General features: G+C 42.1%; 2 protein-coding genes across 5 annotated transcripts; one reads left to right on the top strand and one right to left on the bottom strand.

Moving 5' to 3' along the window:
• Positions 1–766: 766 nt before the first annotated feature.
• On the bottom strand, positions 767–3504 carry LOC101074394 (G-protein coupled receptor 183). Its single transcript, XM_003961614.3, has 4 exons — positions 3010–3504; positions 2502–2848; positions 1844–2358; positions 767–1770 (listed from the first exon to the last, which is right to left on the bottom strand). Exons 2-4 carry the CDS (start codon positions 2839–2841, stop codon positions 1606–1608), a joined length of 1020 nt encoding a protein of 339 aa, XP_003961663.1. The 5' UTR covers positions 2842–2848; positions 3010–3504; the 3' UTR covers positions 767–1605.
• A 10643-nt stretch (positions 3505–14147) lies between these two features.
• On the top strand, positions 14148–53696 carry clybl (citrate lyase beta like). 4 transcript variants are annotated; one of them, XR_964783.2, is made up of 9 exons: positions 31299–31327; positions 33523–33736; positions 42790–42978; positions 47446–47547; positions 48668–48761; positions 49045–49212; positions 51569–51693; positions 52122–52288; positions 53506–53696. XR_964783.2 is itself a non-coding variant. In XM_011606932.2 (8 exons), the coding sequence occupies exons 1-8, from the start codon at positions 14190–14192 to the stop codon at positions 52215–52217; spliced, it is 1032 nt and encodes a 343-aa protein (XP_011605234.1). In that variant the 5' UTR covers positions 14148–14189; the 3' UTR covers positions 52218–53696. The 4 variants fall into 4 exon arrangements, 3 of the variants coding, with proteins under 3 accessions (XP_011605234.1, XP_029692361.1, XP_011605227.2); XM_011606932.2 differs by lacking the exon at positions 31299–31327 and adding an exon at positions 14148–14233 and having other exon boundaries at positions 52122–53696; XM_029836501.1 differs by lacking the exon at positions 31299–31327 and adding an exon at positions 18044–18128 and having other exon boundaries at positions 52122–53696.
• The last annotated feature ends 7252 nt before the right edge of the window (positions 53697–60948 follow it).

The following is a 60948-nucleotide window of genomic DNA, read 5'->3' as shown; positions in this document are numbered from 1 at the left end:
TGGTCAGTGCCATGGTTACAGGTGGATGCATCGAAAAAGCTGATTAAATGCAATCGTGAGTGGCAGCTGGGGTCCAAAACATCATTGACATGCTGAAGCCTTTCGCAGTGGCAATCCTCTGCTGCACATGTCAAATACTATCTCTTAATCTTCACCTTTGTATCTAATAAATATGACTTGCTTTAAAGATATTGATTTTTGTTAACTGGCAGAAATGAAAAAAACAGACAAAACCTTCCTCAACTTGAAATCTAACTGGTGCAGAAGCCCAATCCTGCCTTCTGATTGGTGGGAACACTTGGTTGAAGTTTGATGGGTTCACAACAGTTGATGCATGTATGTGGAGCTTTAATGGATAGTAGGTGGCCCGCAGTGGCCGGAGATTTTCACTCTCCTTTCACGCTAACAGTTCATGAGGAAAGATCTCCCGTCACTGAACATTTATGTTTGTGGCTCAGAGTCGCTGAGATGACCTTGATAAGTCTGCAGAAGCCCGTTAGTCAGCCATGCTTTTTCAGAGCCATAAAGTCCGATTTAAATAGAGAAACATTACAAAAGCAAAGAGATTCCTCTTGTGCTTCTGCAGATTTAAGAAAAGGCGCCTTCTGTTCAAGCTCAGAGATAAGCAATATCTTAGATAAATGTGAACCAGCAACAAATGTCATTAAAAATCTAACATGAACAGAGAAAGCTGTTTTCATGATATTGATGTTATAAGATCCAAGTTTGACTGAAACTGATTACTGTGTGCAAAGGAAATCTTTGAAAATGAGGCTCTGTACTATAAAAAGGCATCCTGCACCTGCAAGAGTCTCTCGATCTCGTGCACACACACACACACACACACACACACACACACACACACACACACACACACACACACACACACAGTCATGCACTGTGGCCTCATCTTGAGATGTGGTACCCAGCAGGAATGAGGCCTCTGAGGGAGAGCAAAGTTGGGTGAGGAAGTGGTGAAGGTGTTTGGTTACAAACTCCCACACATCACGCAGATATGGGTGTAAGAAGATATAGGCTAGAATGTATATGGATATGTAAGGCGCTCCCATTTTTAACATCCAGATATATTCAATGATAACCTGATCCAGAGCATCCAGCAGTCAAAATAATTTCTTTTTTGAGCACTAGTGCCTCAGTATACATCTGTGTGTGTCTGTGTGTAAGAGAGAGAAAGACTAAATGAGGTGTTAAACAGAGGCAGAGAAATACATCTATTCATAAGCTCCAGTCTAAAGTAATCCTTGAATGCTCACAATGAAAACTTTTCCACAACTTCCCATGTGACAAACACGAAGGAAGGGATGGCAATATAACTGAGATGAACAGAAAGACTTTGTCCTCCACTATCGCAATATTGCAATCATGATTACAGGATTTAACAAGCAAATGTGTACATCTTCTATCTATGCACGCTTCAACATGTTCCAAGGTATTTATACATTGTGGAAGACATACAGTATCATACACAAGAGCATCAGTAAGGATGAAAATTGAAACATGCCTGTAATAACACAAAGTAAATCCTAAAGGCTGACTACATCCTCTGGTAACATTGGCTGAAGGAGAAGAAAGCTGTGGCATCACTCAGGTATTGCTGCTGCTGTTCTCAGCTGTCATTTTAGAAGAAGCACTGGAAGAGCACACCGAGTCCTTTAACAAGCTCAGCACTCGCCTCTTGTAGGTCTTAATGGCAAAGAAGTAGAGGAGGGGGTCCAAGCAGCAGTTCAGGTTCATTAATGAGACAGTAATCTGGAGGGAAAGCGGAGCCCGTTGAAAGGCTGAAAATCAATAAAAATGATGAAAGACCATTCAAAGTTCTTACCTGCAAGGAAACTTTAAAGGCCCTCAGCTCCTCACAGACTGGCTGGTGCTGTATCTTTCTGGACATGAACTGCATCACATTGAGGTGGTAGGGACTGAAACACACCAGAAAAGTGAAGAGGACCAGCAGGATGATGGTGTTGGCCCTGTGATTCCTTCTCAGCCGACCCGTGATAGAGTTCTGCTTGGCCGCTGTGTGCAGTTTCAGGTTGATCTTGGCATAGCAGACCGCGATGGTGATGAGCGGACAGCAGAAGGAGACGGCGCAGGCCAGGAGCAGGAGGTAAGGAGTGAAGCGGGACCCCTCGAAGTTGAAGTACTCCATGCAGGTTCGCCTTTGCTGGTGCTCGTAAAGCGTGCTGCGAAACATTAGCGGGGCTACCTGCAAGCACACCAGAGCCCACACCAGGCAGCACACCCTGCGGACCACCTTAACGCTCCGCAGACACTGCAGCTGGTGTGGATGCACCATGGCCAGGTAGCGGTCCAAGCTGATGCAAGTCATGAAGCCAATGCCTGATGGAACCATGCAAAGATAAATAAACACATTGAAAGACATGAGTTCCAGAGCCACTTATTACTTATTCATTTATTAATTTGCTCCTTTATGGAGGGGCTGTTTGTTCAGGTTTTGATGCATTTGAAACATCTCATTTTACCTGCGTAGGTATTTGCGAAGAAAAGCAGCATGGTCAGTCTGCACAGAAGGTCACCGAAGGGCCAGTCGAAGTGGCGAATGTAGTAGGTAATCCTTGCAGGAAGCGCCAGGGTGAACAGGGCATCAGACAAGGCCAGATTAAGCAGATAGATGGAGGTGGAGTTGGACTTCTGCTTCCTCTGGCACATTACATAAAGGACCAAACTGTTGCCACACAGGCTGATGAGAAAAACAGCTGCATAGAAAATGGGGAAGAGGACCACTGCAACACCTTGGTACACAAACACATCACACGCAGTCTGGTTGCGTGCAGAGGACGGAGTGACGTTTTCAGCCTCCATCGCTCACCTGCGCAACGGCATAAAAACGTCATGAGCTAATCCAAGAGAAGCTGATGAAACAAACAGTTAGAGCAGGATTTTGCGCAGCATTTTTGACAGTCTACCGAGGACATGCTCAAAAGAGTGCAGAACAGGCAAGGGAATTGATCGTTTACTTGTTGTACTTACAGAAGATGTCACGTTCAGTCACTGTCAATCTTCCCGACCCAGGTGACTGTGGGTGTTAAGACACGTGAAACCCAGATAAACCCCCATCACAGCTCCTCCTCTTCTTTCATGAAACCGCAGTTCTTCCTCCTGGATTCTAGTTAGATGCTTTTACTACCTTGCACAACAACTACTCTGTCCTGCTGAACAAGTGTCCTTCTTATTCAGACGTTATTTACATCTGTGGTGATAACTGAAGACAGTTTTACTAATGATATAAGCAGCAGTTGTTGTTTCAGTAATAACAGGTCGTTAGTAGACCTAATTTTGTCTCTTCACCTTCCTAGAGGTATGAAAATGATGACTGTACACTGGGGCAGGCCATTTAAGGGGTTTATTCTGCCATCTGCTGTCCATAATATATTTTGCATGTGGTCAGTCAGTGTGTTTCATTTATTTAATATACCGGTATTTATTTGGCGCCAACCTCAGTAAAGGTTTGTCGTTGCTGCAGTTATTTGCAGATCTGCTGTCATGAAGGCTGTCTTGAGAAAGGTTAGATCAACTGATACAGCTCGGGGACTTTACATTACGTTTCTGCCTGAGGTTTCTCAACTATGCTCTTTGTGGCACACAAGTCTCGAGTGGAGCTGATGTAAGATAGAGGAGGAAGCTGCGCTGGTGCTGGTGTCAAACTGTCAAAATCTTGTGATGTGTGAATGAATCTCTATGGCACCAGAAGATGTAACATACACACACCGAAGTGAAAACTAAAGAAACCCCAAAACACACGTTGATACATTCTGAGAATAGTTATTAAGGGAAAACACCAAATGTGGCAACGCAGCTCTTTTCAGCACACCAAGCAGTGGCACATGCAGTTCAGGAAACCACATTTATTTCACTTAATGCCATTTGTGAAAAGAAAACGAGCTGGTGTTTAACAAATGTGTTTAGAAAAGGTTGCGCTTGCATTTGTAATGATACATTAAAGCAATCATGACACACCCAGAGGGACAGTAAAGTGCCCAAACTAGGAGTAAAATTGGAAGCACGCTACAGTGTCACCCACTAAAATTTCTGAAGCTGGCATAATTGAAATGGATGGCTGCTGGATGGGCAAAAGGTCACTAATTGTCACCAGTCAAATGTGGTTATAGTACAACTCACTTAGGTCACAATGAGACCTTCATGTAGACACTGTCACCAGCAGGTTAGGGGCCTGCTGCACTTCAGCCTATATTTCATGCTCCATTAATTTACAGTGCAGCGTCAAATGTCTCACATCATCTAAACGGCACGCTGGAAACAGACCAGACACTCGTTTGTCCAGCGCTCACAGGGTGTCCAGAGGGTCATTTGGTGTTAAAACAGTAGCATAGTTGAATGTCACAGACAATTGGGGGAAAAAAAGAAAAGATAATTAATAATGCATTTCAATACTAGAAACTCGCTTGCTTATTTCTGGACTAATCTTACTATCTCAAAGTTAATATTTGATTGTAAATGGAAACGTCAACTTAAAGTTCTACGCTGCACATTTTCATAGTATCTTTTTTTCTCACCAGAATGATGAAAGCGGTTCCACGCCCGGTCGTTTGGTGTATTCGCAGTTTCCTGGGTTGATGGGTGTGTGACATGAAAGGTCTTAGGAAATCGAAAGTGACGACCCAGCATGGAACACGCATGGAAGTCACTTCTCAGAAATGTGACCTTTTTCTGGTTGTTAAGTCAGGGGAGGGATACAAAGGGGTGGGAGGAGGGGGAACAAACTGATTTGAAGAGAATTATATGATAATCTGTGTTGCAACTGCAGCCGATGAAAGAAGACTCCAGAAGTCATATCGTTTTAAAGGCACCTTGTGGTGCTGGAGTAACAGTGGTCTGTTGGTGAGGTAAACTTGAAATGACTTCTGGTGTTCATGACATGTGTGGTGCGACCAGCGTGGTTCCACAAATGGTGCCTAAACAAATTTGTTGTGTTTTTTTTTTTACTGCCAAAGAGAATTTTGTAGAAAAAATATCCTACTCGGTTCTAATTTGCCCAGTATTTAGTGTCTCCAGACTGGTTGTTGTCAAAAACTCTAAAAGCTGCAGCCAGATATTGCAGATGTTCAAATTTTCTCAAGATTAAAATAAATAATTTTTGCCTGTGGAGAAAAAAAAGTATATAATATGGAAAATTATACGACCGCTAGAGGGCGCTCAATCACTGCAGTTGAGAGAAGGAAAGATGTTCCTCAGTGCGTTTGATCGGGTCTGAATTTAAGGTCCTTTTGTGTTGTGTTACACATCTCTGTAATCCATCACTCAGAATGTCTTCAATTTTATTCAATGTTAAAAAAAAAACAACACAAACTAGGTTGTGTTTACCACATGCACACACACATCTCTCTGTGTGTATTTGTGTATATAAGGAGACTGCTGGACATACCGCAGGGGGACTCCTGCAATGTCAGGGGCCTCATGTGGCTCGTGTCTGTTCTCATCATCACCATCTCCCCCACTGTCCCACTCGGGCCCTGCTCCCCTGCTCCACCACAGTGCTCGCGTGAACACCCTCCGTTCACACTTTGCTTCACGCTTGTCACCTTTGCCACTGATGAGCTATTTGTTGAGATTTATTTTGCGCCACACAGACGAAACCAGATTTTATTCATGTTTGTATTATTTTACAGGGAAATAGTATTTTTTTCTGACTAATGTTGAATAGGTTTGATGGGTTTAAATGTTGAAGAATGCCCACAATGGTTTTCACTCACGTCCCTCTTAATACAACATGTCACATTGTTGACACTGTAGCTGGTTGTGAAAAACACACACCAGCTCATTGTGCCTTGTGTCCTTTTGACTTCACACCCATGAACACGCTGTGAATTCCACCTTTCTGCCACATTTAAGAGAATCGTGGCACAGACGCTCATCAGTTTAATGGGCTCATCACACAGATGGTCATCTCTGACTGGTCCGCATCCACTAAGGATTCAGTGTTTTCACATCAGAAAGTTCAGTGCCTTTCAGTGTGGTCTGCTCATCGCATCTTGGCATTTTTTAAATACAAAAAAACCCACCTTTGTATTCTACACAAACCAGGTAAGTATATAAAGCAACAGCGCCCCCCGCCAAAAAAAAAAAAAATCTAGCCAGTTTTTCAAATTTATTTGATAAATGGTGCATATCTTTATTTTATATCTAAATACACTCCAACAGACCTCACAGATATAAAACATAGGCCTTTTTCTCAGCACGATTCCCTCATCCATGTGACCACATTGTCACCAAGATATGAAGGACATTGGGTCGGTGAGAGATCAGGAAAGCAGCTGGGAAAGATTTGGAAAGTTTGCAAGTGTCATTTAAGCCACCGTCAACAGAAGCTGTGACAGCAGTGCAAAGAGGATAAACATGTGATGGGAGTAGGGGTGGTGCATGTCAGTACATCCAGGAGCTGATGGTTAGGCTTATTAGGAATGGGCTTTGTTTATAAGGTTCACAGTTATTGTAATTGTTTTAGAGTTTGACATATTTATACATAATAACCACGTGGGCAGTATTAATATAATAGGAAGCTATACACGATGCTGTATGAAACAGTGGGTCGACAGAACCACAGACACAGAATCTTCTGCTTGAGCAGACCGCTGTGCATCTCTATGGCATTTGCTCACTCTTCCCTAACACTGATGTTACCCAAACATATACATATTAGTCTTAAACAAAGCCTCTACTCATGTACAGCCGGTGTGTCAGGCCATGTTTAAAGACGTGGCTTTGTTCTGTGATCCGTGGCGTGGCAGGTTTTTCAGGTCATCTGAGACTACGTGCATATTTTGGATGTCGTCTCGGCTGTTATATTATTGTTTTATTCACAGGGCATGGACTAATTATTTCAACAGCTCTCTTTGGGGAGCAGACTGACAGTTGCCATCATTGGAGTGATCAGTGTGTTTCTCTGACTCGGCTGAGGCTACTTGATGTATATTAACAATAATTGGTGCCACCGCCACAATGATGTTTAGTAAACCTTTGTGCTATTTTCCAGACGGATGCCCACAAGGAATGTATGAGGAGTACCCAGTCTTCAGAGACGCCTTAAGAGGCAGGACAGATGGGAAAACTGTCGTCCCGTGTAGATCAGTGACACCATGACCTAATCATCATCATCCTCATCATCATCAGGTATGGATGTACAGTCTTCCTTCTTGTCTCTTCAGATCAACAGAATAAACCACATCTAACACTCCAGTTCTGAAAATTATAAAAAAAGAGAATGAAGTCAGTAAAACAGAACCAATGCAGCTTTAGTGAACTTAAACTGACCACCCGAAATGCAAAAAAGAAGGAAAAAGGTATCGTTGGTGAAAAAAAACAACAGAAAGCTTCCACCAAATTCAAATAAATGTGTGAAATCTTGACATTAAAATATACACTTTTCTGTGTTTTTCGGTGTCCGAGCAGTGTTTTTTGCACCCTTTGGGTGAAAAATCGGAACTCTCCACGTGTGTGTTTGGTTTGGTGTGGTGCTACACGCTACTGTACTTTGTCAGGTCCCTGTTAAGCAGTCAGCCTACACTGGCTGGTGCAGCGAGGCGGAGGTGTCGCTGGTTCCAGCATCTAGCGGTGACTCCAGCAGGTTCGGAGTCTGCCAGTTTCCACAAGTGAATGAGAGGCAGATGTGCGATGACAGCACTGTGCTCATTAGGCTGAATCAGTGTCACGCTGTGACAAGCGGCTAACTTGAGGCATCTCTCGTCACTCCTTACTTAATCCGTTCAGCCAAAACTAGCTCCTTCTCTCAGAAGTCTCTTCGGACCATTGTTGTAGCGTGTCTTATTTTAATTTATCTCAGGTGACTCGAGTGGTCTTCAGTCAAGCTTCCTGCATATGTACAGATTCCAGCCGCCATCCCTTTGATCTCACTGGTCTGCCACTGGTCTGTCGCTGCTCCACAATCCCAGCTGTGCAGTCAGTCCTGGCGCTTCAGGGCCTCCGTCCCTGGGCTGAAGTTGTGATATCTATTTCAGTCCACCAGCGACCAGACAGCCACCTCTCTGGCTCCAGAGCACTCCATGTCCAGCCATTACTGATGGTCACACTCTGCTCATATGCTTTAGCATCTCCTGTGTCCAAACTGCTTAGCATCTGACGAGTCCCTCTGAGCCATTAGGGCCAGTTTGCAATTATAGATGTGTGGCTGCTGGACACAGAAACAGATGTGCTTTGATCTATTTATGGTAGGGTGGAGGAGGGTGGGGGTCATTGCAGCTTACTGCCATGCATGGGTCAGCTCACGCACCTCTGACACATCCTTGTCTTTCAGTTCACTTGACACGCACTCCTGCTTTTCAGGCAGTCATTAAAGTGTAACGCTGAATGGGAAACCAACACCATGTTTGATATATTCACCCATGAGATTATAATATAGCGGATGTGAAGTGAGTATGTTTCCTTCTTTTAGACCACTTGTGCTCAACACAGTATTTAACCCGTGTGGAGGTGAAATATTATTATGTAGAGATTCGAACCAACCTGTGCTGTTGAATAACAACAAACCGAGTTAGGCCCCATCTGTTTACCACCATAATGTCCAAAGGGCAAAATAGTTACTGTCGGGGTACATTTTCGACACCTTGTCTCCTTTTTTCGCAACTCCACTTGGAGTGCTTTGGGTAGTGAAAAATGGAAAACAAATGTTCCGTTGACAGCTTTCTTATGCCCAGGGTGTGCGAGTATTTATATCGTAAAGGTGCCAACACACTCTGCTTTTACAGGCTGACCATTGCTGGGGGGGTGGGAGGGTGGGGGTGAATGAGCGGGGTTTCCCTTTGAGCCCATGTATGTATCAAGTGTATCTAGAGCTGCAGTATTTCACTTTGGATTTTATCTTATTTGTACAATCCAGTAGCTCAATAATCTTAGTAATATTTCCTTATCCAGCCATTTTTTTCTCCTCCTTGTCAGTTGTCTCATTGTCACCGCTTTGGTTGTATTAAAAATTCACGGGCCACTTGTGTGGCATTTAGTGCTCGTCTCCAGTGCACTGCGAGCCTGTGCTAACTAGTCAGTTGTGACCACTTTTCACAGCAGCAGCAATGCCCAGGGCAAAATATGATTTCATAATGGTGTCAGTTCCATGTCTGATGGGAAGATGGTAATAATTCAACCACCAGTATGAATAATGAATGAACTCATATCATTTCATAAATCAGAGGGGACACAGCGCAGTAGTAAACAGGCGTGTGCTGGGTTTCCACTGTAAAAACAGAGCTCAGCGTGTTATATTACAATTGCTGTGGCAGTGTTGCGCCTATACTGTATGGTATAGGCAACAGCGGGTTATGGAACAGCACTGTAACATCACAGATGTGCATTCAACAGTGCACAGAGGGAGTCCAACATCGACATTGTGCTGGAAGTGGGTCTGTCCTGAGCTGAACCTTGTGTACACAGCTTTAGTTCCTCTCTGATGTGGGTGTTTCGCCGTCTGCCAGTGTCACGTTGTGAGGCCACCGTCCCGCTGCGTTTGTTCCACGTCAGACTGCTGAGAGGAGCAGAGTACTATAGCGTTCATTCACGAGCCTACGTTTAGCAAACACGGTCCTTAAAGTAATTCAATCAGGATTTTTGTCATTTTCCCTTAAAAAACAAATTAAAGAATGTCAAATCTTTAGTTCATTTCAAAGGCAACAAAATATGAGTAGTAACTGAAACATTACCTGCACACATGAGCTCTCCAGCAAAATAATAAATAATAAAATGTGCAAGAGGTAAATATTGCTCAGGTCTGGCCAGACCTGCTCATTAATTCAGTTAAATGAAGTGAGAGAAGGGGGGAATCGGAGTGAACCCAACAGGAAAAAAATCCTTTAAAGTATTTCCTGTGATTTGTGTAACATGCCAAAAAAACAGAACCTCTTCATAAAACTTGGTGCTCTTTTCTTCCACTGAAAGGTAACTCATCCAGTGTTTCTGACTGCAATTTATGGCTGTTTCCATTCTCTTACGTCTTTTCCTGTTGTTGTGCGATTGCTGGGTCAGTAGCTTGGTGTTACATCGGGTCAGGGGTGCACTCTAGATCTGTGCACCATTTTTGGGCTGTGATGACTAATACCTCCTGACATGGTCAGCTCCATCAGCCCCAGCCACATCATTTAAGTAATGTAGAAGTCATCAGGGCCTGGGATTGCGTGAGGGCTCTCATCTGGAAACCCAAACAACTTTAACCTCATTGAGTTCCTGTGGAAGAATGCAAAAATTAATGAATGGATGAAGTTGCTACTTTGCCTTACTGGCTTACACCAGGCCTGATGCCCTTACAAAATGAAATAATTCAAAAGAGTAGTTTTAAACATTTGCTCACTCGAAAGTCCACATGGCATTGATCTAATGTTTACACCATGGTTGCTAATCATAATTTTGTAGCCATTTAGCTGGTGTGATGCTCCACTCTTACCATAACTTTACAGGCACTCAACTGAATTGTTGCTTAACCTGCGCAGTGACCCTGCCACATGTTATCTGCATCCCTCTCACCCCAATATAGTACTACACAATTCCCCTTGTGGGCAAAGGTTTTGCAAAGAGTCAACCAAGGCCAAAGACATATGAAAGGAAATCCATAAAGCCTGTCTTGGGCCAGAAGAAAAAAAAAAATCAGCACTAGTGCTTACTCATCTGTTAAAAACGGAGTGATCTGCAAAGTTTGTATGAGAGGGTTTTTGACAGTGCCCTGCTGCTTTGTCAGTGCAGCACATGCTGCAGGCACTGGCATCCCCTATTGCCTTCCAGGTCATTGGCCAAGCTCAGCGGGAGGTGGGCTTCTAGCCCCATGACACGTCCCTGATTCACAGCTGGATCCGTAACAAGGTATCATAGTAAATGAGTCGGTAAAACATCACTGCTTTGAAGACCGTGTAAAATTGTCATGATATCATTTGTAATTCTTGATCTAGACCACTGCTGAAAAAAGGAGACAGTCCTGGTACTGAAGGGGTTTTATTCCTCCCCATCAGTCTCGGCCCACTGTCTTTCTGGTGGGCGAGTCCTGGAACAAGGGGCATCCAAGCCAATGTAAAGAGGCAATAAATAAACCTTAAGTGAAGCGCAGCTTATAGGTGTTGGACACGAGAATTCAATGGTATCTGGCATGTTGTCCCGTTCTTGAATGTCATGGTTGCTCCTCATTACGTATGACTGGTGAATGGTTGTTCTGCGTCAGATTGGGAATGTGCTGGTGTGTTGATACTGGTGACATTTGAGGATGTTGTACAGGGCATGTTAGAGTGAGTCAAACAGTGTTGCAAACATCATAGTTGCTGATTAGTTAACTACCGTCAGGTCTTGTACGTTGTTTGTCATTTTATTGAGGGGTTTTGCTCTGAGCCTTTGTTTCTCCTCTTGTCATCTTCTGCCGGTTGTTCTTGGCTAGTATTTATTTAGGATATTACTATCTGGTCCTGTACAATAGATCTTAATATTTAGCGTTGGGTTCAGGTCTGTGTTATTTTAGCAAAATCTGCCAAATGTGTCAAACAACATTGCTAAATCTAATTAGAATAATAATAACAATAGAAAACATAGAAACAATTGTAGTTTGTTTGATAATATAGTTATGAAATAACTGAATGAAATGAAACTTGGATTTTTTTTCATCCTAAATTTGCAATTTAGATGATATTTAAGATAGAGTCCATGATTTATATTATGCAATAAATGCTCTCACTTGTGCATTTCTGACCTCTAGCCTTCTTGTGTTTAGAGTACAGTTAGTGAGGTGCCAGTCTGATGGATGCAAAGAATGAACAAACATCAGTTCCTCTCCAAAACTACAATGGAGACCTTGGATCTAAATGTCATGGTTTCATAACAGATACACTGACATTTGTGTGATGGGATTTAGCCATGGGTTAATACAGCCATTGCTGGTACTCTGCATTGATGTCCATCTCACTGGGGCTGTCTACCTCAGATTTTTCCCCTATTTGGTGGCCTCCCAGAAGTCATTTTCAAAGAGATGAATTGGAGTCTACACCGGTTAAAGCCAATTATTTTATCAGGGAAAAAAATGTTTGATATGTAGGTTTGTTTCATTTTATGTTAATATGCCTCCAGAGCTGTTGAGATCATTCTATTTGGTGAGTGTTGGGCTGGGGCTGGGGGTTGTTAGGGGAGATAGCTGATCAGAATTAAACTCAGAGCCATGTAAATCTAATCAATTATCCCATTTTTTCAGATAAAATGTTGGTAAATGAAAACACATTTTCCAAAAGTCACAGTATAATGAGAAATTTAAATTGGAAACAGAAACCATTTGTTCATTATGAATTCTGGGTTGTGGTGGTGACATGCCATCCATAAATTTTGTTATCCTTTCATATTTATTTTATCTATGACTACAGCTTTGGCAGTCATTCAAGACTTTAATGAACCACAGACTTCTGAGGCATCAAGGCCTAGTGATGCGTTGTCCATTTGAATGAGGGAGTATAGCGTGGACACAAAAGGGGGAAAAAAGCTTTTGCCTTTGACATAATATCATATTGTTTTATGGGAGAGGGGGCAGTTGGTGACTGCAATTACAGATTGACAAGAATAAACCCATTCATAACACATAGAATCAACCAGAACACTTGTTTTGTGTGTGTGTTTGTGTGTGCGTGCATGTGTGTGTGTGTATGTATGTGCGTGAGTGCACACATGCAGAAATGGTTGACATGAATCAAAAAATAATTTTCTCTGCCTTACATGGATACAGAGACCCCCCCTGCTCTGGCGCGACCTGCAGTCGGCTGCTTTCTTAGGCTCAGAGGTTCCTAGGGGAGACCAGAATGGAAGTTGAGCATCTTGCTGTGATCCAAAGAAAGTGTGCCAAATGCTATCAAAACTGGATTAGTAGACAACAATTGTGTTCAATGAACATAAAGGGGAGGGAAATCGTAGTTTCCAAGTAACCCATGGGTGGAATTTTCCAAGACCCTGGAATTTTTATCCAATGTGAGAATAAATGTGCACATAAGCTCCTTTGTTTGGGGATAACAACTTTTAAAATTCTTTAATATTTCTTAGAATGCCATTGAAAAATAAATAACTTCTTTACCTGTCAGTGTTGTTTGTGGAAAGGTTTGCTATCTTCACATGTAAAGAAGCTTGGAGTACATACCGGTACATATTTTATGTATAAAACATTAATCATGCTTTCTATCAGCATGACTAAAGTTTGGGTTGGATCTTTGGAAGCAAGTAATCATCCACACTGTTGTTGAACAGCTCATGTATAATGCCAATAAGTGAACAGCTATAAGTATATTTATGGATCAGATCATTTCAATCAATCATTAAAGGGAACAAAGATGCAGTCCTAAATGAGCAATTCAACAATTGTGAACATGTTGCAAAATGTGTAACAAAAAATTCCAGGAGCACCAAAATAAAGGAGTATAAATAAAATTGCATTGTGTAATTGTTGGCATTGTTATTCTGTCAACTTTCTTTTCTCATTTACTGCATGTTACATTTTTGCTACAACCTTCATCAGGTAAAACTGGCCCATGTCCAGCACATGCACACACACACACACACACACACACACGCGCACACACGCACACACACACACACACGCACACACACACACACACACACACACACACACACACACACACACACACACACACACACACACACACACACACACACACACATTTAAAGAGACCTTCAGCCAGAGGGCTGACATTTGGTGCATATCCCCTGCTGACTTAATCATGGCAAATATTGCGTGTCATTTTTACACCACTCTTGGACCTGGCTGATGGTAGTAGTAGTAATTCACCACTGCTGTGAGAGAGAACTCCTAGGGTGAGGTGCCTTGTGCTCAAATGTTGCCTTCCTTTAAATCTTTTCTGTTGTTTTCTACATCCTTCTACTGTTTGATAAAAAAAAAGACAAAAAAGAAACGTTAGTGAGTTGAAAAACACGTAATCTTACACCACAATATGTAGCGAGTCACTTTGCTGCTTATATTTATTTTTAAATGACATTGTTCAGTAGCCGATTTAAGTTTCCTCCATAATTCACTGTTTACCTTCCCATGTGGCTACGGGTGGCTCAGGCCCCGCCCCTTTCTTCCATTTAACCAATCACAAATGTGGTCCGAAGCGCGGGGAGCCAATTGCTGCTTCAGCTTTTTACACGTCATCGTCACAAACATGGCGGCGCACATAACGAAGGCAGGAAAAGTACTAATTCCACTGTAAGTCAATTTATCTCTTTATCAAGGCGTCTCCCGCGAGTGTTCTGTGTTTTGTATAAAAGAAGGTGTCAAAGCATTGACACCGTGTATAAAATCCCCTTGATTTACTGCCATTTTTCATGTCATCGACAGGGTCTAACTGACAGTTATTTATTGCAATCTAATTTGACATTTGTTTTACAAAGACTGATTTCCATCGTCAAAACAAACAACTAAAACTACGCAAAGCTACATTAATTTTATTTGCACCGATATCCTTCCTGCTTGTAGTCGTCTTGATAAACGATAAATGGAGTAATTCTTTCTGGTCACCTGGATAACCTCTACTGGTTTGTATGACCAAGCAGCTATTTGCTTAAACTCTGGCGCACATTGAAATACTCACAATGTCAAAGCTCCAACGTTTCTCATCTACTTTATTTATTTAGCACATTCGGTGCCTTTTGCAATATTTCATATATTAGTGTAAATGTTGCTCATACATTTAAATGCAAAGTGTGAAGTTCACCTGGCAGCTTCTAAACTTTTGGCCAGACGTTCCATATGATTTTTTTATATTCCTGAGATGGTGAGCAGATTCCAAAATGGACATTACCAGGTTTCATTGGGCTTTAACTGTAAGTTTGATTTTACAGTGTCTCACATGAATTGTTCCACCATAGGGTTAGATAAAAAATTAATGGGACACGAAGCATAACACATTAAAGATAACTGGACAAAATAACATATTAAGTGATTGGAGAGTTAAGCTGATGACCTCAGTTGAAGGCAGGCTGGCACCCACTAAGTCATCTAATTTAAACTAATTAATGAATGAATGATTTGCATTTCTACTTTACTACTTGCTTGTTTAAAATGTTCCATTTACTGGTTTGGATAAGAGGAAATGGACAGAAAAAGAAGAGTTGGTATATTCCATAAAGCATGCTATATTGTTGCGAGATCTGGCTCTACCTTAAGGTCACAAATCTGATGATCCTGCCAAATTTGACAGTTGCTCATCACATGAGTGTGTTCCTGAATGTGGTACATTTTTTCCCAGTTCATATTCTCAGTCAACCTTTCTTTGTAGTCTTCTTAATTTAACATATTGGATGTTTTAATGCCAGTATTAGCTATGCTCAAATACAGCTTTAACATATTTGTAATTGGAATCAAGTGTATGGTTTATGTTTCTGGGAAGCTGTAACTGTCCTCTATGGGTAAATAGAGCCTTTAAGATGGATAGCCTAAGAGAGGAATGCACGCTTGTTTTATTGACAGCCTAGAGCCTTCGTCTTGGCGTTGGCGGCAGACTGCTCTTTGTCACAAACACCCTCGTGTCAAAGATGCAACAGCATCCTGGAGGAAGCATTGACTGCCGCTATGAAGTCGACAAGTGATGAAAGTAGCCTAGAGGTTGTCAATTAAGAGAGCCAAGGCCTGGTCCTTATAAGTTAATGGGCAGTTTCCTCTCTCAGGGCCTGCTAAGGCTTTACAGCACAGCTTATAAAAAAAAACCCAAGTGTAATGCACCCCATAACGTTTTCAATTAAGATAAAGGACATAAAGCAGTGCAGAGACTTGGCAGCCTTCTAAAATGTGGTATTTGGCATAAATTGAGAAGGGAATTTTCAATTGGCCCAGTTGTGTTAAAACAGCAGCCACTGTGCTGGATTTTATTTTGATGGCACTTCATGCTGACTGGAAGCATTACAGGCTTCCTGGTGTCTTTCCATTACCAGCTCCTTCAGCTTGGTCATGAGGATGCGCAGTCTGAAGTTTTAAAGTCCTTCTCAGTCATAAAAGATTTTAGAGACGTTGTTACAATTTCAGTATAAGACAAAACGGATAATTGAATGTAATACAATTAATTAAAATAAAATAGGTCTGAGCTGATGTAGTTAGTGTGACTACTCGGTAAATCATTTACATTCTGTGCCGTTGAAGGGAAGAAAATGCTTTTAGGCAAAGAAAATCCTATAAATCAACTGGTCCCCTTGTGCGGCTGAGCTGGCTTTGGCTTCCGGGAGAAAAATAAATGAGTGTTAAATAAACACCAATGTGTTGACACCTCATTTCCTCATTGATTGGTGGTGGAAGCTTGGCTTGAGGTGTGTGGCCATAATCCAATCAAGCAAGAAAACAACCATGTTGACTGTGTAACCAAATTCTTAAACTGGGATAGAAAGCAGCTTTCAGTACATTTATTCCCTCATTTGTAGTGTATTTAACCTATGTTGCAAAGTTTGTCCATGGCCATTGTTTCTGGATTGAATGACAGGTGCTATATAAATTTAAACTATTATTTTTATCATCATCATAATTATTGTTCTTTCAGTGAAATACGGGATAACTTTTTAACGTCACCACTTTATTCATTTTGATTTTCCAGCTAATATTAAACAAGAAAACATAGTAAAGTTGGCCCGCTGGCGGCGTTTCTCTGAGACTTTCTGCACTTTGAGCCGGAGTAATTCAATAAGACACTGCTGATCCCGTCACTCATGTCTTTGAAATGTGTTACGGAGCTTTAAGTAACACGTGTTGCCATGTGAAAACAAAGTTGTGGTGACTGGTGTGGCGACCAGCTGCGTAAACACGGCCGAAGCCGCCGTGTGAAATGACAGAAGAGAAGCCTACACTTGTTCCAGCTCTCATCAAGGTGGATCCATGGAGCCACCAGATGGATACGTTACCCCCCAAAAAAAGTAACCCAAACAAGTTCCTTCACTCCGAACCCGAGGCCTTTGATCAGTGACACATCTTTGCTTTCAGAGTAAGATTTCTTTGGACCCCGGCGCTCTCGTGGATACGCATCTGTGTAAACACAAGTGAGGAATGTGGACAGCACAACAAAAGAATTTTGTTCTGGAAACATGGGATGTGCTTTGCTAATGACTTGTTGTGTGGTTTGAAAATGAGCAAGGGGGTCTGATTGAATGAAAAGTCACAAAAGATGACGACGCAAGTGAGTCAGCGTGTTTTGCTTTTGTGTGGTGTGATGTCATTCAGTCCAAGTACCGGAATAATAAAATCGCTCCTTCCAAAACATTTGGGAAGCCTGCTGGTGATATTGTTTTTCGAAAGGTGTTTCTCTAATGGTGTTCATCTCTAATGAAATCCACTTTTCAAAAAGGGCCTTTGCGTTTTCCGGTGTAACTTACTCAAGCTGGTCATAATCTGTTTGTTTGGCAGATGACTATTAAATTTTAAATCCTATATTACAGACAGGCTTCTGCTGTGAGACCACCCAGTTTCCACTGTCATGGCTATTTGTAGACAGTATGTTGAATTTTAAAAGCATTTACTGTAGGTATGACTAACATTTTCTAATAAAGCGCGGCGGGCTGGAGGAGTTTATCCTGTGTAGCATTAATTAGGTAGCAGTCCGTTGTGTGTGGGCAGGATATTGCTTCCAGACTTTAAGTCGGCTACGCCATCACTAAACTGTAATGGTTGTTTTGAATATTGACTCCGAGACGCCTCAAAAACAATCAGTGATGAAGATGATGGGTTGTCAAGGGAAACCTGTCCTCTGCTTTGTTTGTCCGCCACTGTTACAGTTTTCTCATGACACCAGTGTTGGCTCATTGCCATGGTGATCACTTAGTTCCAGGGTGATGAGGTGTAACCCATTTAGGCAGCATTTCCTGTCTGATACACATCATTCTAATGAGTATGAGACCTGCTTTTATAGCAGCGTTTGTTAACTAGGTACAGCAGTGGTGTGTGTTTGTGTGTGTTTGAGTGCGTGTGCAAGCAAACGTCCATTAACGTGTTTTTTTGTGGCTTTTTCTACCTCATTCTTTTTGTCTCTTTCATAGAATTCACTTGAACAGAACATGGGCCCATTCTGAGAGCGGGGTGCAGTTCTTGGTCCAACCTCTTGGTGTCAGGCTTGACAGTGTGCTCTGTAAGGACCGTTTAAGGACCTGTTTGTGGTCTCCTTCTCATGTATTTTTGTTAAATAATCTTAGTTTGTCATTGATGGATTGTCAGGAAAGTGATATCACTCAAACTGATGTGCAATATGGGATATTTTGTCCAGAGCCTTCACTGTGCAAACATTGTAAAGTTTGGCTTTCTTTGGCTTCAAAGGATGTGTTTCACTGGGTTTTTGAATTTACCCCTATAGTGACCCCAGTGGGTGCAAGGAAAGCTATTATTGTAAATGTATTAACAGCTAGTACTTTTCCACAAATGAAGAAAACCTGCTTTCATCCACTAGTCATCTTCGTGGCCTCTTGGTATCCCTCAGCTTTTTTGTGTGTTGCTTTGTTCTTTGATGAGAATGTCTCCAGAGCATTCTTGCTATTTTCCCAATTGATCCTATTCAATTATAGCTTCTGTATTCCAGTTCATCTTATTTTTTATTGTGGTTTGTCAGTGTCTTACATTACAACAGACCGGTGCACACCTGCCTGTAAAAACAAGGGCAGTTAATTATTTTTCTACTGCTTGGAACCCCGACTAAATTGAGATGATTACGTAAATCATTTTTAAATGACCAGGGCAATGGTTTTGTGAAAGAGTTTGATTGAAAATGAAGTGTGCCCTTGAGGAAATCTAAAACATTCAATTACCATTGTGTTGCAATGAGCTTTAGGCCAGTAATGCATTTAAAGGGATTTATCCAGTTTTGTTTTAAAATGTCTAAAAGCATCAGGAAATAACAGTGAATGTGCACGATACAACACATATAGCACCACTTGTCAAAGACCACATTTAGACCAGTGTGGGTTGAGCAGGAAGTGGAGAAGCAGCCCAGTTATGGTGCAGTACGACTGACACTATGTTACATACATCATCAAGAGGAGGATGAAATTAGACTATTTACATTTTTAAAAACAGGAATGAGAATAAACTCCACAAGGTTCCTAATAACCGTGGCAACCGGCACCTACTAACTTGTAGCAAACTCTGGAGGAGGAAGAGGTTATTATTGAAAATATCGGGCTTTTCTGACCATTCTGGAGCTGAAGTCAGATCCCCAACTCTATCATCTCGCCCGTACTTGGCTAATAAATCAGTCGTACAAAACAACAGTCTCATAAGCTTGCCTTTGTCGTTAGTCTTGAGAACTCGTCACTGCACTGTGTTGAGATTAGCTAATTTGGCCATTAAAGTATTCTAAATTCTTGTTGTGGTACTCCTCACTAGCTATAACTGTCCTATCAGCTCTGCAGCGTATATGGACAGGAGATAGATAGAATAAGGTGAACTTTTATACTTAACATATTTCAATATGAATTGGTCTATAAATCCATGTTCCATGTCAATGATCACATTTTCTCCTCCATATTGGACAAATGAGCTCATTATCACACTGAAAACTGGACTAAGGTATACTTGTCTGAATTAATTGCAGACTTTGTTATTTCTGATGTCGTTGCACACACACCTACAACTTCTCATCTCACGTTTGGCTGCGGATGTGCGGCCCCATACCTGTCACTGACACCACACATCCTTGCCTGGATGTCTAACTAACTCTCGCTCAGCCCCCTCCGTGGTGTTTGTTTGGCTGCTGGGTTTTGTTTGTTTATTGTTTCCAGATGGCAGACACAGACTTCATTTGAGCAGCTTTCAAGTTCCCAGAGAGATTTTTACTGCCTTGGCTGAAGCGCTTATCCTGTTTCCTCTAGTCGGGCTTTATGATAGGCCCTTTATACATAGCAACTGGAAACAACTGTCACTACCAGTCTGGGCTGGGGGGGAAGTACAGGCAAGCCCGGTTCGAAGCTCTCTCCTCTGAATTCTCCAACCATACGGTGTCATGCCGCTGTCGTTTGTTTTTCCAAGGAGAAATGGTCTTGGAAGAGAAAACCTTTAGTGATTGTGGCGGCTTTTCCAGATGTGAAGTTAGCGGAAGATGATTGTTGGCGTGCTCACTGCTTACGAAGCTTGTGTTCATTTTGCACGAGGACCTTACTGAGTGTCGTCTGGGCATTATTAAGGTCTGTGACATCATGTATTTACAGGAAGCCAGGAGGGAGACTTGCCCCAGTAAATGTGGGGGAGGACCAGTGAATGTCTTTACTCATCGGATGCGGTTTTAAGACTAGTAGTAATCAAAGCTTTCAGCTACATAAACCCCCCCCCCCTTCTCTTTAAGGAGGCATTTTCTCCCGACTGCTGCTGAATGAGTGTATGAATGAGACATTCCAAACTGCCTAATCCCATTTTTCGCAGGGTTTATCCCAGAGTAATGGTGTCTAAACTGCTACGTTTACTAATGAAAACATTACTCAACAGAACTCAATGTTGGGTTGTTTTTCTTTATAATTTTGTGATATTAACAAGCATTTGACACTTTTCTCACGTCAATCTAGAAAACTAGCTGTCACGCTTGCTTCAGTTCCAAATGGATGATTTGCCCTGTTACGATGTATTGGCCCCAAGGTGTGAGCTCGTAGTGGCGCTCCATATGTTGTGAATGGCGAACCAGTCGGGCTGACCTGCTTGTGAACCAGCGCAGGGATCTCCAAGCTGAAGTGTGAGGAGATCCGACTTTAACGTTTACGTAATTGGCGGTGTTTGTGTTTTTGCACCACTGAGAGCCCGGCCGATGGGCTAAGCTCATCAGGGTTTGGGATCTGGTGCTGGGGTGAGAGAGAGGGCAGACTAGAATGACCCATATCTCCAGGACACATGGCTGCAGACTGTGGCTCTACCAGGCCGTCCCATCAGAGTTTACTACAAGGCCCACAGCCAGGGTGTTTAACTGTCTGGTGCAACGACATAATGCCTGTGCTAATGCTCTCCTTGGACACAGCTACTCTCACTGGAATCTACTTTTTGTTGTGCTGTGGCCATTTGCAACTGTGCAACAACATTCTAGATGGTACATAAATGTGAAGTTACAGTTAAGTATACAAACCAATGAAGAATTTATTTACCCTGTTGTCTTATATGCTTTATATATATAAAAGAAATCAGTCGTATGCTTTGTTACTGCAGTCCATTGAGAGACTTAAAGGGAAAGTACCAGGGAAATTCCTTGGAAATAAGACTAAAGGTGAGGAATTACATTTTTTTTACATTTTTAGTTTTAAAAGAAAAAAGTCCTAGAAAAAGTCAAATGAACAGAAATGCATATGAAAGGATTATCAATGACTGGAACTAGACTTCATCATCGCTTCATAGTACATAATCTGCCCCCAGTTTTAAGCCCTTTTTAACTAAAACACAGGCCACGTTTACCATTATAATAGCAGGAAAAACTGACTAAGAAGCTGGCTTCATAGCTTTTAGTCAAATTTTGGTAAAAGAAGAAACAAACACACATACATAGTGGTGTTAGACCTAGTGGTTGTATATTTTAAACCCGTGGGAAGTGCCTTTTATAAATAGACAGTAATCCAGTTGTAATCCAATCGTAATCCAAATGGTTGTTTCAGAGTGTAAAATTTATTTTTTTGGACTAAGGCATGATGCTGTTCATGTTATACTGTGTTTACATTGCTCATTGCAATAGAAAGATGCCTAGCAGAAGAGATAACAGTAGTCCTTTTTTAAATGAGGGAAATTCACAAGAATTTCTTTGTTGTAAATGTTAGCCTTGTTTAGTAGCCTCTTTTCTTTTTTTTCTTACATGTTTCCTTTTTGAGGTCTGTTGTTAAATACATGCATGCATTATCATTTATTAGAACACATATTCAGTATAAAGAGATAATTCCAAAGTTAAAATTCTCACTTAGGACTCATTATCACCTCGGGGCCGATGTGGCAACAAACAAGTAATTATTATCTCTTGCGGCTGTTAGCCCACCTAATTAGCGGAGAAACCCTTGGGTATAGAAATAAAAGATATATAAATATTTGCCACAGTCTCCCTCAAGTGTTCACCATGATTGTGAGCAACAGTTCCATTTTGTGTGGCCCCATAAGACAAACATAGATACTGTAGCATAGATACTGATGTGCACAGACAGCGTATTAGGTTTATCTTTGATATGTCCCAGCTGACGTACAGACCTATGAAAGTGGTCTGTTTGCTCTGAATACAATCTGTTTTAGCAATTAGCAGTCAAGTCAGCATCAAATTAGCATTGGATCTAACCTTGTCACACCATGCTTTACCCATAAGAAATTAGTTTTGTTGGGTACTCTATGTTTAGCTTTGCTGATGGGTTATATTCACCATGGAAAGTGGACCCTGCACTCAGATGGCAGTATAGACAAGACCACAAGCAAATTGACATGGCTTTTAGTCCCATCTTCGATGATGCGGTACTTCCTTAGCCTTTTGTCTTCTGCTTGGGGCACAGCTGTCATACTAGGTGCTATCCGTGCTCCCCTCCCAAAAACCTCAGGCCACGCGCCACTGCACCCCAAACACTAAATAGGAGCATTAGACACACTGTGTTAAGGGCTGCTGGTGTTTGAGCTGTGGTTGCGGGTGCATGTCTTGTCCCAAGGCCAGAGGCATGCACATTATCACAAACGCAAACCCGCAGCTGCACACCCCACTGCAGAAGTTATCTATTGCTTTGTATTCCTTTTAAAAGACAATAGATTTATTCTTTTGTGTTAAATGCTCCTTTGTCCCATTGCTGACTTCCTTTTTGTGTGTATCCCATTGACCCAGCTTTGTGTTTTCAGCTTGCTCCTCCTAGCTACAGATCTGCACCGTGAAAATAGCCACAAGGCCTATCTGCCCATATGTAGTGTTTCAGATTTTGATTATGCAGCACCGCCATCACACCTCAGCAGGGTATATCCAAACATGAAAATTAATTCACAGCTAAATGCTGCTATATGCGGTTAGAGACGGAGAGGAAAATCAAACATGGGTTTACACCAGTGAACAACCGCAGAATTAAGAAAGAAAGCCTAAAGGCAGGTAGAGATGGCAGTCTTCATTAATGAGCAAAGCAAATGGAACAGTTACTTTCCCCCTGCTTCTATTAGCAACACATGCAGATATGGCCATTTCAGAGTGGAGAGCTGCTTAATTGCAGGGAAGTTTAATGGGTAAATAAAATGACCGGAATATATATGTTTTTCTACAGCTGCTCAAAAATCAAATCCATTGAAAAATAAGAATACAATTATCATAACGAACTGTGGCTGTAAACAAGCTGAACACTCACAGGAGAGCTTCATTGATTTGTATGTATTTAGAAAGTTTGAGTTGGGCTGTGATTTTAAAGAAGACTTGTTAGTCTACGTCAGTTTTCTTTCTTTTAATCATTTAACGGTATTACACTTGGCAGATCATTTCTTAGTAGACTGTCATGTCTGTCTGAAGGTATTCAAACATTTTAGCTGCATTATCATGTTATTACACTGCCTGTTATGAACTTTAGCATGAAAGTACTTGTGCTTGACTTTGTCTCAGAGCAATGCAAATGGAATTGCCCCCCGTTGGTTTGGAATGCACCCAGCTGGCCTTTAAAAGGTGATAATTGGAAAATACAGGATGAAGCCACAGTCAAAGTGGGGACCTTGTGTTAGACCGAGTTAACCGTAGCAACCGATGAAGGAATAAAACATGAAACATGGAAATTAAATATAGAGCGGTCTTCCTGATTTGGGAATGTGCATCAACAATCAGCTATGTTGCCTTCAGAATACTAAAATGAACTACAGGCCATCATGTATGAAAGGCTCATCAGAGTGTCTTTTGCAGGTGACCTTTGAGTCTGCTCAGTCCGGTAGGAATAAGAGTTACAGCTAAATATTATTAGAATCTTTAGAATTGCTAAATATTATATCTCTAAATCTAATCTTACATCTCTGCTTTTCATTTTTTCCCCGCAGCTGGAGCGATGCTCTGTGCGTTACTAATCCCTTTACCTTTATGTAGTTGTGGGCTGCTCTGGCCTGCTTTATTGCTACCAATAAGACCAGTGTCACCTGTAATGTCATGGCTAATAATGGCTCTAGAGGAATCTAAATATTTTTAAAATGTGCAGTGTTTTTCCATTCTTTCCCAGTGCATTTCTAGGACGTGCACTGGATTGAGGGACCTAAATGCAGATTTTGATAGTTCCTTTAAAATAAGTAAATATGTCAGTAACCTTAAACTGAACTACTGAAAAATCTCCATCTACCAAAAATGGGACATAAGGTAATGATAATATTGGCAGTTGGCAGACTTGTGCAGCAGCCCCCCCCCCCCCCCCCCCCCCCCCATTAAAGCCTGTTTCCACTTTTCTTGTGTTAGCATATCGTACGCCTGGGCATCCTGTCTCTGTTACTGTGTTCTCCTCACAATGATAACATTCTTTTGAAGTTTGTCTCTACTACAGGATCTCAAGCCGAGGACAAAGCTAGAGGGGAGGGAAGGAAATTTCAGCCAACTATTGATACTCACCTATTGTTTATATACGGGTCTGTCCTACATAATTCTGAAATTTTCTCTGTGTTTGCAGCAAAGAAATCATACTGCGCATAAATTAGTCTTCCATAACTGCGCAGAAACGCTGGACACGAGCTTGAGCGTGCGCTTACAGTGCAGCTGAAAGAGGCATGTCAGCTGTCATGACCTGTGTCAGTCAGCAGACATTTCCAGCATCAGTCTGCCACCACCCACCCTGCCCTCTGTACAGGAAGCTTTTTACTAACTCCAAATGGAATCTTTTTTTATGACTTCCTGTACCTGATTACCTCTGTTGCTATATGAATTCCAGAGAAGGACCAGTGTTACTGTACTGCTGACCTTACCTTTGCATGTCTGTGGCGTTGCAGAGGATGTTGCCTCCTATTCTCTGTTCAGGGCAGTGTCCTGTGTAAAGTTAGTAAGAGTAAACCAGATTTTCTTGGCTCCTTCGGCCACAGTGATATAAATGGAATTCCGTCTCACAGAAACACTGCCCACTCTGTTTTCATTGTAGCTGTGGGGAAATGTTTAGCATTTACCATTCAATAACAAATAAAATATTGGCAAAAACATGTTATCCAAAAATTCCCCCAAAATAGTATATATTTTACCCTTGCAGGTAGGAAAAGATGGTGCCTGTATAGATGGACTTTAACAGTAATTTATTCCTATTCAAGCAACAAGTATTTCCCTTAACATGAAGTTATTGCTATATCTTCATAATGGCAACTGATATTCAGTTGTAATACCGTGACTGTGTCAGACAAGTAAAAAAAGGTATAATATCGAGTTTCCATGAGCCTCCCAGTAAGGGAAGGAAGGGGCACTGTTTATTGCCCACTCCCACCCACACCACACCCTTAATGGAGAAATAGGCCAAAACAGGGTCCTGCTTTTTTCCTTGTCTCTTTCCACAAAACAGCTCCATGTTTGTATTCCATATTGTTGCATCAGCACTTTCAGCTGAAATGAGACTGTCGACCATAGCACAATTAAAACTTTACCTTTCAGTAACCAGGAATGTAATGAAGTACATTAAACTGACTCATCTGGTCTATGATATACATGTACATTATATTTTTATACAGCTTTGTTTGGACAACGTGCCATGTAAGTCCTCATGGAGCAGCTAGAGAGCCATACAATCTCTTTAATGTTGGGTGCAGGGAGGGGTCATGTGCTGTTAAGGGAAGGGGGATGTGGCCTATATAATACTTCCATGGTTTGGCAGTCAGATTTTCAAGAAACTTCCTGGTGTGTCAGGATCAATCAGGCCTAAGCCAGTCTTAATTAAGAGCTTGGGGCTTGGCAGAAGTTGAGGGCAAAAAGCATCCCTGTTGTTGAGAATAATGGAGTGTCCATCATTATAACAATGTAGAATATTGTGCTTATTAAAATTCCTGTTTTATAGTCTCACCAAAGGGAATGCTATACTATTATTAATAATAATTCTATTGGTAAAGGATGATGAGTGTTTCCCTGGAGAAGAGAATTGCTTGACTACATTAATGTTAAACTCTCAAAGCAGTGAACTGTGTTTTCTTAAACTAAGGAATTTGACTTAACAGAAACTTAATTAGTTCCTTGTTTGCATTTTCTCAATTTCACTATAAACTACAAATCAAAGTGGCCAGAAATTTCAAAACTTATTTCAAATTGTATGTTTTTTTCAGGTTTCTCCAAGGCAGTGGTTTTTTCATTTTATAACAGGTGCAGTTATCTGTTTCTGCCACTTGGGGGCACAGGCTACTTACATGGAGCCAATGCTGCGACTATCCACGGGAGGAAGGGTGTGTGTATGTGTGTGTGTTTGCATGCACAGTAGGGGGACTTCATTAATCTAATGTAATATGATCCAAAAGACTGTACACTTACTCATCACACATAATGTCCCACAAGAGAAGAAATAAGACAAATGTCACAGATGCCCATCTTTCTCTGCCCTGTTTATTACCGGTTGTCGTTTTCGTCCAAATCCAAACCTCAGACAGTCATCGCCTTAGAATGTTTTGGTCTCCTGAGTGGATCTTTCCAGTACACCCATCTGTCAGACTTCTTTCTTTAGTCTGAGGAGGGGTAAAGGGGTGTGTTTGTGTCTGGACCCAGGCGGGTGGATGGGTGGGGGCTAGAGATCAGACAGAGTACATATCAAATCTTAGGCCAAATATCTAATAGTCTGATGTACCATCTGATCAACTGTTCCAGTTGTACACATTTTAGACCTATCAGAGCAAATCACATTATCTCATGATAGTTATTATATATTTTAATTACTTGTCCTTCCTGTTGCTTCTTTTAGACTTTTTTAGACTGCTTTATTGAAAGCTTCGGCGTTCCTTCATCCTGCTTTTTTTTTTTTTTTCTCGACTACAGGATAGTTTAAAGTCAACCAGGTTTTCATCCAATTTTATAATGAAAAAGTGAAGAGACGTCAAATTGTTTAAATTCTGCTGTTAAATGCTGCCTCGGCCTTTTGTAGCATCATATCGGCAATTTTTTTTATAATGTGAGCAGTGAGACATGTTCTATCTTGCAGAACTAACATTATTAATGCATTCGGATCATGAAGGATTATGTAAATATGCTAGCTGAGTTGGAAAGAGCATCCACCTTGCCAGCACTAAAGCATTTAGGCTCTAGAATGTCAGATTGCTCCGGTGATCGGAGGATTCCAGGTGGCAGTCCTTCCAGTTTGTAAGGGCGGATGTGTTTAGTGGACTAGATATCATGTTGTTGCTGTAATGACGCTGAACGTTTCCCAATCTTCTTTGTATTTGGGAATTATGTGCAAGTCATTGTGGGTCTTTTTTAAAATGTGGGGATAGATTAAAGCAATAAAATAGTCACATGGTAAATGTCAAGAGTAAACTTTACTGAATCTTAACTGGGCTTCTTTCTTTCTTTTCTCTACCACTGCTGCCACTTAAGACAAAGTCAACGTCATGAATTGTAGAGAAAGCCTCCAACCTGTCCCCTGCCTGTTTTACCAAAGCAATGCAATCCTGACACTGGAGAACAAGCATCAACCCCCTCCCGCTCACCCCTGGGTAACATGTTCGAGAGTGCTAATGTTGATGGAGGTGACAATTAACTATACAATGATCACAGTGTTGATGCTGCTTGTATCTCTGTCTCAAAGCCTTTAGAGATAAGAGCCTGTTTGGAACACAATTGAGAGTGGGTTGATAATGAGGATGACAAACAGTTACGTTCAACAAAAACAACGCAGACTATGCTTTCTAGCAGCTGCTCATAATATACGGACAGACGCATCTTTGTTGAATTAAACTTACACTCACCGTGGAAATTGGCAGGTGCGCCCGGGGTCTGCCGTTCACACTGCGTGCCAATTTTTAGCCAATGTGAAAGGGGCTTTAGAGTGGGAGCTTTCTCTTTGATTCAGGGGTAAGGTTCAAGTGACCCTCTGTCCTAACCAAACATGGACATGATGACAACCGTTGGGACAACAAATCTCCCAAGAACCGTGTCCTGCCAACATTTTCTCTGCCCTTCCACTCCCACAACACACCCCAACCCTTCAGCCTAGGTCTGTGATCCTGCATAGCAGAGCATCCAGCATAATGAAGCCATATAAGCCTGTTATTTGCTGCTTTATGGCTTGTTTTATGAAGGTGAGTGGACAAGCAGCTCTCAAAATGGTTCCTGTCACTTTAACAAACGGCATTACCACGAGAAAAGGAGCGTTGTGATGGGAGGGCTGGATCTGCGAGAGAATGGGCTGAGGCCTTTATGTTAGCCCAGCCTCAGCTTTGATGGGTTGAAGTCTGGCTGCAGGCAATCACTGATACATTTTACGTCTTCCGCCTTTTGTCAGGCTGACATTATTGACGTTTGAACTGCGTTCTTATTCCCACCTCTTGTCCATTAATCAATTACCAAATCGATCCATTAATCAGACTGGGTGATGGCCAGTAAAAGGCTTGTGGGTATGTGTGAAGATTTGTGGGAGAAGCCTTAGGCTATTGTGGAGGAGGCCATTCACCTGCGGAGTGCACCGTTAAGCATTTGGCTTACAACAAATATTTTAACCCTTCCTTAAGAATCTGTAAGTTCTTTATATTTAGAGTCACTTTCCAAATGCGGGATGATAGTTGAAGCTAATTTGCTTATCTTCATAGATGTTTTTTTTTTAAAATGGAAAACATTGCGGTAGCTTTTATGTAAGTGTGCTTTTATTATTATTCTATTCAGCAATGTGAAAGTCAAGAGGAAGTTGCTTTTTTGCTTTAACCAAATGTTTAGTGAAATGTTGGCCCAAAAATTTAGCAGTCATTACTGTGTCCCTCAAAACAAGAATCCTTTTAAAATGAGAGCAAACATGTTTTTGTCCATCAAACTGTTTCCATGGAGGTTAGGCAGTAGCATAATTGTGTTTGGGACACAAACAGAAACAGATCAGACACGCAGACAGCCAACAGATCAAAACGGAAGCTGCGGGAGCGGAACCCTGCATGCTTTGATTAGGTTTGGTTTGGGTTGGGTTGGGTTTGGTGTGTGCACACTAAAACATCCACCCCAGTCTGTCTCTGACCTTGCCAAGTTGTTTGCCAAAAACGGCCAAATATCAGCAGCAAAAAGTTGGGGAGCAAAAGCCAAAGGCTGTTACAGTCCACCCCCCTCGGTGCAACCGGGGCCAGCCGACAGTCCTTAAAGTCGTGTGGGTTTAGTGAATTAAGAAGACACTTCTTGTGTGGATTTTTCAATTCTTCAACATGTCATTTGGCCGGGAGTGCCATTGTCCCCTTCCCCTTTTCTCCCTGCTCCTTCTGCTGAGACGAGTTGTGTCATCCCCTCATGATCAGCACTTTTGTTGCCTTTGTTTTTGGCCCTACCTCAGAAGTCCATCTTGTCTTTTATGTCTCTGCCTTTCATGCATAAGGGAACAGTTGTGGCCTGTTGTGGGGCTGTTCCAGTGCATTTCCACCAGTGGGGTTTCCTTTCATTCTCTTCAAAGTACTACAATGGGGCTCTGAAGGCCTGAATGGCCAATGCAGAGTGCACAATCCTACAGAGCCCACTCATTTTGTTTTGGCAGAGTCAATAAAAATGCTAAGTTAAAACCTAACCCCTTTATGCCCTCCTCAAATGGAGCAACTGGCTTGACCTTTTTGAGCTCTTTCTCAATTAACTTTTAATGATAAATTCATTGATTTTTTTAAGTGTCATTTATAACCAACCGTATCATTCTGCTCATATATATAACAGTGTCAGTGCAGCAGGAGTTTTACTTTACTTCCGTTTATGTAACAGAGGTGCTGAGGTATCTGGAGAAACTTACATTTATCTCTTGTGTCCTTTATATTCTAACATTTCCTTGTCCTGAGACTTAGATCAAGACGTCCCTGTTTTTCAGAGGAAGGGTGGGATTTGATGTGAAGGGATGAGAAAAGAAAAAAATCTGCTGTCGTCTTTGAGCATTACGGCAGAGGCCTTGCATGAAAGCATTGTGTGCCGATTTGTGAGCTGTGAGAAAGCCAGGGACTTTGGGAAGGATTACAGGTAGGCAGGCATTGGCTGCTGAAGATAACCACCATGACTTCGTCCTCATTGTGTAGATTAGGGCATAAAACCCAAAGTAATGAGACCAGAAAGGGGTGAAAAAGACAAGAAGGGGAGGCGAGACAGGGGTATTGTTAATGTTCAGGTACACTGGCACTGGAACACGAGGAATATGTGGGTCCAGTGATGATTTCATATGGGTAAATGATGTCGTAATCACTGCCATGAAGAGGAGACACCTGAGTCCTCACTTAAATTGCTTCATTTGTGTCTTGTGGCATATTTTGATAAAGTTTTCGACGCTCCAGTCCCTTCATTTTTAACTTTAATTGAGAAATTGTGACACACACCCATTCAAAACAGACCGCTTTTTGCAAATGGAGTGCATACTTGTGCTTTAAGGAGATCAATTGTCTCACTTATTACTTTTATTGTCATCAAATTTAACGTGTCTGAAGCACTGCAGACCTCAGAATATAGTTTGCATATTAAGAAGTAGCTGATTATTGTTGAGCGGAAATACAGATTTTTAATTTTCTGCATTTTACACACAGCTTCTGCAATCACCACTAAGCTGGGGGTAATTGTAGAAATCTACATATTTGTTGTCAGTCTGTCATCAGGGTCTGTTCTGCAGTGAGCTTCTTGTTATCTGCAGTAATTCATGTGTTCGGATGAATATTACCATCTGATTAGGCTCATTTGCTGCCAGGTGGAGGCCAGGGGACTTGCTGTAAACAGTCCTGATCATGTCATTTTTATAGAACAATTACTACAAACTACCCATGATAAATAACACGCAGTAAAATATCAACTCACATTGTGTAAAAGCTCGCATGTCCCCTTTATATGGTTAATTTACTCTCTTTCTACTGCCAGAGCCTGGGAATAACAACATATTGTGATACAGTGTAAACCAACTACAGTATCAGTGTATCCTGTATCTATTTTTATTTATTTATTTTGCTGCTTTAAGAAAAAAAAAAACATTAACACGTATTTTGACCCTCAACTCAGTACTTGACGCACGTGACAAAATGTACAGCCTCAAATCTTGTCATGTTTGCCTGTTTAGAGTCCAGGTCTTGTTGGTAGCTGAATATTCAGCCACGTCCTGAGATCTCTGGATGAGGTTTTTACTAAACGCTTTGCTCCATTCAGCTTTTTCGAGACCCTGACAAGCCTCCCCCATCCCAGCTGCTGAAAACACCCCACAGCATGCTCCTGCCACCACCACGTTGCACTGGCGTGATGGGGCTGAACAGGTGATGAATGTTGTCTGGTTTCCTCTGAATATGAGGCTCATAATTAAGGCTACAAAGTTCTCTTTTGGTTTCATCAGTTCAGAGAATCATTTTTCTCCATGTGTGAGATTCTCGTGTGAGCTTTTTTTTCATAAACTCCAGGTGTTCTTATATATTTTACTGAAGATCGCTTTGTCCATCATTACACTGACATAAAGTTTTGATATTGTCCACAGTGGGACCTTAGATAGGTATGTGTCTTTCCATCTTGTGCCCAAAAAATTCAATACTTCACTGGTGGACTTCAGTCAAGGCGAATTGGAAGACCTCAGAAGTCAAGTGTGTATTCATATACAGGCAGTTTTGTACAGGAGAACGTTATTCAGATTCCAAGGTAGTTTTCTCTGTCAACTGGACTGGGTTTCTTCTCTTGAAGACGTTTCGCCTTCTATCCAGAAGGCTTCTTCAGTTCAGAGCTTGAGAGCTTCTCAAGCTCTCTCCCCAGCGATTTCAGAACTGAAGAAGCCTTCTGGATAGAAGGCGAAACGTCTTCAAGAGAAGAAACCCAGTCCAGTTGACAGAGAAAACTACCTTGGATACAATGACCTGGATGACTGAGAATTTACACAGTTATTCAGATTCTATTCTATGTAAATGAAAATATGGTATGGCTCACTGCTTCAATGCAGAAATCTGGCCCTCTCTTTCTTCCCAACAGCTCTGTGGTGCCATTGGGCCCGTGTCTACTTCTGTCTCTCAGCTAATGAGAACCATCCCCATCCAGAGCCATATAAACCCACAAACATGCACCACCTCCGATCTCAGAGCAGTAAATGTAGTCACTGTGGCCAGGGCCCACCACTTTATAGCTGCTAATTTAGTTGTGCAGCCCTATATCATCTTAACCTTTCATGTTTAATAACGATACAAGGGGTGGAACACAAACGCACAAGTTCTTTCACCTCTCATGTCAAAATTTGACATTGAAGTTGAAGTGGATTTAGGGATTAGTTTTTCACTTTCAATTACATTGCAGGAGCAGTTCTGCTTAACAAAATGCCAAACCACTGTATTTTGTATTTGCATATTACACAGAATATTGACATGGGCATTACTTGTCTGTGACAAGAACATCATGAAATAGAAATGTTTGATTCATAATTCCCATGATATCTTGTCCAAAAAATATTTTAACCATAAGATTCGGAAGAAGTGGCCCCAAATCCCCCAGGCTGCTGCCTCACCCTTAGATGCTCCGGTTTTGCAAGCGTGACCAGAGTCCCTTGTGGAATCGCATCCTCACGGTCCAAAAGGAATAAAAATATGGAATAAAAAACAGAGGAGGAATGTCACATTATTATCAAGGAAGTTCTCAATTTTAGTTGCCTTCTTGTAACTGATAGCCTCCTTTCAGCTATTATAATACATGTCCCTTTAAAATATGCAGATTGTGTGTTTGTTTTTTAATATTTGGCCATAGGGATTGGGGACAGAATGGACTGATCCTGTCTTGCCCTTTAACTTTTAACATTTTTGAACTAGTAGTTTTCATCCTTTGATAAATAATCTGATCATTTTTCTGGCAGGCACGCATGGAACACTCAAAAACATAAACAATTACAGATGTGTACATTCCCATGGCTTTGCTCAACCTACAGCTGCCATTTTGACCCGTTCCCTTTCTGCTTTGGGATTCAACAGTGTGTGAACATTAGCATATGACTGGCTTGATGTTTGGGTGAATTTGCTCTTAACAGGGAGAGCTAAGACACAAGTCAACATCTTTTCCTGACTAATACACTTTTTCTTCATGTCTCAAAAGTGACTAAAAAGTTTCCAAAACATCATTGATGTGACTTAATGCATATGTCTAACATAAAAACTTTTGTGAAAATGAATAGAAAATCAACCAAGAGTTATTCAGTGCCCTTAGCTGTGAATTGATGCTGTGTGTGTGTGTGTGTGTGTGTGCGTGTGTGTGTGTGTGTGTGTGTGTGAGAAAGAGTGTGTGTGTGTTTTTGTGGATAGTGTACACAGCAACTACATATGTTTATGTAAAATCATCTATCTATCTATCTATCTATCTATCTATCTATCTATCTATCTATCTATCTATCTATCTATCTATCTATCTATCTATCTATCCTTCTATCTATCCTTCTATCTATCTATCTGCAATATAATGTAATCTTTTTTTTTCTTTTGGCACTTGGCAGGAAGAGTGGCTCCCCCTTGCCCACATGCTGGCAGTTGTGTACTGAAGCATGGCGTCATCACCATCATTCTGCAGGCCCCTCACCGCGCTACATACCCCGCAGGGCAGTTCTCTACTGCCCTGGTAATGATGAGCGAAAATTGAGGAAACTAGCTTCCCTGGATGTAGACTGCGCTGTCTTGGATTGTGAAGATGGTGTAGCCCTCAACAAAAAGGTATAAATACACATGTGATGAATGAAGTGCCGCCTCGTGTGAATGGAACAGGCAGTGACCAAACTGGCACACAGCTGTGAGATTCTGAATGATTTTAATTTGACCTCCTTTCAGACAGGTGCTCGCTCCTAATCACTTAAAGGAAAACTACCTAAGGGAGATGCTTGAAACAAGCACATTTCAATCTATTATGATGGAATAAAGGCCGTGGTTCCCCCCTTCAGAGTCCTTTAAAACAAGGTGACCATATCCCACTGGGTAAGCAGCGGGAAAGCACCAGATGCAGCAGGTTAAAAGCATTCTCCTCCCGCCCACGCAACCTCCCCATTGGCTCTGCTGAACTGCCCATGAAATTGTGGTTGGAGAGCGGGATAAAGAAGGGGCCTGGGTAAAAAGTTAACAAAGGTTTTTAAGTCATGATAATAAAGATGATTGATATGGCTCGAGGCTGTTCCTGTAGAAGACAAAGACAATAAGATGACGACCCGTGTGACTGACAGGCTAAAACTGTTACCCTGTGGTAGATTTGGTGGATGTCAGAGCTTGTCTTTATTATGTGGAAGTGCAGAAATGTGGAGAGGAATGCAGCACTAAAGTAGCCATTCAGGCTTGAGGAGGTCTCAGATCCTGAGGTGTCAGCATGAGACAGGTCCATGTCTCTATCTGAGGACAGCATCCCTACATACATGTCTCACTAACCCATACATTAAAAAAAGTTGGGGATTTTTTTTTAATGTTCCAAAGAAGCCTTTTTCACTAACAGCAATTATTTAGGTGAGTAATATGTTGACAATTTGGCATCCATTTTCCCAATCTGTGACAGATAACTTCAGTATCAAGAGTGAAAAGTGGAGTTTTATTGTAGTTGTACACCCAGTCATCCCGTTTGCCCTTATAATGTGCCACAGCACTCTGTGGTAAAGAATATAGAACCAAGGCAGGCTTCCACACTCTTTCTATCTGAGAGGATATGGATCCTATAATGTAAGTTTTTCAGCCATGTTTGCATGTAGTGTTAACTGAATCGAAAAAAAAAACTTCTAACACTAGGTTTTGCTGCCTTTTTTCCTTTGTGGCCACTGGAGAGGTGGGGGTGGAGAGGTGGTGGCATTGTGTTGGCTTTCTCTCACTTATTACCAAGAAAGCACAATTGATTGATTTTTTTTTATTTTCTAGTCACTTATTTTTGCAGGATTTATTTTGCCATAAGCTGAACTGATCGTCCTATTTCTTGTGGGAATTCTCTCTCAGTCTCTTTAATCCTCAAGCTTGAACATGAAGTATGCATGCATTCATATCTGTAAATTGAAGATATGTGAGACCCTCTAATTGAACAAATTAAACATTAAACTTAAAAAAAGACTTAAAATAACTAAAATTAACAGCTTTGAATCTGTTTTAAATCACAATAAATATATATGAGCAAAGTAGGCTCAGTGATAGTCTCATATCAACTGTAACAAAAATACTAATGTCACATTGCAAAACTGAGTGTTACAAAGGCATTATTTACTTAGCTGTAGGCGTGATTTGATTTCAGCATCGGTCACACTTTTGTTAGAAATATGTACAGCAATGAGGCACTCTTTGTGTTCTTTCTGCAACTCTGTTTTTCTCCCCCTGGGTTCCACAAATACTGCCAAATAAAGATTAAAGAAAAATGGTAGGAGCAACCCCTTCTACCATCTTGTTGATTTAATCATCAAACTCTGTCATGCTCTCTCCTACTCAGGATCTGTTATATGCTATTATTGTTCAACAACCTGTCATCCAAAGATATACTGTCACAGTTTAACACAATGGGGATTTTCATGCTGCTACACCATAGTCTTCCTCCACAATGCACTCAAAGAAGTGAAGACCTTGGAAAATGTCATTGTGAAGTCCACTTAAGGGCATGCAAAATGTGTACAGTAGGGTGCTCACAGAGTTTATGGAGACTTTAAGCCAGTGCCCACATTGTTCATTTATATATTCTTTCATTACCTGTCTCCTTCACCTTTAAACAATATTCATGAAAAAAGTATGTCATAAAGGTCATTTGACCTCCATGAAAATTAAAGTCCATATGTGCTTAATTCATTTGCCCGCTGCTTTAAAAACGTCCACGCTCCTTCTTAATGGTAAATGCTGGTTCCTAAAGAGACAGGGTAATAAGGTAAATGGAGTAAAGGGTATAACCCACCCAGAGCTCGCTAACTGTCACCATAAACCCAGAAGGGAGAGCAGAAGGAGGTGGAGGAGGAGAGGGGAGGGAAGACAAGGCTGACTGCTCTAACACTCTTACACATATCATCATATCTGTATGATCAGTGGGGTGGAGGAAGAGGGAGGGCAGGTTGAAACCCTGGAGCGGAACCGACGGCTACACCTGTCCTCTTTTCCTCTCTACGTGCTTCTTTCATTGTCCCTGCCTCTCTCACACATCTCCCCTCACCAGGGTCTGCAGGGTTAAGATTGTTTATCTGTCTCTCTCATGTTCGCTCTCTATCTTACTCAGTGCCCTATGGGCCATATCCCTCCTGGTCTCTCTCTCTCTCCTTCTTTCTCCCCACATGGGTCCATCCAACCTCCCTGACTCCCCCCTGCCTCCCTGCCGCAGAGACTCTCTCCTAATCCCTGGAAGTTTGGAACTAATGAACTAACTGCTGAGCCACTGCCACGGAGCTTGGTCCCAAACTATACTGTACTTCACACTCGATTTCCTCTCCAGATGGCATGGTGCTGCAGCCGACACTGTGGGGAGCACTCCTCACGCACCAGCACGTGCCCGCAAACGCACACAAAGTAGAAAAGACGTGCAGAACACAGTCATACATACACCAGCACCTACAGTAGTACATCCATAGTGGCTCACGGACAGACATGTTGTACTCAGTTGGTGCTTAAAAGTACAACATAGTTCCCCAAAAAATGAGGGTGGAATCTCTAAATCCATAAACCACTTCCAGATGCTTAGCTTTCATTGGGCAAATCATATCAATGCATTTGTTTTTCACAGGTACTATGATAAGACTAATCAAAGACGAAACACTTTGGGACTAATAGGCAGAATATCTTAGATTAATTGACAATGAACAGTATTTGTTTTCTTTGATATAATATTCCCTCCATCTTTGCGCAGGTTAGTTGGGTATAGACAAGAGTTTGTGTTAAGTGTGCAGGTTCTCCTCCTGCCTCATGTAGTTTTCTCTTATAGTCTAAACTGAATAGAGAATATGAGAGTTTCTTGGTGTGTTTGACTGAACTGTGCATGTTCCCTGTAGACAATCTTATGCAAATGTTTCATGTATTATGTATGAATTGCATCTTTAACCTGGCTTGACCATTTCACATAGACAGGCCCACTGGCCAGTGTTAGTCATCCATCCATCCATCCATCCATCCATCCATCCATCCATCCATCCATCCATCCATCCAACCATCCATCCATCCATCCATCCATCCATCATCCATCCATCCATCCATCCACGCATCCATTCATCCATCCACACATCAATTAACCAATCCATCCATCCATCCATCCATCCATCCATCCATCCATCCATCCATCCATCCATCCATCCATCCATCCATCCATCCATCCACCAATCTATCATCCATCCATCCATCCATCCATCCATTAACCAATCCATCCATCCATCCATTAACCAATCCATCCATCCATCCGTCCATCCATCCATCCATCCATCCATCCATCCATCCATCCATCCATCCATCCATCCATCCATCCATCCATCCATCCATCCACACGCAGGAGGATGCTAAACTACACAGAGAATAGAATCAGACATGGTGCCCCACCCTTTCCTGCTCTCAGGTGTGCTGTGCTAAACCCTGCACCACCACGCCATCTGTGTGAGTTGTTTATCAGCCAATCATTTCTCTAAAGTCTGGAATCATATATTTGTGGAGGGGGTGAGATGTTGACAGAGGATTAAATTATTATGATGCCCTTTTTGGTTGTAGTACAATCAGCGTCTGGCTTCTGGTCTGATGCTGAATGATCATTTCTTTCTATGCTGGTTCAAATGATTGAAACCTTAAAACCTTGACCTGGGGAAAATGTTGAGCCGGTTGAGTTATGAATACTAAAAATTTGTATTTTGTGTGCATTTACATTCTTGTGTGTGAAGATCCTGTGTGCTTGCGTTTTTACACATGCGCACTCAACACCGTAGTGGACTCGAGAGACTTGAGAAACTCCAATTCCTGCTGCCAAGGTTCACAAATGGGATTTGAGCTGCTAATCCAGAAAATAGTCTCAGAAAGACATTCATTCCAAACCTAAGCTCAAGTGCGTGTGTCCTGCCATGTGTCCTGTACTGATTTGGGAGGAAATCAAAGCCAAATATAACGTGGCAGATATAGGACAGCAACAGTGTTGTGAATATAGTACATTATTTGCACAGAGTAGCCTAATAGGTTTCTATTTTTAGATACAATTTTTAGTCCTAGTGTCAGTGTGCTGCAGTTTTTGGTTTGGGTTTTTAAATATCTTTTCAATGATACACAGCAGTTTAAGATTTCCTGTGTGAAAGCATGAGGTGTAGGCCCAACTAGAGAATCAGAAAATGCTGAAATATGGAGAAATGAGAGGCCCTTTCTCCTTCATTCATTATCCGATTTCACCCCTGTGTTTTTACTGGCACAACTGCTGCTGCTGCCCTGCTACACTGCTCTGTGCTGCATGGTCTGCACAGCATTTGGATAGAGAGCCCATTTGCAGGAGTGATGACAGAAATGCGGAACAGAGCAGATGTTGATGCATATGGAGTGAATGCTTTACCTCTATTATCCTTAAGGATTATTATTAATTGCAATTAATCATTCCATGTAGCTTGTCTGGTACCTAGATAAATGTTAAAAATCAGAGTTTAAGAAGAACTTTGAGAATTCATCAGATGCTTGCAGGACTCCAACATAAACAATACATCTTCAGATGATCTTTCCTTAGCTTCTTTTCTTTTTTTTAGCTTTTACTAGATTTCACTGTGCTTGTTATTATATCACCCCCTTTTTCTAACTGTACTGACACAAAGTCTAAAATATCAGCCTGAAAAGACTTTATATTTTGAACATTTATTTATGGTTCATTACACAATGATTATATAAAGTTACACTTAGTTCTGCTTAAAGAACTGAAAGGAACATTCCTTAACAGAAGCAAGGTACATGGAGCATACCACCATAAAACTGCATTTTTATTTTATTGCAATTTTAGGTTTTTTTTTTTTTTTTTTTGGTTTTGTTCTCAATCCCTCATTGTTTTCTTTTCCCTCATGCACATTCTTTGGTCACCCTTGGGACTCAAAAGCTACGGGTCACAGTTGCTTCCATTGCCACATCACATGGAGTAGCATGGCAAACTTAATTTAGTTGGACGCTGCCGTTGATGTGCTGAGAATTTGAAACACCTGATATCGGTCTCATGATTTAAAGATACTGTTGAAGCCAATACAAGCTTTACTTCTGCATAATAAAGTAATATATTTAACCCCTAGGGCCCTGTATTTGCTATAATAACTGCAGTATTGAAAATGTTCATTAGCTTAAAATGGAGCTAATAGAAATGGAGCTACATCAAATCAAACATCATTTGTTTGATGCTGTGAGTAATGTGAAATGACAATTGCTGGAGACAGCTGTACTGGGAGTTGCAAATTGATCATTAGGAGCTGATGCATAATTATCAGAAAACACAAACTCTCTATGTAATTTTAATTAGAGAGAGAATAGATATCTAGCAAAAAAAGATATTTAATGTTGAGCTTTAATTTTTCTTCCCCCGACAAGATAGGCACATAGCCCTGGGAATTAATTTACAAATAAATAAATAAATGGTGAAATCAAAAAAGAAAAAAAAATTGCACTGCAGCTTGTAATGAACTGTAACCAAAGAGCTAGAGAGCTGTAATTAGGTTCTTTTCATGGCTAATTAAATTGAATAAATTGTGTATAATATCTGGTTTTGTTCCACTCTCAGCTGTCAGTTATGACCAACAAAATGGGTTTCTTGATTTACAAACTGCTCCTTTCTTCTCCTCTCCTCGTTTCTGCTAATATGTCTTCTTGTCTACCCTGACAGGGTAACAGATAAACACTGTCTCCAGCTGACAGGAGGGAAGGCCTAACTCAGTCATTACCAAATCACGAGTTAGTCAGTCATCTCATAGCAGCTTTCTGCAGCGCGGCTTGTCACTTGTCAAAAACCATCCGTGATAGCTTGAGACCTGCCACCAACACGTGCACGTACGCACAAGGCACTGATATGCACAGAGACACGTAGTGGCAGAGAGAGATGAACCAACCAGTGCATATGCAGCTTTCACTTCAGGCAGACAGCCTTCTTCTGAGATATAGTCTACAGCTTATTTTAAATTTCATCCCGAGTTGCACAGCAGGATACAGAGTGACAGCTCTTAAAAGGCAGAGCGAGGGGAAAAAGATCTCTGCTCATTGTGACTCATAGTTTTCCAATCTTTTCACACACCTTCAGAATAAAGCACTGCACCATTCCACCGATGGAAACCACTACATTACTGTGGTTGGTTGTGTAGAAAATTGCCACATTTCTGTAGAGTTTTTTTCACTTTGTTCCGTGAGCTATGCCCATTATTTTCCATGAAAACATGACTGCGATCCTTTATTTTAAACTTCTAAGCGAGCGATGTGCCGATCACTTTCTGTAAACGTGTAACGTTTGCAACCTCAGCGTTCGGCAACGTTGCATTTTTGATGTGATCCGGATATTTTTGAGCTATTTCTGATCATGTGATTTTTCATGTATTGCGCAATCTACTGAATTTAGTCACAGACAATGACCTTGATTTTTGCAATGAAAGGTAAAATTAACACATCGGTATGTTTGAATAAAACAAGACATTAATTTGGTCCATAAATGTGTGTGCAAAGGGGGCTGGTTTAAATCTCATTTCTGTTGGATCTGCTTGTTTGATGCTGTCTGCAGGCCGGACTTAAGCATCAGTGATCTGATTCTGGACAGGGAGGTGGCCCCACTGTGATCTTTACACATCAGTTTCTACATTCCAGTTTGTAGTGGTGTCTACAACACAGTGGCCACGCTGGGACATATATTCACAGCACTCCGTAGGCTTTTGGACGTCAAAGCTCAGGCTGTGTACTAAGGAACTGACCTCACTCTATAAGGTCAGCCTCTCTGCACTTGAAAAGCTTCTCATGCACGTCTGTGCGTTTAACGGCTCTCCCTGCCTGGCCGACTCCTCGCCTGCCCACCTGCCTCGTGTGTCAGCATCTAATGATGAAGATGATGGGGGGAATCAAAGAGGAGATGGAGCTCATTTTGGGGCGGAGCTCACTGCGGGACACCAGGTGATTGGGGAGGGAGCTTTGAAGTAACTTGTTGGATGGTTGTCTATTAATGTAAAATATCTCCTTTTCAAAGGGCTTTATTCAAGCTTGGAGTAGCAGAGCCCATAGGGGTCAAGGTGTAAGAGTATAATCTTTTTTTTTTCCTCTTCAGAGGGGAAGGCAGAAAAAGTAAAGATTGATAGATGGTGTCCTAGACATCCCATGGCATGGTGATTTAAAAAGTGTTGTGGACCAAAAGTGAAATAAAAAGGAAAAGACCCGTTTCTGTAACACTCTTTTATAGTTACACGCTTTTGTATTGCAAATTCTTTGAATAGGCTATACCTCTATGGCAATATCCAAAATAAACCTGTTGGTCATCTATGGGTCAGCATTTATTGGGCTTCCTCCAGTATCAGTGGAGATGCCTGATATAAAGAGCAACCACAACGTAAGCAGATCAGTTTTCTCCAACCAGCATTTTATGTACCAAGTAGCAGGTTTATGAAGAATGAATTATGACTGTGTAAATCTCTCCACTCGTTTCAAGTTACCACATGGCTGTTATGGCTCTATTGTGGCTCATGGGAGCGGCAGTAAGAAAGAGTAACAGAGAAGTTCCAGGTTGACTCGAGGAAGATCACAGTGAACTCGTCATATGGTGTGACAATCCCTCTTGTCTTGCTCAGTGAAGCGAGAGGGAGACATAGATAACATGCAGCGGTTCAGCCTGTCCATGACCCCCATTAAATTCCAGCACTTCTTTGATATGTATTTTGATAGCATATTGTAGGAATACTGCATGAGCGTTTGTAATATCAGGTACAAGTGGTACATTCCAGAAGTTATTCACATTAGCTCCCTTAAGCCCTCTTATACACGCATGCAAATGAATCTACTTAAGTGAACCAGTATAAATTAGATCAACAATGTATTAAATGTCTGTCTATATCAACATAAGGAATATAAAAATAGGGGTTTATCTACTAATGGTCAGTCGTATTGATCAGTGTTGGGTTTTTTTTACATGTCTTCAGGTTTGGTGCAGAGTGAAGCACACACACAGGTAGTCAAAGGCTCCAGCCTCTGATCTGACCTGACAACTCCTAGGCTGCCATTTCCTCATGCTGCTTAACTCAGAACACATTTCCACCAAAGAGCCTTTCTTCTCCCAGTGGCTGGACTTCACCCATGCCATTCCTCGTTCTCGCAGTTTTTGAAGCCGAGCATCTGGTTTGAATATAATGGTGTGCGCTACTGTGTTACTGATAGAAGTTTGGACTGTAGCTTCTCTTTGATTTTCTTTTTATATACCGGTATATATATATTTTTTTTATTTTTTCATCCTTCTCATCTCTCTTCCTGGTCCTTTTTTACAGTGTAATGGCTTCATTGAGAGAACATAGTTGAGGTTGCAGCCTCTGGTTTGTGTTATTGCAGATCATTTTGTGTTTTACTCTGGTACAATTTCATGTTGGATGCAGCACAAACTGAAGTATGGTTTGACAGCAACCCCTTAATATGATAGTTGCGGTACTAAAGCAATGTTTCTTTTTAGAATTGTACTTCTTCCCCTGTATTTTTCCCGGATGCTGGAATCAGGCTACTTTATTTTGGCTCATCACGTGTTTCCTGTCCAGTCCTTAATGCATCTTAAATTGGGCCTTTAATTGTTGGTTTGTGAATCTCACCAAATGGATACAAATTCTGCTTCTTCACAGACAGAAGCCAGAGAGACTATTCCAAGGATGCTAGTGGAACTGGACCTGGGACGCACAGAGAAGTGTGTGAGAGTCAACTCTGTTTCCAGCGGCCTGGCTGAGGCTGACCTGCAGGTCATCCTCCAGGCGGAGCTTCTCCCTCCTGCCATCATGTTACCAAAAGTGGAAAACATACAGGAGGTAAAATGGGTAAGTAACCATATCGTATTAGTTGTGTGGTGAAGAGAGCCAGTGCAGGGATATTATATATTCTTTAGATGTAACCACTTCTAAGATAAGAGAACACCATGGACAAATATGGCCATAATCCAGTACTGAAAGGGGCTAATAAATGATATTTTGCTTGTTCCTCTTTTGGAGTCTAAAATAACAATTGCGGCTTTCCACAAAGTCGAGAAGTAAGAGGAAACCCCAGGAGTGATCAAAGCAAGCATAACAATCTTTTCCATTGCCCAGTAAAAGTGGGAATCGATCCCTGTGGCAGGACTTGGGGACAGAGTGTTTTTGTTGGCTGCTACTCCAGAGGCAGATGACATATCTGGGGATTAACCTTAGAAGCCTGATAGTTCTTAGAAAATAAAACACTGGTGCTTTCTGCCAGTGTTGCGTTGCCTGTGTAGAACGATATAATTGTGACACCAATAATTAAGTTCTTCCCCAGTAGGACACATTGAATGGAAAATATACAGGAAACCCTCAGTTGACTTGACAAACTGATGCAGTTATCAGGAAAGAGGACTGCAGAGTCCAGACGGGTCAGAATGCTGCGGCCAGCTTTTTAACAGGATCTTAAAGATGTTGCACCAGTTCTGGCTGCCCTTCACTGGAGTTTATTGTTTTGAAGGAGTGAAACAGGCAAGTTTCAGCATATGTTTATGTTTTATCTATTTTTAATCATTGCAAGCTAGATCTTCTGTTCATTATTTGTTTCCTTCTATTTCTTGATTTAAATTCATTATTTTCATTTTTGTATTTGTAATTTGGTAATCCAAGTTTGTGATCTCTTTAACTATTTAGAGTTCAGTTATATATATTATATGTATTTGTTCAGTTATAGCTCACATGCTTTCGTGCTGTATTTAATATTAGCTTATTGTGTATGTGAATGTGACTGTGTTGCAGCTAGGAGGTGTTTGTTTGGTTGCTGGCCATCCCTCTGGCTTTCTATAAAGAGGTGCTATACGGATGTTAGGGTCCCTGAAGGTCAGGGGATAGTGACATCATTAATGTGAGCTCTTTTGATCAGCTCCATATGGTTTGTTAACTAAAAGGAAAAGGCGCACTGTCTGCCTCTCAAATTATTTTTCACAATATTTTAAGTTTTCATTGGTGTGTATTCCTATATAAAAGTGATTTAAGCTGTCCTCCCTTTTCACAAAGTTTAAAAAAAAATTTAACTACTGTACAGGCTTTATTTTTACATATAATATACAATATATTTAACATTCAAAATGGGGTCTAATGATGATGATGACTAACCAGAGGGGGCAAATGATAGCAAAAGACAGGTACCTTCCTCCGTCTTGCACCCTCTTCCACAAATACACACCCACAGAGAATGAGAGAGAGAGAGAGAGAGAGAGCGAGAGAGAGAGAGATTTAGGGCAGGAACAGGAAGTTTTTAACTAGAGGTTTTAATTAGAGCACATCTACTTCCTGCTGCCTTTTCTTTCATCTAAGTATAATTGCTGACAGGTGTTCACTAATTCTCTCATTTAACTCAGTTGTTTTTCCTCTGTGCAATTGTCCCTCATTTAAGATTTTTTATTTTGAGGATAATTTAATTTTCTTTCTCCTTAATGCTGTTCCTGATGTTCACAGTTAGTGCAAGGAGAGCTATAAAAAGCGCATAAATGCCATCTTAGGTATTTTGTGAATGCTAAAGCTGCGTCGCTTCAGCTATATTTTGTGCATTTTTTTATGTGCACAACGGTTTGTGTGAGCTTGCCATCAGTCTGTTAGCAGCAGGTGCATGTGATTTTATATTCCACATTCTAATCTAATTTCATATCTTCCCATCAGTTTATCTCTGTCCCCCTCAGAGATGGAATGTCCCTCGTCTGCATGTGCGCACGCGTGCCTGTGTCGGGAGCATGTGTCTGATTTTCCTGCACTCTTGTAAGGCTGCGCAGTAAATCCCTCGCTTGTTTATTTTTCTCCCCTTTTTATTGATATTAGCACAGAAACCTTCAAACTGATTTGTTGCTAAAAGATGGACTTGCTTGTTTCCCTTTGTGTGGAAAGCTTTAGCGCTGCCTTTCTCCTCTCCCCCAGCCCTTGTGTGACTGACAGGCCTTATTGGGCTATAACAGGCGTAACTCCATCCTTTGTCTGAGGACAATTCTCACACGGATTCGGAGCCGTGAGCATTCTTTGCCCGCCACACTATTTGGTGTGCACTGGGACCGAAAGAATCGCGCCCTGTCCCACTCCTCCTCCTTTTCTCCTCCTCCTGTCTCCTCCCCTCATCCTTTTCTCCACTTCCCCTCTGTGAAATGAGCACTTCAGCAGGCCGGAAACATTTAATCTGGCCCCCTTTTGAAGAAAATTAATTGAAACTTGTTCCACTATAGACTCCTTTCTCTAGCTCCATCTCACCCACCTTCTCTTTCTTGATTGGGTGACAAAACTGTCAGAGGGCTTGTTTGCAGCATGTCTTTCAACAGCAGAAAAAGGTGTTATTAATTCCCCTTTTCCCCTTCTGTCCATTCAGTGGCAAATAATATATGAAGGGTCCCACTTTTGAGAGCCATTGACAGCAAATGTTTGCTGTATGTTCCAAAAGAAAAAATAAGTGCCTGTGTGTAAATCACACACTCGACATCGATAACAGCTGAAAGGGAGAATACAGCAGATGGAGAGCGACGATCAGAGTATTTAGGATGCTCTTTATCAAGTGACACCGCTGAGCTGCCGCGCGTTGTCTAAAAGCAGAATCTTACACGTATTGCTTTAGCCTTCTGGGTTTGCATGGCATGATGTCATGGGGGCGGAGTGGGGGGCATAATCTCTGTGGGTTTCCCTACAACGGACAATATCTGACTAGTTTCCTCTGTCACAGAAATAGGTTTATCCACACCCTGATTTTACATTCCCTACTCGGGCACCCCATCTCTTCCTGTGTTTATGAAGGAGGGGGGATATTATGCTAAGCCCCCGGCATTAGTTTTTATGTTGCCATAGCAGCCTTGCTCCCACAGGGTTGTGACCTCAGATGATTACAGTACAAAGCCTTTTGGGTCCTGAAAACCTCTTTGAAGATGGAAAGTCTTTGATGGTTTGTATTTATGCAAATCTAGCAGATATGATTTATTCAGCTGAGATTGAATGGAGCGATGATTAAAATTGCCGCTGTTTTTCAAAATCCTTCAATTGAGGCCTGCTCTTTCAGTGTGGAGAACAAGAGTCGTCAGTGGGAGCAGGGGGGGGGGTTATTTCGCTGTTCATTTGGAAAACTGCTCGCGCCGTACCTGAGGAAATTTATGTCTGTCTTTTTTCCGAGTGTGTCAAAAAAAGTAAAAAAGAAAAAGGAAGGGAAGGGGTACATGGAGGGTTTTTTTTTCAACTGGTTTTGAAAGGAAATATCTTACGAAGGGGTCTTTTGTGTGTTTCCAGATGATAGATTTTGGAATTTGGGCTACCCCACTGGCAGTCCAGGGCTAGCTGTGAACTGGTCTGTTGGAAAAAATTGGAATACTTTGGTCTTCAAAGAATTAAACTCGGTTTTAAAGCCCTACTTAGGTGAGCTTGCATATTAGAAGGAGTCTTGCACAAAAAAAATCTTCAGCAAAGTGTCACATCACACTCTACTCCCTGTTTCCTGCCACGGTGGGAGGGGGCACCAAACAGAATAATGTGGAGTAACACACTCAAATGCATCCAAAATCTTGTTTTTTCTCCTCTTTTGGTGTTTTGTCTCTTCTGGTTTTGTGTGTGTGTGTGTGTGTGCGTGTGTGTGTGTGTGTTTGGGTGGATTTACATGCGTGTGCTCTCTCAGGGGAGCACACGCTGTACTTGTGCTCAGCCTGTGAAAGGAGGTTGAGCAGAAGCAAAGAAGGGGAACCCTGGTGACAATGTAAAATATTTCATTTTACCCAGTGCTGCTCTCACAGTTATTTCAACCATCAGAGGTTCCTTCCTGAATAGGGACGGGGGAAAAAAGGAACAGCGCAAGCGATAAAGGTGTCAGGATTTTGTATCAAAATCAGGTTTTTTTAGGTCAAGACTCCTTCTTAGCTGTACTATTTCACCCCACCGTGGATTTTCAAAGATGGGTGCTATACGTAAAATATTTTATTGCTGTTTTTTTTCCCCCTACCATTTAAAAAAATAATACCATCCACTTTTCTGGTTTGGTTTTTTCTTCATTAGAGTGCTATATTGATGACAGATTAGCAGCATTTTGTGGCACACGTGACAGAAAATATAGTCGATCCCACCAAAGGATGTCACCAAACGGTGAGATCAATCTGGACTAGTGTGTGTAACAGCGAATAACAGAGAGAATAAATGTGAACACAGCAGCACCAGACATGGTTGTGTGACACAGCTAGGACAAATGACTTGGTTCTGCCGGCTTTGTGGGTTGGTTTTGCGTGCACGTGAACAGTGGGCTTTGTTAATGAGTTGTGCATGAGATTGCCTCTGCGTGTTTAGTTTGTTGACAGGTTTCAGCACAACTTGAAAGGACGGCCACTGACAGAACCCATTCGACTGGTCACCTTTGTGGAAACTGCTGTAGGCCTTCTCAATTTTAAGGTAAATTATAAACACCCCCCACCACCCCCCCTCCCAAAAAAGAAAGAGAACCCTGTGTAAGACAGTTTTTGTCCATTGTTCACTTTAGATTAAAGACTGTCTCTGGGAGCAGAACGCTCCACATGTTCTAAATGAAAGAGATTCAGAGCTTTCGGACAATCTCTTAAAATAAACCTTTTGAGGGTGGTTTTTTTTTTTCTGTGTGTGTGTTTCCTGTCTTTGTGTGCCTTTGTCCAGACATACTGACTTTTTTTTTTTAATTAGACCTGTTTTAATATCATCAGAGTGGAAAAGTTGTTAATGATATTTTGGCAGGCATCAAAGCCGTCACTGTCACAGTGCGGCGTGACCTTCAGCAGCACAGAGGAAGGGCCGTGATTTAGAGCATTTGGGGAGAAACAAGCTGTCCTTCCTTTTGATTTGTCTTTTACTTCTCCATTGTAATTCTCTGACTGTGTTTTTGGTTCTTTGTGTGCGTGTTTGTGCGTATGTGCGTGTGTGTGTGTTTTGATGGCAGGGGGGTGCCTGCCTCTGTGTGCTTTCTTGAGTACACCCTGTATCTTTGGCCAGACTGAACCCCAGGTTACAAGCACAAAAAGAGAAAGAGAAATCACTGTCGCACAGCTAGTGGTGAAATTAATTTGGAAGCCAACAAAAGAAGGAAGCATATTCACATTGTTACATTCTTTTTCACAACAGACGGACAAAATCCAGATTATTTTATATTATAGCAGGACTTGTTTGATTTTTTTCTTTTAAATTTAGACCAATAAATTGCACGTCTCGTACGCTTACAAAGCAAAAAAAATGCTGCAGCTAATTGATTTAATTGTCATCTCATTAACGTTGGGTAATTGTTGAGCAATGTGCGAGAAGCAAAATTCAGCCCAGCAACATTAAAAAAAAAACTGTATAATAGTTGAATCCTGATTGAGTGATGATTCATGTGCTACTTTTAGCTGTGGACCTCTCAGTGCAGCAGAAAGGAAGTGCAGCAGTGCGCAGTCGGCTTTCCTATGAAATGTTAAAGCTAAAATGAAATAATGAAGTTAGGTTTCAAACAGATTGTGGTGTTCTATGCGTACTTTGTCTAGTTTTAAATGTGATGTTTTCTTTACAGGCGGTGTGTGAGGAAATGTCTCGCCTCGCTCCCAAAGTGGGTCTTCACCATGACGGTGTGGTGTTTGGCTCCGATGACTTCTGTGCAAGTATAGGTGGGTTTTACAGTGTTACTTCCCTGTCAACTCTCCTTTCTGTTTTATTTTTTCAGCATATGGAAATGTTTAATCAGAAATATTTAGGAACTCAAACACACCAGCAGTAATGGGACTACTTATCCACACTCATATGTTCCTGCCTGCAAGACACATTTTCACTATTTCAAAGGTTATTTGACAATAATTCGAATTTTTTCGGTATATTTCAGTTTTCTTTAACAACCAAGATGATTTGGATGCCCTATAAGATGCACGTTACATCGTGTGTGTTCACCTGCAGGTGCCACCCGGACTGCAGATGCCAGGGAGCTCCTGTATGCACGGCAGAAGGTAGTGGTGACCAGCAAAGCCTTTGGGCTACAGGCTATTGATCTGGTCTACATCGATTACAAGGATGTGGAGGGGCTGAGGAAGCAGGCCAGAGAGGGAGCACTAATGGGCTTCACAGGTAGAGTCCTGAACTGGTCCTTGCCCCAGTAACGGCCATGTTTCACCTGTGTCATTTTCCCTCTATTGCTGATTTATTTATTCATTTATTAGAGTTTTGTCTCTCACCACTCCATTTCTATTTCTAATTGCATAATGATGAATAACCATTTTAAATACACTGTATTAGGATCCTGGATTTGGGATATATCATGCCCAAACCTTAAATGGCCAACTCTGTCTGTGGCTATGTCCACCCTCCCTTACATTTAAGGTGCAGCAGAATTCTAGTGAAGTTCCTAAAGGCATGTCCGACGTCCCTCCGTGACTGGTTCAGAACAGAACTCAAAGGGTTCTACTGTCAGCCAGCAGTAACACTGCCTTTGCCATAGTGTAGCAGAGCTCATGGACACACCGAGGAGTTTCCTGACAGCCTCCCGTCTGATTTTAGTCCAGCGTTCTGTGTGTCTTTGCTGTGCTTTATCAGACGTGTTCAACGACAGATATGGGGAAGGCGTACACCTTGATACTATATAATTTTGCATTTGTCTTTTTTGCAGTAGTGCAACAAAATATTTACATTTTTCAAATCCATTTTTTTCACTTTCACCACAAACTTGTTTCTATTTAAAAGCGTCAGGTGTTGTTCATAACACTCGAATGGTGGAAGCAGCTGGTTGATGAAATAAATGGTTGGATTTGATGTGGAAAAAACATTGAAAGGACTGGATTAGTGGCTTACAGGCCATAGACACTCTGTATAATCTTAGTTAGTAGCTATTACTGGCCAGAGTGTGCTTAAGCATTAGTACAGTGCAGCCAAAAGTGTCTACCTGTGCGCTAAATGACCTTGGCACAAGTAAGCCCTACACAGCACCCATTAGCGCTGACTGGTGAGACGCAAAACACGTCTTTCTGGTGTGAGTCAGGTGTGAGTGTAAAATTAGGTTCTTGTTTTTTTTAATAAGGGAAATTAGATGTCTTATTTTGGGATTGTTTATTTTCCGACCTTCATATGCTACAAGTCTCTTATCTTTAAAAAAAAAAAAAGGACAAACCCTTCGTAGGAAGGAAAATTGTGTTTTCAGTGACCACATTTTGCATCATCCCCCAGAACCTGCATCATTCGCCTGAGAGCACTTTGCTAAATAGCAATCCTCCAATGAGATGCCAGCACCACATGGCATCCTGGGATTGGCCAGAGGGCATGAATGATGTATTTTAGGAGAACCAATGGGTTGTAACTGAGGGCACCTGAGTCACTCTGTCTGCCTTTTTACTTTGTCATTCGCCTCTTGTCCTATACGCGCCCCCATACCCACACACTTTCAGAGTGGAGGCCTGCTCCCATCTTCAGCTCAGATGTAAAAACAGGTGGTTGTGGAGCAAATACACACAAACTCATTTTGCCTTGGTCTTCATTGAGATGCAGCAAGCGCCAACACACACACGAGTATCATGTTCTCTCATCAGTACTGGATAGAACAAACTATAATGTGATGATTGTACAACAGCAGTGTGTGTTTCTCCGAGGTTAACTGGGGTAAGCAGAGCGGAGCGGGTTGTCTCCACCCCCTCTCCTTTCCTGTTCTCCAAATCTACTCTCTTTTGGGGCAAAATGTCCCCCCCCCCCTCCATGTCCCACCCGTTCGGCTACCTTGAAGGATTTTGTCGTCGGTGACAAAGCTAAGCCCTAAAGTGTCGACTTTCTGCTGGACGTTGCTGAGCCATTTTCCTCACTGCACAATTCACAACCGTACCTTATCGCTACAAGTTTGGTGTGCATGGGATTATGTCTGTAGCATTGGCCCAAATCTAACTGAGATGGAGTGGGTGCAGGGGAGTGGGGGGTGAGAACCGTGTGTAGCAGAGCCTTTACCCAACGTTGGTCTTGTGTCTCTGTTCAGCGCTAAGACGTCCGTGCAAGTTGCGTAACCGTACACAGGGAGAATCTGATGTAGCACAGAATTTGCGAGTCCATTTATAAACTTTAAATTCAATATGAATAATATGCAGGTCATAAATACATTTTCTGAAATGTGTAAAAATATTTACTCTATTTTAGGTGGTCTTATTTTATTTGGTACTTATGCCATCATCTCGAGATTTATTTCATAATTATGGCTAAGCTTTGCCACTTAAGCTATTGACAGCATAAAAACAAACAAACAAACATACAGCTGATGCCCGTTTCAGTGCACTGCCTCCTTGTCCCAAGCATTCCTTCAACGACAGTGTTGTCCCCTGTTGACAGTCATAAACGTGCCAGTTCCTGGCACATCTATCTCCTGAATGAGTGCATTTAAATGCACTGATCCGCTGCTGCAGACTGTTCTGTGTGTCTGATGTGTCTGATGGGTTTTGCTGTTTCTGTGAAGGAAAACAGGTTATCCACCCGGGGCAGGTCCAGGCTGTACAGGAGGAGTTTTCCCCTAGTCCAGAGAGAGTTCAGTGGGCGAAAGAGCTCATCTCTGCCTTTGAGCAACACCAAAATGAAGGAAAGGTAAGATTACCAGCTAAGCAGCATTTTTTTAAATAAACCTCTTTGGAGTATTTGTGTGTTTCCTGCTCAGAGACTCCAAGAGAATGCATACAGTACATCCCTCGGTGACTGTCAGAGTATGTTAGGTGTTGGTAATTTAGTGCATGGGTAGATGCTGTGTGTTGAGGTAATAGGCTGTCTGGCCCATGTCACCGTCTTTTCCAGTACTGCTCACACTGAGCATCACCCAGGGAATTAGATCCCCTCTAACTTTGTCACTCACGATGTAAACAAGATGTGTTTGTCATTGTGTTTGGTATAAAAGAGTATTTAAAAATACTTTTGTGTGCAAATATAGACAGTAAACACCATTTTATTGTTATTTTCTGTGCATGTGAAGGTTAATTGGGCTTTAATGTTCCTCCCTCTGCTCTGGTTTCTCTGATCAGGGTGCGTTCACCTTCCGTGGCAGCATGATTGACATGCCCTCGGTGAAGCAGGCCCAGAACATCATCACACTGTCCGCCGTGATGCCGGACAAATAACTCGCCCGGAGAGAAGGAGCACGCCAAATAAACCATGAAATCAGAGCTCAGAGGAGAGCAGAAATATTGTGGCAAGTGGGACACTTTTCAGAGCCCGAGTTTGCGGTTTGAACCCCCGTTTGTGTCGTTTCAGTGGAAACGATTTTTACTGTGGTCTCAGGAGTGTTGCACGTCTGACCCAGAGACCGAGTTTATGCTTTCAGTATTCCTTCGCAAGTTTTCAATGATACAAAATCTGGAAGAGTGGAGCCTGCTTCTGTTTCAATAGTGGACCCCCCCCCCCACCCCCCACCCCCCCGACTTTGAGGTCCTGGCAGCTGGGCGAAAGGGTAAACAAACACAACAAGCCGCTGTTGTGGAGCTTTTCATTAGGCCCCAGTCTTCCACACAGCCCTCAGCCCCCCACCCAGGGCCTGACTCGCAAACATCAAAGTCCTGCTCACATAAAAAATACCCAGATGGAAGTGTGTAATGTTGTGACATTCCAAAAAAAAAAAAGGTCTCACTGGCTGTCGAGACTTGCAACCCGTTGGCAGATAAAGCAGTCTGATGGAGAGGATGGGAGGGGTCAGACACACCCTGACCTGCACGCGTGCACATGCTGCTGCTATCTTATTCCAGCATAAAAAACTGGACTTTCACCTTTCCCTCGAGCTTCGGTGTTTTTTTGTTTTGTTTTTTTAAATGAAGGCCGCGGTTATTAAAACAGGATCTCCTGGATGGTGCTGGTGGTCGACACCAGAAGTAAAAGTGTTGGAAGTACAAAGGGGAGCACTTGTGCCCGTCTGACTTCCAAAGACAGTAAAGTGGGTGTGATGATAGGGGGAGACAGATTAGTGGCCATGTTGTTCCAGCAGACCAGGACTGAAGCTTTGTCTCTCTGACGGTGGATGGGAGGATAATTGGGGGGGTGTTGAATGGTTAATAGTGCCATTGGTGACCATGGTAATGAAAGGCACCAAACCCCAACTCTCTTTCCATCTCCCTCTCTCTCTCCCTCCCTCTCTCTCTCTCTCTCTCTCCCTCCAGTCTATTGTGTCTTGGGCAGGACCAGGACTGTGGTCTGTGCCAGGCCAGGCCAGACAAAAAGATCTAAATCAGTCCTGCGCCCAGCCAAACGCCCGAACAGTAAGCTCTCTCTCTGGCACTTGGCCACGTCTTTCTTTCACCCCTGGCTCACTTCTCTTCTGTCCGGAATTCACATGCAGCTTGTTTGTTTGTTTTCAGACACTCGGCTATTCTAACCCCAGGTTGTTTGGACAAAACCTTCTTTTTTTTTTATTTCCAGACTCTGCAGACGTTAGAAACAGGCGATTGCTGCATATCCTGATGCTTGTGAGTTATCTCCAGCGATTCCTTTAATCATGACTTTGGGTTTTTGAGTTCGAACGCACGTTGAACTTTGGAACTTTACAGTCAAATGCATTTTGTCATTATTAAAATGTGAATAAACAGCAAATTGACCAGTGCTCTGAAAGTTTGATTCCCTGCTGCCTGGTTTCTTTTTCTCCTAATGTGAGCTCATCCCCTAAAATCCGCTAAATTCCAGCCTTTCGTGTCAAAACGTTTCCATTTCCTTCTTTTTGAATTCATTGTTGAATCTCCCGGTGCTGCAGCGGCTGAGAGAAGAAGTCGTCCTCGCGTTGACGGCAGCAACAAACGCTCACCAGGTGACAGCAGTGGTGAAAGAAGGTCACTCTGACAGGACAGCTTGTTTTGTCCAGAGCTGCCCTGCACCAACAGGTGTCCCCACAGACAGGAAGGAAGATGTCCAAGCAGAGGAAGCAGTGAGGGGATCCTGCAGGGGCAAACAACAACAGCAAAAACAAACTCTAAAACAGCATCAACTCTTCTCAGGGCGATCTTCCAAATTATTTTGCAACCAATCCACATTTCCACTTCCTGTCTGCTTCTGCTTCTAGTTCCAGATGTCCACACTCATTAAAACAGCAACAAAAGGTCCTCTGGTCATCGCGGAGACACACTTGCTGGGCTTTCATTGCACCTTGACAACTTTGCAGTCCAGTAATTTGGAAATGAAAACGCAAACGATGCCAGTCACATCTTTGTTGCTCGGAGGAATGCATCCTTGTCTCCCTCCGCTGTGTAATTCTACATGACATTTCTATTATGTGTGGAACCGATATAATCTGCTCAGTCAGCTCGGCAGTTTTATTTAAATACATCTCTGCGCTATTCCCTGAGAGAGTAAATTACAATTAACACGATTATAACCTCGCAAATTTGTGACGGGAATCAATTAGGCTCCGAGCAGTATTTCATTGCCCGGTAATGTGTCGGTCGAGATTGCTTTCATAAATTAGGAGGGACTGCGCAGGCGGTGGAAATGCATGTATGCAAAACAGTGTCAGAAGAAAATTAAAATGAAATGTTTTACATATTTTTCCATTAATCTAAATTGGACCCGCGTGGCAAAGATTGTTTTCTTCTAATTCCCCGCCCGGGGATGCCAAAATAATGACTTGATGTTTTAATAGACTTCTGATGACAATAGTACACGATAAAGTGATTGCAGCAGACGATTATTCTGGAGCAATAAAATCACATCGTTATTGTCGCCGGCGCAGTTTGAGGAGAGCAAAGTTATTAGCGGAGACAGTTTCTAATAGAACATCGACTAACATAAAAGCTTTAGTTAGCCCTAATTAACTTTGTTTCAATATTTAACTCCGTTTAAATAAATTGCAAAAATAGTGACAAAATTCTACGGTGGAGTGTTTTCAGTACCTCAGGGCCCTCGGCTATTTTGGGGGTCTTTTCTATTATTTATTCTTTTCAAAACAGTAGTAGACATTTCTGGATTTACTGAAATTGTTTTAATGGCACACAAGGTAATGCAATAATCGACAATAAATGTAACCAGCATTATCAATGAGATAAATTCGATAGTAAATTAAAACAGGTTTTTTTTTCTAATAATCTAACCATATTATTTTTCACCATTTTCCCCGCAAAAAGAAAACACAAAGTTGCATTTTCAGATGGAAGCATTTTGTGGGGTTTTTATAGCCCCACGTTGTGTCGGCAAAAAAGAAAAGACCGCGGTCCGTCTGCTGCTGTGGCACATGTAAAACCAGTAACTTCATTTGATGAGAGCTTTCGTCTTCCATCAGTAAAATGTTCACGGTGTGACAGAACGATAGGAAGCAATTTGCATCTTTTAATATCACCTTTTTAGCCTTCAGAATGTCTATTAAATCTCTGTGTTTCCGCTGTCGTCACGGGTATAAAGCAAAAGACACTAAAAAAGGGGGGTTGCGATGATTGCAGCGTAAAAGGGTATTTATTCATTTATTTCATGTATTACATTTATGTTGGGCAGATTCTAATAATGAAGGCGGATAACGTCGCTGCTGCAGCAGCCTTGTAGTCAGGTGAGGCGGGTGGGAACTGGAATTTAACCCTCACACTGGCCCCCGGACCTGAAATCCTCTGCAGAGTAAAGTTCTTTAGCAGGCAGGTTAATTTGATCCGCAGCGTAGCGTTCGAGTCTGTTGTAATTGAATATTTTTTTATGAATTGTAGTGACATTAATTTTTTTTTTTTACCTCACTGTATTTTCCTCTGGGCTTGACTCCCCCAGACTCTCTTTCTCCTTAACGGGCTCAGATCAAAGGCTGACCGGCCCCGACGGAGACCACTAAAATCCGCCCGCTTTGTCTGCTGTTGCCAGGAGTGAGGAAGGGTGTCGGGCAGGAGAGAGGGGGGGCTGCCATGGTAATAACACTCGTTCCACAGCGACAAAAAGTCTGTGCAACTTTTTCTTGACTCGGTCACTAATTTTATTATGTACTTGCTTTATTGTCATGTGAGTGGATGGTGATGTTAGGAACTGGAGGCGCGCATTGTGCCCAGTAAATGTAGTTTGAAAGTGCAGACGCGCACCCTCGTCGTTAAAACGCTCCATTGTCCCTGAACGCATCAGACGGGACAGGCCAACAGAAAGTTTCCTCGGTCGACACAGACTGTTAAAAAGGGGAAACAAAACAGAGGCAACACCTCATAAAGCGCACAGAACTGCGCCTGAACACGCACACGAGAGGAGATTAAACTTCACACCTGCTCTGGGAGCTGATTCCGTTCAAGCCACGATGCCGGGTCTTCTGTTAATACAGAAAATATATGTTCTTCATCTAGAGGCATATCGTTTCACGTGGGAAAGTGGCTCCCAATTTGTGGATATGATGGATGGGTTTCTTTGTTCGGCGTTTATCTGCCGTCCTGTCAGCATCCGCTGTGATTGACACTGATCCAACAGAACTACTCTCAGGATGGAGCAAACCAGCTCCAAACGCCCGCGGAATTTCTTGGGATTCACAGAACTTGTAAAGGGTGTGTGAACTTGAGAATAAAGTTGTAAATATCAAAATATTTTACGACAGAATTTAGAAAAGACTCTGGGGCTTTTCGTGGCGTCAAATGTCCGATGACATTTTTCGTTTATTTAGATCTCTCTCTCTCTCTCTCTCTCTCTCTCTGTCTTGCTCTCCCTCTGGATGTGTGCGCGCGCGCGTCGCCGTGCAGGTGAAGGCCGCGCACCTGCGCGCAGTTACGCCCCCGCCGCTTGACGCAACCTCCAGTTACGCCCGCAAAGCCAGAAAAACGCCGACTGAAGCCCTGGCTGAATGAACCCCCTCCCTCAAGCGATCCGTTATTTCTACGATAATTTGCCATAATTATCACAAGGTTGGGTTTTGCATGCATGAACTATGAAATGGCAAAAACAAAAACGTCTGTCTGTTAAGCATCCTTTACAACGTGCGTCATTTGGTCATCATTTAATGTTTCATTTAAACATAAATGTTTGTCCAGTGAGCCAGAGACAGCGCCGGTCGACTTTTCTTATTTGTCATGCTCCGGTCTTCAACATGACACCACCTAATCCAATTAAAGACGATAACCCTGGACCTGGATATATTATTCTCCTCTCTTTTTCTCTTCGAGTTGCTGACAAGCACTCTTGGTTCTGTGTGAAAAAGAGAGTCAAGAGCCCTCTCCTAATCCCGGGCACGACCACAAGTGATTGAAGAGTGAAAGAAACTCCTCGTTGGTCCTTGTGCTTGATGGAGTTCTCTTTGTCCGCCTTCTTGTTTGGGGAGCTCTTCAGACATCAGCCCATTATTTTAATTCTTTACAGAAAAATTACGTCTAAACTTGATGCTTTAATATTGAAACAGTAAATAAATAGAACTAATCTGGATTCATTGTCTCTTTTACCAGTTAAATCTATTTGTAATCCAAACATCTTTTTAATTGAGCTACTGGAAACTAATACACATGAAATGTGTCTGATTATTCTTTTTTTTTTTTGGCAACTGCATCTCCGACTATTTAAAAAGTAACTGTGAAAAAGTATTTTACTTTAAAATTAAGAATACACAGATTGAAATGACTTTAGAATGAAATAGGATACGCTTCATTAGCAAACATCTTATAGTAGGTGCTGTAGAATGACAGGTAATTGACATTAATCTGCTCTCTCTGAGACTCAGAGGGGATCTAAAGGAAATGGGGATACGGTTAATGAAGCACCACTTGCCCTTTGAAACTCGGGCACAGTGTGCAGCTGGGAACTTTGCAGAAACTTCATTTATTTTCCGTCACCGAGATGCATCATCAGCTGTAAAAAGGTGATATATGGTCAAGTTAAATGAGTTAAATGGGGGAGAATGATGCCTGTTAAAGCGGCCTCACTTTCAGTTTGTGATGACTCGGTTTATTGCTCTCTGTGGAGCTGTGGGGTTGAGGCTTCCCTAAGTGATAATATTACTCGCCGTTACCAAGATCCACTCAGAGCTCTTCAATCACAGGGCGATATGCTTATTATCATTCACATTGTGGGTTTTCTCTATAGGAGCTGCGGCAGACAGGCAGAGGGAAAGGTGGAGGAGGTAAAGAGCCGCACCTCTCCTCTCCTTGCACGCCACTTCGGGCCACGGGGGCCTGCGTAATGAGGGCACCTATGGGGCCCTCCTGGATGGAGAGGTGTCCTAACCCCGTCACGGCTGGTCAGAAAGGAGGTGCAGACACCTGTGCGTCACCCCTCCTTCTGCCGGCTCCCTCCCAGTGGCGCCTGCCACATCCAGCCCTCCCCATCAGCCAGAGTTCATACTTGAGACACAAGTTTTGACAACGATAATGATGTGCACTGCGATGCAGAAATACCTGAGGGGCGGTGAGGAAATAAGAGCCCTTGTAACTCTCCTTAGGGCCAATTCACTTATGATAAAGCACCATTCTGCGGCCTCCCCCTGAAGCCATGAATGCATAATCTGCTGCTGCGGCTGCTCTCCAAATCAGGAGGAATGTCTTTCAGCTCGAAAGCTTCAGTAAAATGTAAGCAATGGTGTTTAAATGATGATCTTCTGAGTCAAAATAACATCTCTATTAGAGTCCCATCATTTTGATGAATGATATCAGTCATATTACTAAAACAGGACCCCATCTCAAGGTTTGGTGTCACTAAGATGGATCAGCATTGATATTTGTCAGATGTATACTGGCATTTACCATGGCAAGTGTCTGCAAAGGGCCAAAAGGTGCGCGTCCCCAATGGAGCTGGCCTAATTATACAATTAGTCTTGTGATCGGGACAGTCCATAGCTACGGCTCCTGTGGGACAAGCAGACACATTATGGTTGTCATCTGTGTGCACACAGCAAGTATAAAGCTCAGCCTATCGCTCGGCTTCTCGTACTTATAATGTCCATTTCCTGTTCTTGTCTCTTTGTTAAGGCCTACAATGCCATGATTGGGGATTTTTTTTTCTTTCTGGACACACCATAGGTCATCTTGGTATTTGATCATTTATGCCTTTAGCCTCATAGAGGGATTGTATTTATTTGTTAAGCCAGCGGTCAGATGGCGACCCCCATATCTCGATCTCATTGCCTATCCAGCCATATATCCGCTCTGGCTTATCCCAGTTCAGTTGGAAACATCAAGACACCATATTTTCTCCTGCCTATCCAGAGCCATATCTGCCATTTCTAAACCTAAGTCGGTTGAAGAGAATGGGTGCAGGGCTTGTGATGTTCACAATCCACGCAGACACCTCCATGAAGTCAGAGGGAGGTCCTGGCTCTGCATGGTCGAGGAGGTCGCCGTGCCTCCTCACCGTACTTTGCCCCTGGTGCCCCGGCTTATCACATTCGATTAGAACTCCTGTAGGGAGACTGCAAGCTCGAGATGAATTCAACTTCATCAGTTGGCCCAACCATGATGGACAGTGATGTTCACAAACAAGAACAGGACTCAGGAGCTTATCTGCGGTGAGCACGGATGAGCATTTCTTCCATTACCATAAGACAGATTCTCAAGTTGTGCAGCTCCTTACGTGGACACAACTCTAACCCATCTATCATCGCTCGTTTCCAGAGATGGCCCCACTCCCCTCTCCTCAGCTGACCTTTTCTACCATGAAATTAAATGCATTCAGGTCCAGTCCTCTGATGTCGTGGCCGTGATAGTTTGGCTGATACCGGTCTTTGCCTACAATTGAGGAAGTCATGTTCAGAATGGAGAGGCCAAGGATTGGGTGTGTGTGTGTGTGTGTGGGTTGGGGGGAGGGGCACCATGCTTTTCAAATCATTTTGAACAATCACAGATATGTTTCTAAAGCTAAAATGAAGTAAAAAGGAAGGAACATACGTGCATTTAAATGAGATTTTAAGCAGGGGCCATGTAGGTGAAAGGAGTCTCTTATATGCTTGAATGCAAGCCTTTGATTATTATTTATATATGAAAAGCTGCGTACACATACACTTCCAAGGTATGAATCGATATTATGCCAGAGAATAAAAGTCTAGTTCTATTATCCACCTTTTCCTCCCACCCCTTTCGGTCCAAGTTTCCAAGTACACTGAAGCCGACATCCTGCATTTAGAGGCTTTTAGGAAAGCCCTGTCATTCAGTAAGAAGCCATGCTCACGTTTATTTCATTTCTACTTTCTGGCCAGCACAGGGGCCAGGTAGCAGCGTCTGCCTCATGCAGTTGTCCGTGGACGACCTTGCACTCCTCACCTTCTGCTTTGGAGCGGCTCCCAGTCCTAGGATGGGGCTTTGGACCGGCACCAAGTCTCTACCCCCACAGATGTTACTGAGCCACCAGATATTATGTCAGTTTTCTGAGTGATGTATCGTGCACTTCTAAACAGCAGCCGAAGACTGTAGAGCAACCACATTACACAGACCGAGTTCCGGCAGCCTCACAGGAGTTGTCATCTCCCAACAGTTATTTATTTATTCATCCGAGACCACGTTTACAGGATCTCTTTTTTCATTTTAGGACAAATATTACACCTGAACACATGATAATGTGTTACACACATTTGTTGAAATGGTTTACACACACACACACACACACACACACACACACACACACACACACACACACACACACACACACACACACACACACACACATAAACATGCAAACAATATAGACACAGGATGATGTGCACATGAGGTAATTTGCTTAATGAAGTTCCTGTTAAAATAAAACGAAGCACAGGTCAGGTGAAGAGCACCCCCCACCACCACCACCCCACCCCCACCCCCCAGTGTGGCCCTTGTCAGATGTTTAACTCTGCAGCTCCTCTGGGAAATAGGTGCAACCACAGCTAATGAAGTTGCGCTGTTGAGAAGCCTCATTCTGCCCACAGCCATGCGACCATCTGAGTCTAAAGCCGGACAAAGACTTCCACGTTTT

Source organism: Takifugu rubripes, chromosome 1, assembly GCF_901000725.2.
Source record: "Takifugu rubripes chromosome 1, fTakRub1.2, whole genome shotgun sequence".
NCBI classification, from domain to species: domain Eukaryota; kingdom Metazoa; phylum Chordata; class Actinopteri; order Tetraodontiformes; family Tetraodontidae; genus Takifugu; species Takifugu rubripes.
This window is presented reverse-complemented; position numbering and strand designations above follow the sequence as displayed.

Bases quoted from the DNA above. Each gene is read 5' to 3' on its own strand.
- LOC101074394 (XM_003961614.3), bottom strand. From the start codon at position 2,841: ATGGAGGCTGAAAACGTCACTCCGTCCTCTGCACGCAACCAGACTGCG. The intron at 2,359-2,501 runs GTAAAATGAGAT...TGGTTCCATCAG, and splicing joins CTTCGCAAATACCTACGCAG to GCATTGGCTTCATGACTTGC. The intron at 1,771-1,843 runs GTAAGAACTTTG...CTTTCCCTCCAG, and splicing joins CCTTTAAAGTTTCCTTGCAG to ATTACTGTCTCATTAATGAA.
- clybl (XM_011606932.2), top strand. From the start codon at position 14,190: ATGGCGGCGCACATAACGAAGGCAGGAAAAGTACTAATTCCACT. The intron at 48,762-49,044 runs GTGGGTTTTACA...GTTCACCTGCAG, and splicing joins TGACTTCTGTGCAAGTATAG to GTGCCACCCGGACTGCAGAT. The intron at 49,213-51,568 runs GTAGAGTCCTGA...GTTTCTGTGAAG, and splicing joins AGCACTAATGGGCTTCACAG to GAAAACAGGTTATCCACCCG.